At 40.7% G+C, this 70,094-nt stretch overlaps 1 non-coding gene across 1 annotated transcript; it reads left to right on the top strand.

The window, feature by feature from the left end:
- The first annotated feature begins 40,592 nt into the window (after positions 1–40,592).
- Positions 40,593–40,654, top strand: LOC135270580 (U7 small nuclear RNA). Its single transcript, XR_010338736.1, has one exon. It is a non-coding gene; the product is annotated as a U7 small nuclear RNA (small nuclear RNA).
- The last annotated feature ends 29,440 nt before the right edge of the window (positions 40,655–70,094 follow it).

Below are 70,094 nucleotides of genomic sequence, written 5' to 3'. Positions count from 1 at the left end.
AAAATAAAATAATGTTGGAATTGAGAAGAAAAACTGTTCTGGAGGGGGTACCTTGCTCTCTAACAACAGAGAACTGGTTAAATGGGATAGCTCCAAAGAACGTAATTATGTCATCCCTTAACAGTACTCAAAAAAAAAAAAAAAAAAAAAAAAAAGAACCGTACAGAAGGGGAACACAGTGTTACAGGGAAAAAGGAGGAGAAAACAATGGAATATAATCTAATGTTTTAAAAACTATTTTTAAAATCATGTAAGAGAGGAGAAAAAAGAAGAAAACTAAAATGTTAAGTATCTCAAGGTAACGGGGTTGTGTTTTTTTTTCTTTCTGTATTTTCCAAATTTTAATGATCACCTATATACTTGGGAGGTGGCAGAGAGGAGACCACCACCACCTTTCAAAAAATATGACAGCAAACTCTATCAACCAAAGTAAACAAAGCAGTTAGAAATCTGCCAAAAACCTCCCTTAATGTTTTCTGCCCTTCTGTAGTATATATGACTCAAAATGATGGAACTTAGGCCATAGCAACAGTGCTGGAATCATGAATCATTTTTTTCACCTTGTATTATATTAGCTTAATAAAGTCAATTTTGCAAAGTGAATGAAAATTGAGTGGTATAATGAGGCCTGTATCTATCTATTTAGATCTTTTTCAGATAGCAAAGTAAAGTTTTTCCAGGTTTATATACTGAAGTAAATTCTAACATTCTCCTTGTAAACTTTAAAACTTTCCCAGAATAGTAAAGACATCTCAATAGTAATCTTTATCACCAGCAGGCTACTACTGAATGATGCCCTGAGAGGGAATTCAGTAGAATTCTCCCCTATCTTACAAACCACTATCTCCATAAAAAAATGTTTCAGCTATCCTCAAACTGAATCAACATTTTTGTTAAGACTGGCAGAGGCATGAACAGAGCTCAAGGGGTTAGGAAAATAATGGGGTAAAAAGATAATCCAAAATAAATATGTTAGTTTGCATTTCCCCCCCTCCATTGAAGAAAAATACATTTTTTATAGAAGATAAAGTGGGCAGGATTTTGCAGCCAAAATAAACTAAAGAGTTAGGCTAAGTTAAGAATGTGGTTAGAATTGAGTTGAAATAACTAAAAGAGAAAGCTATTTTCCATTGTTCTTACACTAAAGTACGTATTCTCCTGAAAATGAAGAAATGAGAACAAATCTGGTATGTAACATTCAATACTCAAAAAAATAAAATCCCAGTGTTGGAAAGAGCCTCTCATCTAAACAGCTTCCCAATGAAATTTAGGCTTCTTTTTCACACACCAAATCTCTGATCTGCACAACTACAGCAACTCTTCATTTGGATCCGTAACTGTACCATTTGACATTTCTTTTGCTTGCACCTCTCCAAATAAATAAAAACACATAAGCACACACAACTGTATCTTTCAGATCATATAGTCAATCTGCTAATTGAGTTTCATACTGCCTACAAGCAAGAATATTATAAAATGTAAACCACCTTAAAATGTTTTAAAATATTTCAGAATTTAGGATTTTTACCTACATCCTGAAGTTACTACCTAAAAGCTGGAAAGAGTTGACTTTAGGACCACAAACACAAGTCAGCTAAACACTAAGGGGCAAGGTTATTCTACTCTCTGGAATCACAATGCAGCAGTGATTTTTTTTTTTTTTTTTTTTTTTTTTTTGAGACAGACTCTCACTCTGTCACACAGGCTGGAGTATAATAGCACGATCTCAGCTCACTGCAACCACCGCTGCCCAGGTTCAAGTGATACTCCTGCCTCCCGAGTTGCTAAGATTACAGGTGCTTGCCACTGTGCCTGGCTAATTTTTATATTTTTAGTAGAGACAGGGTCTCACCATCTTGGCCAGGCTGGTCTTGAACTCCTGAACTCGTGATTCACCTTGGCCTCCCAAAGTGCTGGGATAACAGGCGTGAGCCACAACGCCCGGCTGCAGTGATTATTTTTAAAAATGCTAACTGGTCGTTCACTATGACCTTTACCTCTTAGTATCACCACAAGAACCAATAGCTGCTTATCAACTTGATAAGGAAAAGAAAACTGAGGATGATGATCTGGCCTGGTCCTGAGGCAACAGACAAAATTTAAAGACACAGGTTCTGAAAGCATGTATGGATTTGAATTCAAGATCTTTCATTTGTTAGCTCTTTGACCTAGTGCAAGTATTTAAACCCTCAAAGCTTTGCTTTTTCACCTGCAAAATGTGGGTAACAAGAGCACTACTCACACAGGTATTACAACTATTAGGCTAATATACAGAAGGCCATCAAACATGATGCCTGGTATATGGTATGGATTCAAATGCTAGTTGTTACGCATAATGATTAGGGTAAGAATGAACAAGCCTAGATAAAAGAGTAACTGTCTGACATGTTAAAACAAAATGAAAGGCAGAAACACACCACAGTATCACTGCAAGCACAAGAGTAGGAATAAGTAAAACTTCAAGACAGCCTAGCTGTACAGGTGGTTCAGTGAAGTCCAACACATAGCCTTTAAGAAACAAATCCACTCGAAGCCACTAGTGTTCAAATCACTCACATCCCCCGATGGGAAAGATTCTGAGTCACATAATCTCTCTACAATTGAAGAGAAACTGTCAGCCTATTTCTATACAGCTAACAGTCTTTGTAACTTCAACTAATTTCTAACTGCTTGGGAGAGATAATTTAATGACAAGTTAACTAACTTAAATTTTTACTGCTATAAGGCAGATAATAACTTGAAAGTAGGAGCCAATAAAACACTTCCAAGAAGAGGTTGGATTAAACAATGATTAAAACATGTAATTAGACCATCACAGTAAACAGCGGTGCCCTTATTAAGGATAAACTTCACCCCAGTGTGCCTCCAAAATACGGAATTACAGGGTTCATATTAATGAAACTTTACAGAATATGAGGCGGCACTCTATTAAATACAAAAATTTGGTCCAAAAGATAGGCAAATAAAGCCTATTTTACTAGATTCTACAATTAATTCCAAGACAGACCAAATTACTTCCATATTGGACATTCTGCCTAAATCGATTCAAGATTATATTCACACATCTACTATCTAGACATGGTAATAGAGCCAATGGGCACCCAAGTTCCATTATTCCCATTTCAGAGTAAAGTATAGGAGAAAATGCAAGGGAATATTCAAAAGATAAAAACAAACATGTTTTGGAGAACTAAAGAAATAAGATTCTCCTTGATAGCATAAATCCCAGTGCATATCAGCATAATAGATTGCTGCCCCACCCCAGACCTACTGATTTAAAATCTCTCCAGGATATTCTCATCCAGAGCCAGGACTCAGAATAGCCTCCCTGTAATAACTATGCAGATCTGTGCTCTCTTCCCCATTCTGAACAGCCCATGGTTTGGTTTTTGGTTGGTTGGTTGGATTATCTATGCCCTTGTGGCACTTATCAAACCAACCAATTATGTGCACACTTTAACTCTCAAACCTAAATTTCCTGGGGTCCAGAGGGAGGTTACTATTTTCTTAGGTATGTAGGACCAAATCACATCAAGAGTACTATAGTAGACATTCAACCAATACAGAAAATTAGTCCAATCAAAATAGAATTTTAAGCAACAGTTTAGGGAAGTACTTCCCTTGCTGCACAGAGGTAGTCGGCCTCCCTCTGACTCTTCCCTAGCCTAAAAACGCCTCCCAGATGGACCATTAGTCTCATAATGGAAGAAGGAAAACAGATTATGTGAGAAAACTGTGAGAAGTAGCACATGATTACAAACTAAAAACTCAAGATAATTAAGAACTCATGAAAACATGCTAGGGAAAACAGTTAAGGGGCCTACGAGGTACACAAGTAAATAACTAGGAAGAAAAATCATAGTAGTTAGGCCATTCTAAATAAGAGTAATATAATTTGTCTTTTGCAGTCATAATAGTCATACAAGATCTTTTCAGTCAAGATTTTGAATTCAAATTCCAGTTCCACTAGCTATATAACATTACTTTATTCATGTACCATAGTTTCTTCATCTGTAAGTGGGATAAGAACACACTATTAAGGTAAGGGAAAACAAAATCTACATTGTAAAGCACTTGTCCATTGTCTGGCACATGCTAAGTATTCAATAAAGATTAGTTCCCTACCTCTTCAGGTGGAAACTCAGAGGGTAAGACAATGAAAATAACGATTACCTAGTAGAAAAGGAGTGGATGGTCATTCTAATACCATTTTTCACCATGTGCTTTCTCGGGGTTGTTTTCGTTTTTCCTGTAGACAACCCGTAGTACTACCCACCGCTACCTTCTCTGATATGCAAGATCACAGGAAAGCCAAAAGGGATCGTAAGGTCATGAATTTTTATGTCCTTTTTAGAAACAAGGCATTAATAGCATAGGTACAAACCCACAACTGATCATTTAAACCCCCCAGCCACTTTGAAAAACAAGGAGAAAATGTATTCTTAGTAAGGCTCCAGGCCAATTTTTGCAAAAAGTCTGGGAAACAGCTTCCAGACTTCACAGCTTTAAATAAGGGGACAGCCAGCCAAGGTGGCTCACGCCTGTAATCCCATCACTTTGAGAAGCCAAGGTGGGCGGATCACCTGAGGTCGGGAGTTGGAGAACAGCCTGACCAACGTGGAGAAACCCATCTCTACTAAAAATACAGAATTAGCCAGGCGTGGTGGTGCATGTCTGTAATCCCAGCTACTTGGGAGGCTGAGGCAGAGGCTAAACCCGAAGACAGAGGTTGCAGTGAGCCGAGATCACGCCATTGAACAGTCTCCATCTCAATCAATAAATCAATCAATGTACCATGGCCTGATCAGGCTTCCAGGAAAGTAAAGCTTTTACTGTGATCTTTATACAGGAGGAAGAGCAAGAGAATTACATTAAGAAAAACAGGCAAAATGCCAGACTTGTTCATGTGACCAGGAACAACACTTGAAGTCAGATATAGTGAGCACGTGGAGAACCTGGTGGCGGCTTCCGGTTTCAAATAGTTCTCAGGAGTGTAAGATGGATAGTAAGCTCCAGTTTGTCAATGTTCCTCTGAAAACTGGTGATCTGGAACTAAACACACATGATACTTCAAATATTCTGCTGTTGTCGCCTTGTCTAACAGGCCACCCATTTCTCCTTGACTTGACATACTTTTACTACTGTAATTCAAGATCAATTTAGCAACTCTGACAGCCACGTCACTTATGACTAACATAAGCTTATTATGCTCAACTAATACTCCACTTAAACCAAGACTTCCTTCATCTATATTTGCATAACTGGTTTTCTAGACCCAAATGCAGGTCCTTAGAATTGTATAATTGGCCTTATCAGATCTGCCTCTTTGGCCCTCAAATTCCTCATCAATCAAATGAACAAAATTGACAAGATGATTCCAATGGTTTTTTCCAGTTTTATATCTACAGTCTAGCATTTACCAAACATACATGGTTAACATTTTAGTTTAAAATGTGTATGTACGTGCGTACACACACACACACACACACACACACAGCTACAGACTTGCCTAGGAGTCAATAGACTTGCATACCACTCATACTCCCATAGTAAAAGTGCTCTATCAAGCATATAAGATAACACAGGCCTCTCAAAACATCATGCACTAGGAGAAGGAGAACAAACCTCGAAATTTCTAATAACTACTGTTGTTTATTCCTATGAAAGCAGAATACACATAGAAGGCCTGGACAAATCAGAACAAGGCTTCAATTCCTATAAACCAGAAAACAACACTAAGGAGGTTGTGTGGAAACAGTACTTCAGACATGTACAACTTAAAACCTCTAGCCAACAGGACTATATACAAATGATGGCCCCAAGAATTACATGGAAATAATTCTTCACAGATATTTATGAAGGAAAGGGTATCATCAGAAAATAAGTCACAATGCACTGTCTTTTAAAAAACACTGCAGATAGAGATAGGGTAGTGGCTAGAATCTCTCTCTACTTAGGATCTTAAATGACAAAGTAGCCGAGTAGAAACTGTGCTGGACAAACAGACCTCGACAACTATCACACACCACCTTCCACCAAGGTTTTCCTGAATGACACTGAGAACTAAGAATATTTTCTCTCATTTACATTTTTATGATTTTGTTTCCTTCATCCTAAGACCACATGTGAAAATACACTTTAAATATGCGCAATTGTGTCAGTTATAACAAAAAAAAAATCAAAAAGCAAAGATTTCACAGATTGTGCTACCTCAATATTCAGGTGAATTTGCATACACACATACATTCATTCTCTAAAATTTCTACCTATTTTTGTTTTTAGATGATCCTTGACGGTAATCACAGAGCCCACTGAACAGTAAAGGCTCACTCATACACAATGGGAGATGGCCGAGTTCTTGCCCCAGCGGCTGAACACTGCTTCTTTGTCAACTTTCCTAATTAGCACTTGGCTTAATAACTCAAGGTCTGGTAATACAGTGACACCCTACATTTAGAGTAAGTGAGGAACCCATTAGTATTAATAGACTAAACCAATACAAAATATTTCAAAGAATATTTCCATAACATGTAAATCCCAATTAAGAGCCAAAACTGGATGTTATATAATGAATCAAGGATTATCCTATGCAAAGTTCTTTTGGATGAATTAGTACTCAAGTATTTTTGGAGCTTCTTTTTTACAAGCATCTTCAAAAAATAGCCTTAGAAATACATTACTTTATAGAGGTCTCTTATTTTCTTTCTTCACACAGAACAAATACTTCGTCATCTGCTGATCAGGTCTTTTTTTTTTTTAAACCAATCTTTTTTCTAAATCTCTTTTGGGCTGTATTCAAAAACCAAAAACCTCATCTGCTCAAGAAAATTTATCTATCCCACCAATTCATATCAGTACTTTCAAAAGCCTTGCCCCAATTCCTACTGGAATGGAATGAGGATAATTATCAGATCTGCCTCTTTGGCCCTCAAATTCCTCATCAATCAAATGAACAAAATTGATCTTCTATGTTTCTACCATAATTGTTTTGGGGCACCACTACTAACTGTGCCCACAAAAGACAGTAAACTAAACATGTTGTGTATGTTCTGACTGTCCTATCTGTGCTAAGTTTTTTTTTTTTTTTTTGAGATGGAGTCTCACTGTGTTGGCCCAGGCTGGAGTGCAGTGGAAAATCTTGGCTCACTGCAACCTCTACCTCACGGGTTCAAGTGATTCTCCTGCCTCAGCCTCCTGAGTAGCTAGGATTACGAGGACATGCCAACACGCCGGCTAATTTTTTATATTTTTGGTAGAGACCGAGGTTTCACCATGTTGGCCAGGCTGGCCTTGAACTCCTGATCTCAAGTGATCTGCCTACCTTGGCCTCCCAAAGTGCTGGGATTACAGGCATGAGCCACCAGGACTGGCCTTTACTGTTAAGTTCTTAGAGGACTTCCTTAAAATGAAAAATTAGTCTGACAGTCCCAAAACTGTTTTCAAGAACCAAAATGTTTTATGTTATATAATTTAAACACAACTAGCAAATTATAATTTATAACCAGGCCTTTTATACCCAACAAAAAGGTAATCCCAATAAAAATAAATAATGGACCTGAATACAGGCATATATCATTTTAATGCATTTCACTTTATTACACTTCAAAGATATCTATTTTTAACAGACTGAAGGTTTGTGGCAACCCTGAATCAAGCAAGTTTATCAGCACCATTTTTCCAAAACACATGTGGTTCTCTTCATGCCTCTGCATCACATTTTGGTAATGCTCACAATATTTCGAACATCTTCATTATTATATCTGTTACGGTAATCTGTGATGATTGATCTCTTATGTTACTATTATTGTTTTGGGGCACCACTACTAACTGTGCCCACAAAAGACAGCAAACTAAACAAATGTTGTGTATGTTCTGACTGCTCCACCAATTTGCTGCTACCCTCTCTCTCCCTCTTCTTGGGTCTCCCTATTCCCTAAGACACAGTAATACTGAAATTGAGACCAATGAATAACCCCACGATGGCTTCTAAGGGTTCAAGTGAAAGGAAGAATTACATATCTCTCACTTTAACTCGAAAGCTAGAAATGATTAAGCTTAGCAAGGAAGGCATGTCAATAACTGAGACAAGCAGAAAGTTAGGCCTCTTGCAACAAACAGCCAAGTTGTGAATGCAAAGGAAAAGTTCTTGAAGGAAATTAAAAGTGCTATTCCAGTGAGCACATAAATGGTAAGAAAGCACAATAGCTCTATTGCTATTAATAATATGAAAGTTTGAGTGGTCTAGATAGAAGATCAAGCCAGTCACAACATTCCCTTAAACAAAAGGCTAATCCAGAGGAAAGCCCTAAATAATCTCTTCAGTTCTATGAAGGCTGAGATAGGTGAAGAAGCTGCAGAAGAAAAGCTAGCAGGTGGCAGAGGCTGATTTGTGAGATTTAAAGACAAAAAGCTATCTCTGTAACATAAAAGTGCACTATGATGCAGCAAGTGCTGACACAGAAGCTGCAGCAAGTTATCCAGATAATCTAGACAACTGATGAAAGTAGCTACACTGAACAACAGATTTTCAATGTAGACAAAACAGCCTTAAACTGGAAGAAGACGCCATCTAGGACTTCATAGCTAGAAAGGAAAAGTCAATGCCTGGCTTCAAAACCTCAAAGGACAAGCTGACTCTCTTCTTAGGGGCTAGTACAGCTGATGACTTTAAGTTGAAGCCAATGCTCATTTACCATTCTAAAAATTTTAAGAATTATGCTAAGTCTACTCTTTGTTTCTGTAACTAGAACAATAAAGCCAGGACAGAACATCTGTTTATAGCATGGTTTGACTATTTTAAGGTCACTGTTGAGACCTACTGCCCAGAAAAGAATAGATTAGATTTCTGCTCACTAACAATGCACCTGGGTCACCCAAGAGCTCTGTTGATGAACAAGGAGATTAATGTTGTTTTCATGCCTGCTAACACACTTGCTTTCTTCAGCCCACTGATCCAGAAGTAAGTGACTTTCAAGTCTTATTATTTAAGAAACTAATTTCATAAGCGTAAACCTGCCACCCATCCTCCGATGAATCCGGGCAAAGTTAATTGAAAACCTTCTGTAAAGGATTCACCATTCTGGATGCCATTAAGAACATTCACAATTCATGGGAGAACATCAAAATATCAATATTAACAGGAGTCTTGGAAGAAGTCGATTCCAACCCTGATGGATGACTTGGAGGGGTTCCAGTCATAGAACATACGCCATGCTGACATGTACTGGAGCACCTACTTCAGTGCCAGGCAGTGAGTTTTGGGTACTGGATATATGGGAGGTAGAGCAGAGACCTCCCTTATGGAGCAAGAATGGCGACACTAGAAACCAAACTGCAAATGTTCCTAATGCAACACGGGGGAAGTGCAGTTGTTTATTAATGTATACAAACTGAAAAACAGCAAGTGGGAAAATAAATTTTGCGTGAGGGAAAAAAAATGTCTCTTCCGTCACCCTTCTTGGACCTGTGAAAGGTTGTAACTCATCAACAGAGGATGAAATGTCTTCGCTTCTTCAAATTTTGTTATGAAAATCTCGACAGTGAATATTAGAAAGGCAAAGGAAAAAAATAGGAAGATGAGCATGTGCAGACAGACAGACAGACACACACACACACCCCCAAAACATTTGCTACTGTTCTGAAACCTCTCAAATGAAATATTGTGCTTTCACTCTGACAGTGCCAGAAATGATCAAATGTTTCCTGTCATTTATTTCACTTCCTGTGCTCTAATTCAAGCCCCTTTAATATCTTTCTCAAAAACATGAGAGCCAGTGAAGACCTTCCTCAATAAAGCAAATAACCAGAGAGGGAGAATTATTCAGTTGGGAACCGTAAGGGAGTGAGAGACCCACTCCAGCTGTTCCACAAGTTCAAATGTGCAGATAAGCTTCCATCTATTTTTAGTTTTTGCTTTGCTGACCCTTTAAGAAGCCCTAGTACACCACAAGAACTCAAATGCAATCTAAAGCAACATTCTTCCTTAATTCTTTGTGCCTTGGACTGTTCTGACACCTGGAGATTTCATAAAATAATTGCTTATTTTCTCGGAGACTGTCACCATTTTCTAAAACTTGAGAAACTAGGCATGAAACAAAACCACCACTTGCATTTCTAAGTCATCATCCAGCTGTATCTTTGTTTAATATCAGTCTATATATTGGAAATAGTTCTCAGACCTCTACATAATTCAACTGTCCTCATTTATGACTAGGAATGAACCACAACTCCTTAAAATGAAGAATTACAACTTTTTTTTTTTTTTTTGAAAGACAGATATGGTCTTGCTATGTTACCCAGGCTGGCCTCAAACTCTTAGACTCAAGCAGTCCTCCTACTTCAGCCAGTTAAGTAGTCTCATTTTTAATGTAGTCCTTTTAAATTTTTTTCCAATAAAAAATATCCCACATTTAAGAAAATATTGGGGAAGTTCTCTTTTAATATTTCAGTTTCCTTTCCCTGTAATTCCATCCCATTCAGATAATTTCCCTCACATAAAACAGCTAGCTCTTGACCTCCTTCAAAAATGGTCCTTACATTTTTATCCTTAGCAAAATTTTCTAGCATTATTCTCTGGTGCAATATGGTAGTACTCCTCCTCCAAATCCCAATTAGGTTAAGAGTTTTAAGTATCAACTTTCTATGTGTATTTGTCTTTTCTATCTCAAGATATTGTCAACTGATTGCTTCATATTGAATAACAAGCTTTCAGAATAATACCATACCCTGTATCCATTCTTTTCAAGAAGGAAAGGTAAGAAATCAACTCCAAAGATGAATGAACAGACTGGGCTAAAGAAGCCATCAATCCTATCCAAAGTTATAAGCCAGATTTCCCAAGAAGCTTTTTGCAGATCACCATACAAATGAAATAACAACAGTCTACATCTTGAAGCCATCCCTGCTGTTTGAACATAGTTTCAAGAGTCAGATTCAAAAAAAAAAGCAAAAGAAAGTCAGATTCAGACACTTAAGCCATCTAGAAATGACAGAAGAGTAAGAAAGGTGTGCCTTCTTTCTCTCACCCTCTTCATTCTTTACAGCCTCATAGAGAAAATTAGGTACACAATTTTCCTTCTCTTTGCCCTACTTTACCCTTAGGCATTGACACTTAGCAACAGAATAGATGACATACACATGTTGATTACTATTGACAAAAGGCATATACTATCTTTCAAGCTTTTTCAAAAAGCTGTTGTTTTTTTTTCTTTCAACACCCACTCAGACAAAGCTGTCATTATTTTATAACAAATAAATGCTGCTTAATTATTTCTCTCCATTCCCTCTCCACCTCCAACAAAAAAACTCACTAAACTTGACAAGTTTTTACTCTCCCTCCTCAACCCAAAAACTAGAATACCAAGAACCTTTTATTCTTAAATGATTAGCAACTATATTTGCATCTAGCTTTCAAGTAAGCAATCCTATACATAATATCCAGTTCAATAGTGACACACAATAGTTTTCCAGACTGATACACAAATGTATCAGGGGCCATGTTACTTGTATGACTAAGCTCAATCGAAATGCAGATCAAGTTCATCAACATGATCAATGAGTCAATACCAGGAATAGAAATGGGACAACATAATGGTAACTCACAGAATGTCAAAAGGAGACAAAAACAAAGTGGCCCTGAGGCTGCCATAATCAAATCTCAAAACCATACTTTTTTTTCCCCATAATTTTTTTTAATGCATACAAAGAAGTTTGCAAAATACTTGTAAGGTTGTTCCAAAACTTTACGAATCCTATGATGAGACAAACATTATACTTAAAGCAAATAGTGTCCACTGTGAAATGTCCAAAAATATATGTAGACTCTTTCCATCACCACCAAATTTTTCTTTGAAACTCCAATCAGATGGGGAAAAAATCCTATTCTGGAAATAATGGTCCTAATTAAACCCTAAAGGGTGGCATCCTTGAGCATAGGATCCATTTCTTATTTAGTATCTGAACATCTAAACAATGCCCAACACACAGCAGGTACTATAAACAGACTGCTGAATTATCTACACTTAAATCCATGTACAATATTTCAACTGTCTCCTTTTTGTGGTTAAAGTGGTCTTGGCCACTTGTGGTCTTTATTATTAATGATAACTATATGATTGTATTCCTTATAATCTCTAGGCTAAGTGCAATTATTTGCCTTTTAAATACTACTTAACTAGTTTATTTTAACCTACGTCATCTCCTGTTCAGAGAAGTAAAATTTCTAAATATGGGAAAGACAATCAAATAACTGCATTATGACACAGCTACTTTATCACATTTTGTAATGACTGATTTTATTAAATTAGTGACTAATTATATGCTACAAGTTTAAATAATTCAACAACATGCAAAACCTAGGTTGATGCTGAAGTCTTGGTTCCTTACTGCTTATGAACTTAAGAGAAGCAAAATGGAGTACTGGCCACTGCACAGGCATCAGGGCTACACAATCCCACAACAGGGACACTAGCCGCAGTTTCAATTCGGGCTAGCCACATTTCAACTTGAAGAAATGTGGCTAGCCTGAATTGAGATGTGCTATAAATCTAAAATACACACACTGACTTTAAAGATGGCACAAAAGGCCAGGAGTGGTGGCTCGCACCTGTAATCCCAGCACTTTGGGAAGATTATCTGGAGCCTAGGAGGTAGAGACCTGCCTGGGCAACAAAGTGAGACCCTGTCTCTACAAAAAGAAAAAAAAAATAGTAATTAGACAGGCCCAGTGGCCCACACCTGTAGTCCCAGCTACTCTGGAGGCTGAGGCAGGAGGGTCCCTTGAGCCTAGGTAATTGAGGCTGCAGTGAGCTATGACCCCATCACTGCACTCTAGCCTGGGCAACAGAGACAGATCCTCTCTCAGAATAATAATAATAAAGAAAGATGCTATAAAAAGAGAATGTAAAAGATCTCAATTTTATAATTAATTACATGTTAAAATTAACTTTTACATATGGAATTAAAAGAAAATATTAAAATTACCTTTTCCTTTAATGTAGCAACTAGGAAATTTTAAGTTACCTAGTGGCTAACATTATACTTCTACTGGACAGTACCAGACTGGAGCCAGACAAATCTAGGTTCAACTACTAGTACTAATAACTTCTTGGTTTGGTGCTGCCTGATCAGCTGCTTAACATACAAGCTTCATTTCCACAGCTGTAAAACTAGAATAATGTCACCCTCGCTGGCTGCTGGTGAGGATTAATAAGCACTCAGAACACAATGGTTGGAACAAAGCAGAAAATGGCAAAATGACAGTCATGTTTAATCAGCAAAAGAAAGATCACAAAGTTTGCTCTCAAGTAAGTATCTCACAAAGTTTATCAATGGGCTAATAGCTTGTTCTTTTAACAATTAATGACTTGTCATTATATTGCAACACTTCCATTCCTGACTAATACCCACTAATCGTACTGATTAACCTGACTCTACAACCTTGACCAATACTACATTCCAGTAATTTCTGCTTAATTTTTACATAAACCATTATTTTCTAACTTAAATGCCTATTGTTCATATGCTATTTCAATTCTACCAAAAAGGACCAGTGAATACCAGAGGGATTCCTTCGGTCATACATACCAATATTAAAGTAAGACAAAGAAAAAGCAGTGAAGTCAAAATCCCACCCACCCTCAAAACTGAGGTTTCTAAAATCTAAAAGTCCAAAAACTACTGGAAGCTCATCTGGTATATATATATATATATATTAAAGAAAGCCTGGCTCCTGCCTAGGATAAGCTATTAGTATTTGTAGTATCAATCCAAAATTTAGTATCAATCAAAAAACAATAAAAGGCAAAGAAAAAAGTGACCTTTTGTTCCTATGCTAGCAAGCTTTTAAGGGAACCTTATTGCAAAAAAATCAGCTTTTCAGGGTAAGCATTAATTTTCTTTTGGAAAGGAATGAAACAAAGACAAACTAGTGAATAAAATCCCGTATTTCATTTTGAAGCATAGCACATTTATATTACTCTAGTATCTCAAACTCCACCAAATAACATGTGTCAATCCTATAAACATTTGTCAACAGGCCAGCCTACACGTTACCAAATAATTTTAAAGGAGCACATGTGTATAAGAATCCCCCAAATTTGCTACCCTTTAATGGGCAGGGAAAAGAGAAACGAACCATGATAGGGAAACTATGGCCTTGCTGGCGGTGGAATGGAGTGAACTGGGTTTCAGATGGGTCAGTTTTCAGAATGACCTTAACACTATCTCTGACTTTCAAACATACACCAAAATTCCCATAATTATAAGAGATGTGATTCAATACTTAACACACCTTGCAAGCTAGAGGAAATTATCCAGCTTCTCTCACATTTCCATTTCCCCACTAAAAACTAGTTAGCCATGGAAGAAATTAAGTACTTTAGACATACTCACTGACCACTGAAGTCCCGAAAATTACCGAGGTTACCAGTCATGTCTACTGTAGTTACCAGTATTACTGCATAGAGGTATAAAGTGTGACTTTACTTTAATGAAATGAATGATTTTCTAAAGTGGCTTACCAGCAGGAAGGGATAAAAGCAGAATTAACAAAAGCACCACTCCACCACAGTACCTGGCTACCCACAACTAAGTCTTGAACAAAATGTTTCTCAAACTGTTTACAAAGTAGTCCCACTCCCAAGAAAGTACTGAAATAGGACATCTTTTATTTTTTAACTTCTTCCCCAAGAACCCAGCACAGTGCTAAACATAAACTGCACAATGAATAGAGGTGTTTAGACTAAAGATTATGTGTCCATTTATGCAAATACATAGTATGATAAACTCAAATTATAAAATAACCTGTTCTTTAATGCTCTCAAAATTTTAGAAATTTCCTTCCCTCCTCAACTCCTCAAAGCAAATACAGTTGCTCTGCCCTGCTGTGCTCCCATCTCACTTCGTTCAAATCTTCCCATTGACATTTACCATACCGACTCATTATTTTTCTATTTACAAATCTGCCTTGATCCACGAAATCTGAGCTCAAGAAAAGAATTATGCATACTGAACCACTGGGCTTTGAGGGCACCAGCTCTCTCATAAACCTCCCGTTACTTTTCAGAAGCTAATCATCAACATACACGTCTCATTTTTTTTTTAAAAGCATTTCCCTTTGAAATTCCTGGGATACTATTACTAAAGAAAAATTATCAATTTCCAGAGTAACTTCACTACCACTCCAAACCTGAAAGCAAAATTTAAGAAACAAACCACTCCAACACCAGAAGGCCCAACCAAAACAGCTGACAGGTCACACTTCCTCACACTCTCAAGTTACACTTACGTGATTTTCCTCCCATCCTAAAGCACCAATTGCACATAACAATCCCAGAATCCATTTCAGAAAACAGAATACTAACCCTCCTCCCCAGAGCATGTCAGTCACATCCATCCAGTCATATACTTCTCAAATACAATGTGAGGGCCAGACAAGAAAAGGCCTCAGGCAAATGTCAATGGTCTATCCTTAGAGTTAGGACATCTTCTCAGTTTGTCATTTGCTCAGAGACTTTGAAAAAGAAACAAGAATAAATTAACCATTCATCTTAGAAATGCATCCACACCAGAAGGCACTCTGACATAAGAATTAACAAAACATGTAGTTTACCAACTTGCTTATCTTATTTTGGAGCACCCTCACCCTTTTCAAATTATATACATAAAGGACACTCGGTACCTATGCCATATGTATTAATACTAAGAGGATTTTTTCCCATCTTCATTCTCTGTATCATCTACATCTCACTACCCCTCATTTTTATGTGTGTATAGAAATCGTGTTAAATATTACTGGAATAAAAAGCTACTGACTAGCTCTGAAGGGGAAAAAAGAAAGCATGATGATCATATTCCCCCTTTTTTTTTTTACTGTGCTACTATTCATAAGTTCTCATTTTGTTTTCCCTCATTTTCAAAACCCCTTCACACAATTAGCAATTCAATTCTACCACAAAACACTTATTAGAAATGAATAGGCAATCTTTACAACCGTTTAAATTTGCCCCTCTGTCAAAGCCTGTTTACAGAATGCAAATCTCAAAGACAAGTACCAATTATACACAGGCCACAATAGGAAGCAAAAGGAAGACTGGTTTCAAGACACAGTATGAACGTTGGAGAAGAACCTGGGAATAACACGTGAGTTAAGCAAGATGAAAAACTTAAAAAGAATTACACCTTTTTTCTCTGCTTTTCAGGCTAAAACAGGTACTCTCACTTCCATTTCCACTGAGGTGGTAAAAAAGGTTGGAGAAAACAATGAAAATGGAATGAGTATCATAAAGTACAATTAACATATACATATATTCCTTAATAGAGGAGTATAAAGGATAACGTAAATAAAGCTGTTCATATAAATTTCAAAATAAATGTACCAAGACAATTTTAAAGTAGCTTTATAAATAACTCAATTATAAAGTTGAGTTACTCAGGCACGTGGGATACTGTGAATTTAAGTGCTTCTGAGGTGCTCTCAATCAACAAACCCATCAAGCAGAAACAAGTGTTGTGCTAAGAATACCAACAAGGGCCTGAGAACACACTGCAATCTCACCATCCAGAGCTGAAACCGTGGTAACATATGTTCCCGTGCAGGGTGCCTGGGTCGAGTCACTTCCCCTCTCTGAATCTGTACTTTCAACGTTTGCTTTTTCAGTCACCCAATGCTTGCAGCATAATAACCCAAAGGCCTGGGATCAGAGAAATGGTGCTATTCTCACCTTCACCTGACTTCAACTCCATCCCCAATTTTCCTTTTCTCCCAACTCCATCCCCATTTCCTCTTCTCCCAATGGGAAAACTCCTTTCTGATTCAGAATAACACTTTCAGACAATCTAAGGTTTCTATACACCTAGATGAAATCAAAGAACTAGCATAAGCAATGACAACTGAGCTAAAGCGATCCTGAAAATTTCTCCAACCTTGAGCTAGATTCGCATACTAACTACTAGAAATTAAGCCCATGGTCTTCCAGTTATCGTCTGTTCTAAAGTTCTCAAAGAACCACCTTCTAAAGATCCAGTTTCACCAAACAGTACAAAACTATGTGGTCTGGGATAAAAAGAAAGCATGAGCAGGATCTTCAGCCACTGCTCAACCTTGCATCAGCAATCTTTAGACAACAGCATTCTGCTCTTTTCCCTAATGATCAATTTGTAGTGCGTCAACAGTGCTTACTTACAAACTTTTCTGTGAGGCAGCAGAACATCATGATAAAAAGCTAGGGCTTTCAATTTCAACTTAAAACTAAGTCTAAAACTTAGCTCTACTGCTTACCTCCTGAAGAAGTCTGGGCCAATTACTTAACCTGCCAGTGCCTTAGCCCCCTGATTTGTAAAACTAAGATAATAAATACGTTGAAGGATAAGATAAAGGTTAGAGGAAATAATATGGGTATGGTGTTGAGTGCAGTGTCAGGCGTATATATAGTGCCCAATAACTATAACTCAACATAATAAAAGTAGAAACAAATTATTTTCCTCTGTGCTGTTTCTATAAAGATTTTCAAATAAGCAAGAAACTAAAGTATTTCATGAGAATCAGCTTTTTCAATCCACTATAAGCTATAATAAGCTGTCTGGAAGTTGTTGGTTGACTGGGATCCCTGCTTTTTACTCCTAAAACTTGAGGATCCCAAAGAACTTTTGTTATGTGGGTTATATTTACTGGTACTTTACTGTATCAGAAATTAAAATGGAAAAATTTATAAAATATTAATTCAGTTTAAAATTCAATGAACTCATTACACATGAAATAAACATTTTTTATGAAAAATAACTGTTTTCCAAAACAAAACAGAAATAAAAACGTGGCACTGTTTTACATTTTGGCAAATTTAAATGTCTGGCTTAATAGAAGACAGCTGGATTCTCATGTCTGCTTCTGCATTCAAACTGTTACACTGTTTGGGGAAGTACATTTTAAAAATTTTGCCTCACATAGATACACAATTTGAAAAAGGAGTAGTATTTTAATAGTCTTTTTGGTTGGTTGTTAATATTCTTTTTCCATGTTACACCAAAATTTGACAAGTGGTAGTTTCTCAAAGGGTTAGTCGCAATGTGAAACTTGAGACCCTATCAATGACCGTTTTGTACTCTGTTACATTAAAAGTCATTGATCTTTCACTTTGAATGAATCTTTTACCCAAGCATGATTTTGCTGTAACATCATACACTGATCATTTGTGAAAATACTGGTTCCTTGGTTATGCAGATCTTTCAAATGTAGATAATTTCATTATACAGTATCAAAAAATCACATTTGTTTAATGTCATTACTATACTCATAAAGCTTTTAAATACTGAAAAGCTATCAAGCTCATGATGGCAAATTCATGTTTTCCAAAACTCTTGATTTTCACTTGCAAACTCAAATTTTATCACCAACAACAAATACTGTCCATTACTTTCCTGAAGTAAAAGTCTTACTTTATTTTCAACAACTATCTGCCAAACAGTGAATTTCTGGATAACCACAGCTTATCACAGTCCTCCCTTCAAATAACAATGGAGTTTCATTTAAAAAAGCAACTTGCTCACCCTGAAGTCAATCGCAGGAGAGCTCTTCCTCCCGACAACCACAGCACTTCCATGTGCAGAGCTCCTCTGTGCATCCTTCCCTTTCCCTCACACACTTAAATGCGTACTCAAAGGTTGAGATTTCATAAAAGTATGATGTTCACTACTTCATCAAGGACATTAAGTGGAACTGGCATTATTTTTCACTCACAGTACGTGACTGTAATGAATACCAGGACTACTGGAGTTCAGTGTAGTCCACTGTCTTGACTGATTCTAAGGCTTCGGCAGCTTCACCCATTGTTGCTTTTGCACTATGCATTATCACGTCAAATGTCTGAACACTATAAAAAGGTAAATAATGTTTTCATGTGTTGACCTCACAGACTCACTGAAAGAGTCTCAGGAATGTCCAATGGTCTATTGTCTACACTTGGAGAACCAGGTCTATTGTCTACACTTGGAGAACCAATGTTACAGGATCAATGAAGATCCATCAATTATCCACATGTACAGAACCTGTATAGAGTACCAGTCATGATTACTACTACAAGAAACTAAGGGGGACAGAACTTTTTTTTTTTTTTTTTAAAGACGGGGTTTCACCATGTTGGTCAGGCTGGTCTTGAACTCCCGAACTCAGGTGATCCACCTGCCTTGGCCTCCAAAGTGCTTGGATTACAGGCGTGAGCCACCACACCTGGCCCGAACATTTTTTTAAAACACACAAAAAGCTAACACAACACACAGCCATTTACAATCAATTGCCCAATGAAACAGCACAGAAAATAAATGCCATCATCATTCTGTGAAAGGAAAATGATCTCTATGGGCTGGATCAGCTAGAGAAGGATGCAAGGAGGAAAGGGATTTGAGTTAGGCTCTGAAAAACCAGGCAAGTTAAAGAGATAATAGCATTCCAAACAGAGGGCACAGCACAGGCACCTCCAGGTGACAGAGGGTAAATCGGAAGAGTCACAGAGGAGAAATGTCCCAGCTGTCAAGCACCCTACCCCGGCCCAAGGAAGATAAAATGCCTTGACTAACACCACCAATATAACAATGATTAGGAAAGAAAAAAATTGGAAAAGGGGGTTAAGGTCTAGGTAGAAGGAGTTGGACTGCCAAGCTTAGTAGTGTGAATCTGATCCTAAAAGCATCACAAAGCCCCTGAAATAAGTTCAAATTTCTGAGGTGTTTTGGAAAGGCCAAGCTAAAAAGCATGCAGGAAAAATAAGAGAAACCTGAAGCAGAAGACCTACTCATGACCCAGGTGAAAGTTGAAAAGGGCCTGAGTAGGGAGATAACCCCAAGATAACTACAACTGTTAAGACATGGTACACAAAAGCAGACAGGACCAGACTTGCTTCTAACTGGACAGCTGGTGATAAATGACCAGCCCAGCGAAATTATGGGCATGATGCGTATTCTAATAACCACACCTGAAGGACATAAAAAAGAAAGGAAGGAGACATTACTCAAGAGATACTAGGTCAGTAAATCCTACCTAGAAAGTAAAATTCCAGAAAAAGTGAATACCAACCCTCTTTCAAATTCTAAAATTATATCATACTCCTCTAAAGGAAAATGGGGGAAACAAATTCCTTTATGTGAACTCAGTAAAATTACTATAAAAGCAACAATGTCCCTTATAATTTAAGGTTCATTAAAAAACTACTGGCTGCATCAAAGAACAGAACCAACAGAGTGAAAAGGCAACCCACAGAATGGGAGAAAATGTAAGCAACTCTTATCTGATGAGGGATTATTTAGAATACATAAAGAATTCCTACAACCAATTTAAAAAATGGGCAATGGACCAGGCACTGTGGCTCATGCCCATAATCCCAGCACTTTGGGAGGCCAAGGCAGGCAGATCACCTGAGGTGAGGAGTTCAAGACCAGCCTGGCCAATATGGTGAAACCTGTCTCCACTATGTCTCCATTAAAAAATACAAAAAATTAGCTAGTGGTGGTGGGCACCTGTAATTCCAGCTACTCAGGAGGCTGAGGCAGGAGAATCACCTGAACCTGGGAGGCGGAAGTTACAGTGCGCAGAGATCGCACCACTATACTCCAGCCTAAGCAAAGGGTGAAACTCCGTCTCAAAAAAAAAATTAAAAAATTTTAAATGGGCAAAGGATTTGAACAGATATTTCTCCAAAGAAGATATACAAATGGCCAATAACCACATGAAAAGATGCTCAGATCACTAATTGCTAGAAAAATGCAAATCAAAACCACAGTGAGATACCACTTCACACGCTGTAAGATGACTTATCACAAAAACAGAAAATAGCAAGTGTTGGTGAGGTTGCAGAGAAACTGGAACACTTGTGCACTGCTGTTAGAAATGTAAAATGATGCAGTCACCATGGAAAACAGTATGGCAGCTCCTCAAAAAAATTAAAAATAGAATTACCATATGACCCAGCAATTCCACCTGTGGGTACACACACCAAAGAACTAAAAGCAGGGACTTGAAAATATATCTGCACACCCACAGTCAAAGCAACATTATTCACAATGACCCATATGTGGAAACAACTCTAGTGTGCACTGGTGGATGGATGAACAAAATGTGGTATATACATACAATGGATTATTCTGCCTTTTCAAGGAAATACATTCTGACACATGCCACATGGATGAATTCTAATGACATTGTGCTCAGTGAAGTAAGCCAGTCACAAGAACACAAAACACTTTAGTGTGATATCATTTACATAAAGTACCTAGAATAGTCAAATTCATAGAAACAAAGTATTTGCCAGGGCAAGGAGGAGGGAGATATAGTGTTAGTGTTTCATGGGTACAAAATTTCAGTTCTACAACATGAAAAGAGTTATGGAAATGGACAGTGGTGATAGTTGCATGACAGTGTGAATGTACCTTTAATGATACTGCCTCTACACTTAAAAATGGTTAAGATGGTAAATGGTTACGATGGTAGATTTTATGGTATGTGTATTTTGCCACAATTAACATTAATATTCTTAAAATATAGATTATTGGCATGCAGTAGCAGTTGGTACTTTCTAGAATAAATGGACTGACTGTGGGCAAGATCAAGAACCACTTTGAACAAGGTAATCTACTCCAAACTCAAACATTACCACTTCCAGGAAGCCAACTCCTCTCCCATCCCAGAATGAATTATGCCCCTCAGTGCATTCTCATTCACCCAGCAACCTGTGTGGTGGCTCATGCCGGTGATCCCAGCACTTTGGGAGGACAAAGCAGGTGGATTCACCTGAGGTCACGAGCTGGAGGCCAGCCTGGCCAACATGGTGAAACCCTGTCTACTAAAAATACACACACATAAAAAAAACTAGCCGGGCATGGTGGCACATTCCTGTAGTAGCAGCTACTCGGGAGGCTGAAACAAGACAATCTCTTGAACCCAGGAGACAGAGGTTGCAGTGAGCCCAGATCACGCCACTGTACTCCGGCCTGGGCAACAGAGCAAGACTCCACCTCAGAAAAAAAAAAAAAAAGACCCAGCACAAACGTCCCACCCTCATCCCTCATCTGTGTTCCTTAGAACTCTGTGTTCCACAAAGTCGGTACCGTAACACTGTGACACCACTGATTTCCATCTCTCACTACCCTCCAATTATCTTTGCATTCCTAGTGGCTGGTGCACATTCCTTCTGCTTAAACATTTCTTCAATAAGCTTATCTACTTGTTACTGGCATAAAATGTATTCTTTCTGATTTGTGAGCAGGACAAAAAATCCCAAGATCTTATTCTCCAGAGATACACTCTTTGTGACCCAGGACTGTGCTTTACTCTCCCTTGGTTCTTTCAGGGCCTAGCTTAGAATATGCTGTTTCAAATGTCTGCTAAAAGGAATCTCAAAATAAATATGCCCCTAGAAACCATCAAATTAGCTCTTTTATTATGCATTTTTCTCTCAAAATGTCTATGCTCTGCTTACACAAAATGTTACGAAATCTAATTACATTTACAAAATAGCAAAGAAACATTGCAAACAAGTTATTAGCCAATTCATGTCTCCTAAAACAGTAACACAAATACAACTATTTCTAAATAGGAATGCAGACTGGAAAGGTCAGTAACTGCTGTATATAGTACCTCTTGTTACCTTCCAATGTCCTATACCATAACTGATCTACACTTAAAAGAAAAAAATTCTCCCCAATTATAGGTATAACCACAGACAAAAAAAATGCTTGCTGAACACATACTATGTGTCCAACGACAAGCGACATGGTATATTAAGTAGGTACTACTTCTCCCATCTTACACACAAGGGAACTGCAGCTCAGAAAGCAAAAAGTCTATGTCTAGTCCAAGGCCACAAAAATTAGTTAAGAGAGAGCAAGACTTGAACTCACAATCATAAAACCATACAATGCCATAGGAATTTTAATAATGGTCCCTTCACTCAGGATAGTAAAGCACACTTAAAGGCAATGGGAATTACTGCACTGCCGTGGGTGCACAGTCTTAACGGATGATCAAAAAAAAATAGTTTATTTATCCAGTCACTCTCTTTTGTATTTTAAGAGTATTCTGGTCTGGCTCAGTGGCTCACACCTGTAATCCAGCACTTTGGGTGGCCAAGGCAGGAAGACTGCTTGAGGCCAGGAGTTTGAAGCCAGCCTAGGCAATGTAGTGAGACCCTGTCTCTACAAAATGAAAATTTATTGGGCATGGTGGCACATGCCTGTAGATCTAGCTACTCAAGAAGCTGAAGCAAGAGGTCTGCTTCAGCCCAGGAGTTCCAGGCGAGCTACTATCATCACTGTACTACAACAGCTAGAGAGTACTTTCTTCAACAGACACATATAATACCTTTCATTTGTCCTAATGGCTACTCTATTAGAAAAGTCTGGAACTGCTTCCAAATTGCAACAAAAAGAACCTTGGCTTTGCGATGAAGTTGACTTTGGCCAAAGTTCTGGATCCGGCTTCTTTGTATCTCATATTTCTGTAACTAAAACATAGAGAGAAACTCTCCTTCACAGGTTAGTGAATAAAGCAAATAAATAGCATCTAGCACATAGTAAGCACTCAATAAACAGTTTTCTTTATCCTATGCCAACTCTACCAGAATTCTGTATCTTTTTTTTCTATCCACGCTAGATTAGAATTGAAATAACTTACCCAGTCCAAAGTAAAATCGGTATGTGAATCACGGATTTTTGTCAAACTAATTTGTGGATATAAAGTTCACAACCAAAATTAACAAAGTGAGCTACCGAGACCAGCTCCACCGTAGAGATCCCCACCCAGGCAATGCTGAAGGAATTAAGAAGCAGACACACAGATAGAAGAGCAAAGTGGGACTATCCAGGGGCCAACAGCCTTCCCAACTGAGAGCTTCAGAGAACTGACAGCATTCCAGGCTGAGAGCCTCGAGCTGATGCTGACCTACGTGTTTATTCTCTCTGAACAGGTGATTATTATTAACAAACAGGTGTTCTGTGTTTTCTCATAGAACCAAGATTAAACTAGGTAGGCAGCTGGTGCCTGCTTACCACTGATCAAAGACAAACTAGAAAGTATTCTCCATGAGGGAGCCACGGGGGCAGAGTCACATATCCCGTGCTAAATAATTGTTTTAACCGGTGTATGATATACATATACCTTTTTGCTACTTTAGAATGCCCCAAGCAGTTTTCCACTTGGTGGGGGTGCGGCAGCCAGGTTTTGTTGCCATCGTTCTCCTCAAACAATATAATTTATCATACACGTTAGGACTTGTCCCAATAGTGAGCTAAAGGCCAAACCAAACTAGAATCTGGGTCTTTTAAACTGGGTGGTTCAAAACTCTTTAGTAAAAGAGGAAAGACTTACACAATCTGAAGAGAAACCAGAGTATCAGTTCAGAACTCTCATTCAAAGGCACAAATCTTTCAGGAAACCATCAGTAGAAAACAGCAAAACACCAAGACAAAACTAAGTCTGAATCGTTTAAAACACATGACTCATCTATTCATAAGCTCTAGATTTATAAGTCACATTAAGAAACTTCACAATGGATCTTTAAAACACAAAACAGACTTTAAACAATCGTAAAGAAAGCTCATCAGAGTGTGCTAGGATACAGCACTGCAGATACAGTTTATGGAAAGAAAAGAAAAAAATCACAACCACTGCCACATAAGGCCCTACTGAATACTAAGAATGAACACACACAATGATAATAGCTAGAAGGAGGTAAGTGCAAGCAAGGAAAGCAAAGTAACTTTGAAGATACTAACAATTTGTCAAACAAAGGCAAATTAATTATTAGCTTTTCAACACAGCCACATCTAATAGCCATTCATTCAGTAAAGATTACTAGGAGCTAGGTACTAAAGACACAAAGGTGTGACACTAGCCCAGTAAAGGGAATGAGATATACACATATAACTTTACAACCAGGATAGGAAACTGTGTGCCAGAAAAGCTTGAGAGGTCAGAGAGACAGCTTATAACCAACTGTGAGAATGAAGCAGGGTTTAATGTAGGAAATATCCTTCAAGACTCAGCTTGAAAAGCTAAGGCAGAATTGGAAATGAACAGATGAGAAGGAACATACTGTGTGTCCCTAGGGTCTACTCCACATTAGCATACAAAGTAATCAATATGTTTCTCAAATGCATGAATGGGCAAAGGCACATGTTGTAAACAAATCACCATGGTGAGAGAACAGTTTTTAAAACATGTTGTTGCAGAACCAAACCGAGGCAGGCCTTACTCAGATTTTATTCTGTGAGCAATGAGGAACTACTATTTTTAAATGAGGCAGTGACATGACCAAAGCTAAACTAAAAGAAGAATAAACTGACAGAACATAAAACAGGTGACAGACAGCTAAAAGGAAAACCTGCCCTTAACTATGCTACTGACCTCATCTGCATCCAAGGTAATTATGCTTCAATCCTGATCAGTCCCTCTCCTTAAAAATCTTTTACACTAATGATTTCTGATGATGTGTGTAAGTCAGGATAAGCTAGGCTGTACTATGGTAACAACAACCAGAAGGCATCAGAAGTTAACACAATGAAGTTTACTCTTCACTCAATCAAAGATCACTATGGCTCCAGGGAACTCTCTGGGGCAGCTATCCTTCAAGTCTGGGAGCAGTATTCCAACCTGATTTAATCATGTGGTACTGTCATACCTACTAGTGCTTCCAAGTCCCAAAAGCAAGGAAACAGAGGATTTCACATATTTTGTTTGTTTGTTTTTCAGACGGAGTTTCACTCTTGTTGCCCAGGTTGGGTGCAATGGCACAATCTCAGCTCACTGCAACCTCCGCCTCCAGAGTTCAAGTGATTCTCCTGTCTCAACCTTCCCAGTAGCTGGGATGACAGGCATGCGCCACCACACCTGGCTAATTTTTGTATTTTTAATAGAGACAAGGTTTTACCATGTTGATCAGGCTGGTCTCGAACTCCTGACCTCAGGTGATCCACCTGCCTTGGCCTCCCAAAGTGCTGGGACAAGACCATGCCATCTTGAAAGAGGCTGGGAAAAGTGATATTCCACATGCAAAAAGAAGGAGAACTAGAAATTATAGTGAGTAGCAGTAATGCCCATCACATTTTGGTATTTTTACAGCATCCAGCAATAAATTATGTTTTGAAGAAAAAAATGCCCAACCTTTTTGCAATAGGTACCACCATGGTAAATCTGTTCTTAGGGCATCAAAGTTAGCACCACAATGATCATAAAACAATCTAATCTCTGCTTCAAGGCTTAGCTTTCTTCCAAAAAAAGAAAAAAAAAAATCTAATCTCTATATGGTCACTGACTCTAAGGAATTTAGCATCACCCATTTTAGATTTTTTATATCTATTATTCTTTTAGGAATAATTTCCAACCGTTAAAGAAAACATAGCTTATTTCATTCTGCTCTAATCTGATAAATTTCTCATTTTTTCCTTACTTAAGAGGACATAACAGATAAGGAATAATGTATACATATGATCAAATCATTTCTGCCCTATTAAGAGTCCTTGGCATAACAAGCAGTTAAGAACAATGAAAGCTGCTAATCACTTAAATTACCAGATTTCATTAATGAAAAACATGAGTAATAGCGGTGCTATTAAAAATGTCTCACAGCTACAAAACTCCTGTAACTTTAAGAAAGGCAGGTGATGCCAGGCGTGGTGGCTCACGCCTGTAATCCAAGCACTTTGGAGGCTAAGGCGGGTGGATCACCTGAGGTCGGGAGTTCAAGACCAGCCTGACCAACATGGTGAAACCCCATCTTCAAAAAAAAAAAAAAAAAGGCAGCTAAACATAATAAAAAATGAATACATTTTAGAAACACAATCCTGGTTTCAAATCCCAGCTCTTGCACTTCCTGGCTGTGGGAGTTTAGCCAAGCTTGAATTTTAGTAACCCTCAACTACCATTTACGGTAGAGCTAACTCCAGCTACTTCACAAGATCATCTCAGGGTTAAGAGAGACAATGCAGATAAAATGCTACAAAGTAAGTGTTCAAAAAAAAAAAAAAGGGCAGCTAGGATAAATAGGTTTTGATAAGCAAGGAATACGATTATGTGTATCTTTTTATTCAGGATTTCCCAAGTTAGGGGACAGATAAAAAGTAATTTCTAATTGCTTAGTTGAGAAATATCTCATGGGCAGTTAACATCAGGACACAGCCATGTAGTAGATACCACAATCATCCACTGTATTATACAGTTCCTTCATGGTGAGCCAGTATTTCCCTAACCCTGAAAGAGACCAAGAACAAAGACATCCAACCAATAGATGGAGATGCATGAACACCAAATCCTAGGCACCAGAAGGCACTTTCAAGATATTTTCCCATCCAGATGCTTCCAAACTGATTTTTTGACCATGGAAATGTCTTCAAAGAAAACATTACAGGAAACTCACAGAAGTGGAACAACTCTGTGTAGCACCACTTGCTCTCTTCCATGCCCTCCCCAATCCCATTCGGGCCCTTCATGTAATTCCAAGGATTTCCAGGACTTGAGGACACCTTTTGGAGAAAACACAACAAAGAACCAAACAAAAACCTGAGAAGTCCAGCCATTTCATTTTTGATGGCAGAATTGAGGTGGGGTGGGCTAAGCGACTCAACCACCCCACCTCAAAAGGTTGTTGGCAGCAAACTAAGCCTAGAACCCAAATTTAATGAATCCTAATCCAGTGTTTGTTCACTAATAAGTTTTTCTCAGCTACAGAATGCTCTACATCAGAACGTATCCTTTACATTTCTACCAGTCAGTGAGTTTCCACCTTCCTATTTTTAACCTGGCATCCTTATTACTGTCTTGTTACTCATTCTCTTATTATTTTGTTCCCCGTTATTACTGTCATATGTCCCAGAAAAAAATGCACAGAAACATTTAATTCCTACCACTGATTTGCCGAGCTAATTGTTTATCCCAGATCCCTAAGACAGGAAAGAAAGTAGTGAGACCTAAGGAAGAATCCTCTGAAACGTGAGATGCCATGGTTCTATTTGTTGGTTGACCTACTAAGTGTTATTTCTCTCTTTTCTGCGACCTCAAAGGGGCAGTTTGTCAACGGAATACTTAGGCAAAAATGACCAGCTTCTTCGGTAAACAGTTTATTACAACTCAAGTTACTAGGGGAAGGAAACAGGAAAAAAGCAGAATGGTACACTTCTGAGATTTAAGCCCAAATAATGCGGTTGTAACAGAGAAAGCAAATCAGAGCTGGCCTCTCCCCAAAAGATTTCCAAAACAGAGGTCCTTTGGGAGGCCTATAAAAATTCTCATCAATTCAGGTTGGCAGAGAAGATGTCCTCAAAATTCCACATAGGGTCCCTTACCAAAACAAAGTAACATCTGGAATTCATAACGAAACTAAACAATTCAACAATCAGGTATACTACATAAAAAACTGGGTGGTTTCAAGACCAGAGAAGCCCTCCCACATCTGAATTAACTATCTACATGTTCCAAGACTTTATTATAGAACCATCATAAATCAAATTTCTACTTCTAGTGATACAATATGCCGGGCATGGTGGCTTACGTCTATAATCCCAGCATTTTGGGAGGCCAAGGCGGGTGGATCACTTGAGGCCAGGAGTTTGAGACCAGCTTGACTAACATGGTAAACCCATCTCCACTAAAAATACAAAAATAAGCCGGGCATGATGGCACTCAACTGTGGTCTCAGCTACTTGGGAAGCTGAGGCAGAATTGCTTGAACCTAGGAGGCACAGGCTGCAGTGAGCTGAGATCATGCCACTGCACCCCAGCCTGGACAACAGATTAAAATTGTTTCAAATATATATATATATATATCTCTACTAAAGTTTAATTAATCAGCTATTTCTCTGTAACCAGAAAATAGGCTGAAAATCAACAAGATACTCCTAAGAATGTCCAAGAAAACAAAGACACACTGGTGTAGCAACAGTGCCAGGAGATTACCTTACACACCTACCTGACTTACAACTTCCTATACAACTGGCTCTTCCTACTTATAGTACAGAAAACCTTCACAAACATTATGATTGAAATTTATTATCATAGCTGAGACCAATTAACTCATCTTTGGCTCAGAGAGAAAGGTCTGCCTATATTAAAGTCAAGAACATGGTTCCAATGTTTAATTTGCTTGCTTTCTTGGTTATCTAAACCATGATATCAACATGTCACTGTGATTTGGGGAACATATGTAGATATACGTATTTGTACTTTTGGGACTAAACTTTTTTAATTTCTTTTTTTTCAGAGACAGGGTCTTGCTCTGTCACCCAGGCTGGAGTAAAGGCAGCGTGATCATAGCTCACTGTAACCTCTAACTCCTGGGTTCAAGTGATCCTTCTGCCTCAGCCTCTCAGGCAGCTACAACTACAGGCATGCATTACCAGCCAGCTAATTTTTTATTTTGTAGAGACAGGGTCTCACTATGTTGATCCCGAACTCCTGGCCTCAAGCTATCTTCCCACCTCAACCTCTGAAAGTACTGAGATTAGAAGTGTGAACCACCATGTCCGGCCAAGAACTAAAAGCTGTGACAGTCAGGCCCAGTGGGTCATGCCTGTAATCCCAGCACTCTGGGAAGCCCAGGTGGGAGGATCACTTGAGGCCAAGAGTTTGAGACCAGCCTGGTCAACACAGTGAGACTCCTCCTCTAGAAAAAAAGTAATAATAATTAAATAAATAAATAAGCTCTAACATTAATTCTAATATGCATTTAGATATGCAACAGAATGGCCACAGATCATCTTTCACAGAGCTCTTTGCGTAGAAGTAGACCTTACTCCCTAACATCTCTAAATCTTAACTCAAATACTTCCCTGTTTTATTGCTGGAGTTAATTTGGACTGACAACTAAGAATGAGAGGAAGGAACACATCAGTGACTCTTTATTTGAAAGTTTCCTCAATGTGTCATTTAATATTGAGAAGTCATCTTAGATTAACTTTCAGCACTTAAAATAACTATGCTTCATGAATTTCTTCATATCCTTTTAGAAATACAGCGTTCTTTCATTCTTTTCTTTGGTTGCCAGTAATCCAATAATTCTATTAGTAATTTTCTTATGGCCTTTAAAACTTTAAAAATGTGTTTTCTAAAGGTTATAAAGAAATAGTAAATAGACACTGTCATATTCTGCCAGCAGAAGTATAAATGACATAAGCTTTCTGTAGACAATTTGACAGTATCTATGAACAGCTGTTGAAATGTATACTATTTGTCCTAACAATTCCATTTCTCTGTGAGAACAATGTAAACAAGGACACATATATGTATGCACAAGGTTGTTCTTCAAAGCAATGTTTATAATAGCATAAAGGAAAGAAGGCAGGAGGAAGGGTGAAGGGGAAAAATAGATATGCAACCTAAATATTCAAATAATAGGGAGTGAACTGAAGATAAATTTAAATCCATACAAACAAATATTATATAGCCATTAAATAATTATGTCAGTTACTTAAAATCACATAAAGGTGGCTGGGTTCAGTGGTTCATGCCTGTAATCCCAGCACTTTGGGAAGCCAAAACGGGCAGATCACTTAAGGTCAGAAGTTCAAGACCAGCCTGGCCAACATGGTGAAACCCCATCTCAACTAAAAATACAAAAATCAGCTTGGCGTGGTGGCACATGCCTGTAATCACCACTACTCAGGAGGCTGAGGCAGAAGAGTCACTCGAAACTGGGAGGCAGAGGTTGCAGTGAGCAGAGACCACGCCACTGCACTCCGACCTGGGTGACAGAGCGAGACTCTCTCTCTTTCAAAAAAAAAAAAAAAAAAAAAAAGTCATATAAAGGTATACTAATGAGATGTTTTATAATCTGTTTATGCTCAATGGTACATAAAATATGCCACATATGGCTTGTATATATGCATACATGCACATATAGACATATACACTCTCTCTCCCTCTCTACAAGTTTTCAAGTTTGCAAAGAAAAATTATACCAAACAATTTTCTCTAGGTAGTGTTATTTATGTGTCCTTTTTTGGGACTATAGTTTCTGAATTTCGAGAGAGACTGCACATTACTGTTGTAATAAAAATAAGCCCTTTTTCTTTTTTTTTGAGACAGAGTCTTGCTCTGTTGCCAGGATGGAGTATAGTGGTGCCATCTCCGCTCACTGCAACCTCCACCTCCCAAGTAGTTGGTACTACAGGCGTACACCACCCTGCCCAGCTATTTTTTTATTTTTAGTAGAGACAGGGTTTCTCCATGTTGGTCAGGCTGGACTCGATCTCTTGATCTTATGATCTGCCCACCTCAGCCTCCCAAAGTGCTGGGATTTACAGGCATGAGCCACTGTACCCAGCAAAAATTAGACTTCTTAAAAATGTCTTTCATAAATCATGAAAATGATCTGATGACTCCTAGAATAAGAGATTATAAAGTAGAAAGTTAACCATAAAAATAAATCTACTGGCAAAGTCAAAGTTACATAAAGTTCTGCCAAAATCATAGCTCACAATGATGTCCCTTTCACATAATTACTCATTTCAACTCCTACTAGAATGAGGAAAGTTGAGAAGAATATGAGCTCTAAAACAAGATCCATGTTTAAGTACGAACTCAGCCACTACTAACTGTGTGACCCTGAGCAAGTTGAGCCTCTCTGGGCCTCTGCCTCCTCATCCATAAAATGTGGATACTGACACATTTTGTGAGGATTAGAGTTACCAGGATTAAAATGAGATAAGAGTTTGTAGAGTAATGATTACTAAACTTGGCACATGGAAAGTAACAATGATGGCAATTATCACTATTATTGTTATTACATTATAAATCAAGAGACAAAATCATGAGTGCTTTAAGGGCAGTGACTACACCTTATTTTGTTTATTCCTCAATCCCTGGCACCCAGTAGTGTGCCTGACATACAACAGGCCTTAAATAAAATGCTTAATGAAGCACATATAAAATTAGCTAATCAATTTCTCTGGGCCTCAATTTCCTTTTCTGGTAAAATAATAAAAATACCTTCCTTGCAGACAAGAGACCTGATATACATAAAACACTTAGATCAATAATAGCTACCAATAGATCAATAATGGTTCCCAATAGATGGCAGCTATTGTATTAGTGAACTTGTCCCTGCAGATTTCAACATGCATCAAGGCTAAGGGGAGAGAACAAATACAATTTTCCTTCTGAATTAGTATTTGAGTCCCGATATATCTCACAGATGAACCATTACCTTTATTTGAGCTCAGGAAAGAAAACTCTCCATTTACAGGCACATATCCTAGTGAGCTAACTATTAAAGTGGTCATCTTTAGAATGCCACAAGCACTTGTGGCAAAACAGCCAAAATAATTCTTTACCACGGAGGGGGTAAAAGAGGAGTATTTCAAAGAATCTATGCACTTAGGACATAATATTTACAAAAAGGGCTGTGAAAAACAATGTATCAATTGTTCTTGGGCCTTCAAATGAAAGCTTTTAACATATCAACACTATTTTTATATACATTGCCAAATGAATTATTAAGGAAGTACAAGATTGATGGAGGTATTCAATTACCTTAAAAAGTATTTTCTTTCACAAAAATCAAAATACTTGGGAATGCTTTAGTTAAAAAATAATCCTGGGCGGGGGGCGGGGAAATTACTACATTCAATGGGGGTTAAAAAAAACTACTGACAGGAAAACAAAAATAATTTCGTATAAATCATAACATTCCTGTGCTGGTACTTAAGAGAAACAGTCATCTTAAAAAAAAAAAAAAAAGTCTAACATATGAGAGGACTCAAAAACTGCACAGATCAGTAATTTGTGCAGCTTTGTTTAATTTTCCATGTCTAATTTGACAGAAACCTCAAATTTCATACAAAAGTGCTTAATAGAAGGTTTACAGTCCTATTTCTGCAATTACTCTGCTGAGAGGAAAACAGGCTACTCAGCACTCATTTGCTTTGAGTTAAAGTTGCCTGTTTCATATCCTGGAAATACATCACGCCTTGTTTTACAGAGACATTTCATGGTTTACAGTAATATACATTGGAGTAAAAATACTATTTAAAAATCACTAAAAAAAAAGTTGGTAGTAACTTTCAGGACAACTAGGATGAACGTATTAAAGTAAAGCATAGGTGAATGTTATGGTATATGAATTATATTAAAACAAAGCTGTTATTTTTTAAAGTATTCAGGGCACAGCAAAATCTTGCTAGAATCTGGGTAATGGGTATATAAGAGTCAGTTCTACTCTTCTATTCTGAACACGTTTTACAATTATAATTTTGTTTTTTAATTAGGCCAGCCCTTATATGCCCACATTCTTAGGTCAACCATCCATATGCCAATGATGAAGTTGCTGAAGAGGTTAAACTGTAAAGTGACAGAGCCTTACGTGGACCAAGCACAAAAAACAGACAAGAGCTGTATAAATTTTACCACCAAACTCAGTCAACACCAACCTTCCATTTAACATGGTGTCTTCTCTTTTCCCAAAATAAATGCTTTAAACTGACCAAAATAAAACTAAAACTGATGCTAGAAAAGAAAAAATCTGTTTATCCGCAACAGGATGGATTTAACATATACATATGTGAGTGTATATGTATGTATATATACACAGTCAAAAATTCATTTATCCTTCCAGCAACCCAAATATTTCCTGAAAAACAACTGTTATATGCCATTGTTGATGGGGATACAGCAATAAACAAAGCAGATAAAATCTGCCCTCAAGAAGTTTATAATCTAGGAGGAAAGATAAACATGTGATATTACCTTACCCCATCTATTCAGTGGGCAATATGACAGTACATCCTACTAAATTAACCAGGGAAAGGAAATGAACACTGGGCAAAGACAATATGGAAAAATCAGGCTGGGTGCAGTGGTTCACGCCGGTAATCCCAGCACTTTGGTAGGCCAAGGCAGGTGGATTACCTGAGATAAGGAGTTGAAGACCAGGTGAAAACCTGTCTCTAATACATATACAAAAATTTGCCAGGCGTGGTGGCGGGTGCCTATAATCTCAGCTACTCAAGAGGCTGAGGCAGGAGAATCGCTGGAACCCAGGAGGGGGAGGTTGCAGTGAGCTGAGATCATGCCATTGCCCACCACCCTGGGTGACAGAGCAAAACTCAGTCTCCAAAAAATAATAATAATAATTTTTTTTTTAAATGGAAAAATCCAAGAGTTAACCAAAAACAGTATAATTCAAATCCCTAATCTAAATAGGAAAAACAATCATTTATTAGATTGTTTGGAAACCAGCTAGGTTTCCAAAAGAAAATTCTATCTTGTCTTATACACATAATTTGTCCTAATAAAAAAGTATTTTTCAGAAAGATAAATAAACATTACCTTCAGACATTCTTTCAAATAAAAGAGTAGCTTTAACTGTTGAACTAAGCCAATCTCAATTATTCACAGTTCACATATAGTGTTACTCAAGGTCCAGCTGTACAATATTCCTTCCAAATTACCATAAATCTTGGCAGAACAGAAAGTTAAGTTTAAACCTGGGTGCATTTAATGTTACAAAGAGGTTCAACAGTCACAGCCAACTCATCCCACCTTTAAATTTTCAGATTTCAAGATGAAAAGGAAAGGGATGGAGAAAAAAAGAAAGTCTTGAAAAACAACACTATTGGATAGAGGCAAAAGTTCGGGGCCATTCTTATACTCCCCCATTAAAAGAACAGATTCTCATTCAGGATAAATATTTAATTAAGTATACACGCCAAGCTCTCACAATTCTTCTCCTTTCTGCCATCACATACTAAGTTTCTCTGGCAAGGTCATCTAGACAAAGATCCCTCTGAACAATGAACAGTTCCTCTGAACAATGGGCTATAAGCAATGATGAAAAGGAACTTGCATGTCCTGTCTTAGGAAATTACCCAGACACACTATTGATCAAGTAGTTCTCTGCACTGTATTAGAAAAACAAAAAATGTTTATAGTAATAAGGTTGGCAACAATAGTAAGAAAATTAATTAGGTACTCCAAGCAAAGTGGAAAAGGAATCAGTGTAACTCTGAAGAATCCTCACTAACGTGAAAATATCCTCTGTCCCATTTCATGTCCAAGAGCCTAACTAAGTTTTATATCTTTCTCTGGCCATTCTTCTAGGACTTAGTGAAAGGTGAGTCAGCAAATACCATTTCACAGAACAAAAGAACTCAAGAGCAAAAGAAGAGCAGTAACTTGCTCAAGGTCACACAGTCAATTATGTGACAGAACCCAGCTAAACTGGGACTCATGTCTCCTTCCAACTACAAACCTTGCCAAGTTAAAGCCCTTTTACCAAAGGATGGGAGGGGAGGAGATGCAATCAGGTAGCAGTAGTGAGGAAATTAGCAAAGTATCTAGTTACTGAGTTATTATTTCCTAAATCAGGAGTGAAAAACAAAAGATTTTCTCCCCAGAAATTAATATGCATGCTCAATTCATTTGCCAGAGTCTCTGCTCCAGTGATATCCTGGCCTTGAAAATGCTCAAAGGGATGAATTAAGGACAATTCACATTTAAGGGACTATGGAAGAGAAAGCTGCATTACTATTACCCAGGTCTTTCCCCAACCATACCACCCTGTGTCTTTTGCTGGGTCCACATAATCCGCTCCCTGGCAATACACAGAATATATGCACTCAAAAAACATGTTTGATATGAGCCAAACTGGGCCAAAAGCTAGGGGGTGTAAGAAAAGATGATCTGAACTGCACGGTGCATACCTGTATTTTTCTTACTGATGGCTTGCTTACTCCTTTTCCCCCTAACACTGTAGTACTACTAAAATGAACCTAAAAAAACTGGTTTTTCAACTTCCAATATAGGTTACACATGAACTAATTAAATGTTTGTAAAACACTTTGAAGATGTGAACAAATGTATAAATGTTAATTATTAATGTCCATCCACAAAGCCTCTGTACATGAAGGGAAATACAATTCTACTGGCAAGTTTCTGCTACTTTCAAGGCACAAACATGGAAGCCTACCACGTTTCTAAGAATTCTAGGAAAACTGTAAGAGCAGACCACAATGATATTCTATTCACAAGAACAAGCTGGAATTTTAAGCTGGCTACTTTGGATATAATTATATCAAAGTGAAAAATGTGACTTACGGAATATGTAATAAAACTAGAGTATGTTTATAGTCACAATGTCCCAGATGAAAGTTTTAGTTCACTGACTTGAGAGAAGCAAACCTAAATCTCTAAACCCTAGTTTTTTCATCAAAAAAGGGAGAGAGGATAACATCTATGTTATAGGGTTATTGTAAGGAATTAAGAGAATGTAAATGAGCCGGGGGCAGTGGCTCAGGCCTATAATCCCAGCACTTTGAGAGGCCTAGGCAGGTGGATCACCTGAGGTCAGGAGATCAAGACCAGCCTGACCAACATGGAGAAACCCTGTCTCTACTAAAAATACAAAATTAGCTGGGTGTGGTGGCACATGCCTGTAATGCCAGCTACTCAGGAGGCTGAGGCTGCTGTAGCTGAGACTGCGCCACTGTACTCCAGCCTGAGCAACGACAGTGAAACTCTGTCCCAAAAAAAAAAAGAATGTAAATGAACATAATACGTAGGTAAACACACACAAGTTTTTTCTTCCCTTAAGTAACTACTTTTTCAAAAACGCTTTAGTGTTGATTTAAAACACTTTTAAATTTAATCAATTTAATGACCTCAAAAGACCTCTCTAGACTGGACATACATACTATTCTATGCTCTAAGGATACACACAGCACTTGGCAGGAGTGCTCAAGCAAAAGCTTTGGCTATTACTGCCCACTGACCCATGCATGCCTTTAATCCCTGAAGAGAGGAAGCACCTCAGCCAGCCCCCAAGGCTTCATGTGATCAAATGAACACTTAGAACTCTACTTCCCAACTCGTTACCATATTTTTTTTCCGCAAATTAACTCCCAAACTGCAAAGCCTCATCTATAGTTCCTTTGTTTTCTGAGCCCAGCCGCTCTGTGTGAAAAGCATCCAAGAGGATGTACACTCTGTGTACAAAGCAACCAAAAACCATTTTCTTCCAGCATGTTAAAGGTAAAAAAAATTATTGTCATGCAAAGTCGCAAGGGACTTCCCTTCTCCCACTCCAGAAACATACCCACTTAGACAATGCAGAACTCAAATGCCAAGACAAGGGTTACAGATTTACAGATACCACCCAAGTCATAGGGTATGTTTTTAGAAGTAATTCATGAATTACAGAAAATGTCAAATTTGTAAAAAGCCCCTGTCATATCCACCACCTTTACAGTTATCACCTGAGAAAAAGAATACTTCTAAAAATCTAAGTTAATGTTGATGGTATAATTCAGATTTTAAAACAAAACAACTTCACGCTCAGTTCAATTTTTCTGAAGAGATCTGCCCGCCACAATGCAACATAAAGTACCCTTTCAACAAAATAGCACCACAATTAGCCTGGTGGGAAGAGCATGTGCTAACAGTTTTTCCAGGAACTGCTATGGACTCCTATCAAAACCACCCAGAGGCCGGGCACGGTGGCTCACGCCTGTAATCCCAGCACTTTGGGAGGCTGAGACGGGTGGATCACGAGGTCAAGAAATCGAGACCATCCTGGTCAACATGGTGAAACCCCGTCTCTACTAAAAATACAAAAAATTAGCTGGGCATGGTGGTGCATGCCTGTAATCCCAGCTACTCAGGAGGCTGAGGCAGGAGAATTGCCTGAACCCAGGAGGCGGAGGTTGCGGTGAGCCGAGATCGCGCCATTGCACTCCAGCCTGGGTAACAAGAGCGAAACTCCGTCTCAAAAAAAAAAAAAAAACACCCAGAGCCAGGTGCAGTGGGGTATGCCTGTAGTCACAGCAACTAGGAAGGCTGGGATGGGAGGATCACTTAAACCCAAGAGTTCAAGTCCAGCCTAGGCAACACAGCAAAACCTCATCTCTTTAAAACAAACAAAAAAAAATTACTCTTAACTGATTCCCATCTATGATTAAGATTATTAAGGGCTCAAATTTTTAAGACAACAGACTATATACATAGTAAAAGAACTGAATAATATCAGCAACCACAAACAAATGAGACCCATTATCCTAGAAACTCACCAACTGAGCACAACCTCAAAAAATATTATTAACTCATTTTATTAAAAATAAGAATAGGCCAGGTGCAGTGGCTCACACCTGTAATCCCAGCACTTTGGGAAGCCAAAGCGGGTAGATCACAAGGTCAGGAGTTTAACCTGTCCAACATGGTGAAACCCCATCTCTACCAAAAATATAAATATTAATCGGGCCCAGTGGCACGCGCCAGTAGTCCCAGCTACTCGGAGGCTGAGGCAGGAGAAATACTTAAACCTGGAAGGCAGAGGTAACAGTGAGCTGAGATCATGCCATTGCACTCCAGCCTGGGCGACAGAGAGACTCTGTCTCAAAAAAAAAATAGGCCAGGTACGGTAGCTCACGCCTGTTATCCCAGCACTTTGGGAGGCCAAGGCAGGCCTATCACCTGAGGTTAGGAGTTCAAGACCAGCCTGGCCAACAAGGTGAAACCCTGTCTCTACTAAAAATACAAAAAAATTAGCTGGGCATAGAGATGGGCACCTGTAATCCCAACTACTCAGGAGGCTGAAGCAGGAGAATCACTTGAACCCAGGAGGTGGAGGTTACAGTGAGCCAAGATCATACCACTGCACTCCGGCCTGGGCAACAGAGCAAAACTCCATCTTAAAACAAAAAAAAAAGAGTAAGGGGCCAGATGCAGTGGCTCACACCTATGATCCCAGCACTTTGGGAGGCTGAGGTGGACAGCCTGAGTCTACAAGTTCAGGAACAGCCTGGGCAACACAGCAAAACCCCGTCTCTACAAAAAGTACAAAAATTAGCTGTGTGTGGTAGCACACACCGGGGGTCTCAGCTGCTCCAGAGGCTAAGGTGGGAGAATCGCTTGAGCCCAGAAGGCAGAGGCCACAGTGAGCCAAGACTGTGCCACTACGTTCCAGCCTGGGCAATGGAGTAAGACCCTGCCTTAAAGAAAACAAAAATTAAGACAAATATACACATTGCAGAAAATCAGATTAAAAGTTACTCTCACCTACTTTGCAGTAGCCTCCTCATGTATGTGTATATGAACTACGTTCAAATGATACCTTTGCATCACATTAAAACGTTATTTCTCCACCATCACCAATATCCTTAGAGACTACAAACGGAAAATAAAGTTCACTAATATTTTTATCATGCTCAGAGAAGAAAAGTTTTCAGTATGTTTGGAGTCCTAACTAATTCTGATATAATATGCAAGATAATTGTTTTAGGTCACTACCATCTTCCTTCACTCATATCTGGCCTTCCTTTAGTTATTACACATAGTGGTGGCTGTTTTATGATTGTCATGATTATTAGCTACTATGCCATGAGCCCTATTACGTGCCAGGAGCTTTATATATCCCTAATTCCCACTAAAACCTCTCGCTCTCCCTTCTCTATCTACAATTCTCTAATTCATATATCCAGTTCAGACCAACACTGAACTCCAGAACTGTATACCCAAATGCTTACTGACACCTTCACTTAAACATTTCACAGATCTCAAACTCAGCATGTCAACAGGGAAATCACAATTTCAACCTCTCAGTAAACTGATTCCACATCTTCCCCATTTACCCAGTTGTGAAGGTAAAACACCTAGGAATCATCCTTAATTTCTTTCTTTTTAGAACCTTTTTCCAATCTGTAAGGAATCCTATCAGTTCTATTCTCAAAGTGTATATGGATTTAAACCACTTCTCACCACTTTCACTGCTACCACCCTAATCCAAGCCACTATCTTCTCTGGCCTGAACTACTGCATATCTCTTAGTCTCTCCGTTTCCACTACTGCTCCCTATGCCCAGAGTAAAAATTTTAAAGCCTAAATCAACTCTGGTCATGCCTTGCTGAAATCCTTCAGCTGTTTCCCACCATACTTAAGAGCCTATTTGATCTGGTCTCTGGCTAAACATACAAACTTCACCTCCTACCGTTCTTTCTCACATTCCAGCCACACTAGGCTCCCTGTTCATTCTCCCACCTCAGGTCCTTTGCACTTGATGTTCCTTCCAAACCCACTTTCCCTGAATCTTCGTGTGGCCTGCTCCCTTGACTTTCTTCAGGTCTCTGTTCAAATCTCATCTCCTCAGTAAGGCCTTGTTTGACCTCCCCAATCTCTGCTAATACTCCTTTATATCCTTCCTAGAATCATCACCACCAGACATTACTGCAATTGTTTGTTCACTCATCTATTTTCTACTTCCCTCAATAGGATGTAGTCTCACATTGAGTAGTAAGCCAAGCAAGCACACTGTAAAAATACATGAGGGCAGCAACTACAGATGTCACTGAAGCCCCATTACCTAGGCCTGGCAAACAAAAAGTACTCAGTATTTGAAAAAATTAACAAACAACCCTACAAGGTATGTCATATAAGCATTTGTCAAAAGAGAAAAGAGAAGACTGGATTTCAGAGACAGATAACTTACCTAAAGCTGCATGGTAAATAAACAGCAAATGTACCTTAAAGAGCCAGCCCTCTACCCACTCAATCACTACAACTTGTAACATAAAGCATATATGCCAAGAAACAAAAACACAAAAGAAAGCATTTCTATACAAAAACACCAGATCACAAGTGTTACAGCTCTTTTAGAATTTATCTAACAGGTTTTCTGGTTTTCACTGGAAGACTCCCCAACGGGGAGCAGAAAATAATAGATTATAGTGATCCTTCTCTTTCTGTTCATCATCGTAGCAATTCATTTCTTTGATTAATCTGAGGTATGTACCATGTGCCTCTTCAACTAAAAGATATCTACATTTTTTTGTATTTCCCAAAAAACAATGGCTGAGCTACTGTCAGAAGATATTCAACAAATACTTCTTTGTTATTTACACCCTCAAAGGTTTTGAGAATCCTGTAATGAAACTTTCAGCACCACCAACAAAGCATACTCACCCAAGGGACTTCAGCTGCTAACCATGATGGAGTAATTGGATCCAGACCTATCCTGGCATCCTCTCTAACTACTAGAAAAGTGGACAAAATGTATGAGGCAGCATCTTTTAGAGCCTGAACAACAGGCAGCACAGAACTGCAATCCCAAAGAGAAGGGAACAAATGAGATTAAGTCCTAAAATCACCCGAGCTTTCTGGCTGGAGGTACCCTTTGGACCATGGTACAATGAGGAGGATCCTAGGCACAACATGGCAGCTCTGTCAAGTTTAGAAAACAAACATAAGAGTTTGGGAAAGCTAACGAGTCTTAAAATTGCAGAGTACCAGAGAAGAGGAGGGAGCTCCATGAAAAAGGAGCTCCAGAAATCAGCACAGAGGCCCCATGAGTACCACACTGAGTAGTAAGCCAAGCATGCATATTGTAAAAATACATGAGAGCAAGCAAAGAATCATCCAGGAACCGTAAGCTAAATGATCCCCCAAAGTTCACACAGGGCTGGGAGACATTTGTGTTCTCAATCGCCAGAGTAGAGTCCTCACAGGAAGTCCAATTCTTCAATGGAAACTACAGGGGCTTCGTGCCTTAGTAATGGGGTTTAACAAGCAAGTAACTTAACTGGTCAAAACGAAGTCCAATACTCTTTAAAGCAACGGTTCTTGTGTTTGAAATAACTGTACCCGCAAGGAGACACTTGACATTTAACAGATAAGGAATCAACAGCTATCATGAATATTACACGTATGATCAAGACTCTACTTTAAAAATAGGCCGGGCGCGGTGGCTCAAGCCTGTAATCCCAGCACTTTGGGAGGCCGAGGCGGGTGGATCACGAGGTCAAGAGATCGAGACCATCCTGGTCAACATGGTGAAACCCCGTCTCTACTAATACAAAAAATTAGTTGGGCACAGTGGCGCGTGCCTGTAATCCCAGCTACTCAGGAGACTGAGGCAGGAGAATTGCCTGAACCCAGGAAGCGGAGATTGCGGTGAGCCGAGATCGCGCCATTGCGCTCCAGCCTGGGTATCAAGAGCGAAACTCCGTCTCAAAAAAAAAAAAAAAATGAACATAACTGGAAACAAATGGAAGAAGTAAAAAAAAGATTCAGTAGCAAATGGAACCCAAACACATGTAAAAAATAATACATCATGACCAAATGAATATTATCACAAGAATTTCAACATATTACACTAGACTAAAGAAGAAAAAACATACAATTATCTTAATACAAAAAAACCTTGGACAACATTCAGTATCTATTCATGATAAAAACTCTCAGCAAACTAAACATAGAAGACAACTTCCTCAACTTGATAAAAGACATCTAAAAAACAAACACCTATGGCTAGCATCATATTAGTGGTCAAACACTCAGTTTTTCCCCTCTAACATCAGGAACAAGGAAAGGATGCCCACTGGTAAAACTCCTATTACACATTATACTAAGGGTCCTAGATGGTTCAGCAAAGAAAAAGAAATCAAGCCGGGCACAGTAGCTCACACCTGTAATCCTAACACTGTGGGAGGCCAAGGTGGGTGGATCACTTGAGGTCAGGAGTTCGAGACCAGCCTAGCCAACATGGTGAAACCCCATATCTACTTAAAAAAATATATATGCAAAAATTAGCCGGGTGTGATGACATGCACCTGTAATCCCAGCTACTTAGGAGGCTGAGGCATGAGTATCGCTTGAACCTGGGTGGGCAGAGGTTGCAGTGAGCCAAGATTATACGACTGCACTCCATTCTGGGCGACAGAACAAGACTATTATCTCAAAAAAAAGAAAAAAAAAAGGAAATGAAAATACACAAAGTGAAGACAAAGAAATAAAACTGCCCTTATTTGTCAATGACATTATTGAAAAGTATCATTCACAACAGCACCAGAACACATGAAACACATGTATAAGATTTAAAAATACATGCAAGATCCAATTGCTAAAAACTACAAAACACTAATGAAAAATCTAAAAAGGTCTAAGTAAATAGATATACCCTGTTCATGGCTCATTATTAAAATGTCAATTGCCACTAACAGATTTCCAGCTTCAATGCAACACCAATCAAAAACCCCAGCAGGCTGGGCATGGTGGCTCATGTCTGTAATCCCTACACTTTGGGAGGCCATGGTGGGAAGATCACTTGATCCCAGTAGTTTCAGACCAGGCTGGGCAACACAGAGAGACCTTGTCTCTACAAAAATAGAAAAATTAGCCAGGCATGGTGGTGCACAGAGACTGAAGTGGGAGAATAGCTTGAGTACAGGAGATCAAGGCTGCGGTGAGTGGTAATCCTGCCACTGCATTCCAGCCTGGGCAACCGAGTAAGATCCTATCTTTTTTTTTTTTAAGACGGAGTCTCGCTCTGTCACCCAGGTTGGAGTGAAGTGGCACAATCTCGGCTCACTGCAACCTCTGCCTCCCAGGTTCAAGCAATTTTCCTGCCTCAACCTCCTGAGCTGCTGGGATTACAGGCGCCCATCACCATGCCCAGCTAATTTTCTGTATTTTTAGTAGAGACGAGGTTTCACTATGTTGGCCAGGCTGGTCTCGAACTCCTCACCTCAGGTGATCCACCCACCTTGGCCTCCCAAAGTGCTGGGATTACAGGCATGAGCCACCATACCAGGCCGAGACTTTATCTTAGAAAAAGAAAAAGAAAAACCCAGCAGGATTTGTAGACATCAGCAAGATGAATCTAAAATGTGCACAAAAAGGCAAAGCAACTAAAATACCCAAAAACAATTCTGAAAAATAACATAACAAGAGAACTCACACTACCTGATTGTAAAATTTACTCTAAGGTGACAGTAATCAACAGTGAGGTCATAGAGAAATGGAACAGAAGAGAGACTCCAGACACAGATCCACATATTTATGATCAATCAACTTGCAAAAAAAGGTACAAAGGTAATCAACAGAGAAAGGACAGTCTTTTTAAAAACAGTTGCTTGAAAAATTGTAAAACCATATACAAAAAAATAAACTCAATGCATACATTGCACCATTTAGGAAAATTAACTCAAAGCAGGTAATAAACCTAAACATAAAATTTTAAATAAAACTTCTAGGAGAGCCGAGAAAGGTGGGTCATGCCTGTAATCCCAGCACTTTGGGAGGCAAGGCGGGCAGATCACTTGAGGTCAGGAGTTTGAAAACAGCCTGGCCAAATGGTGAAATCTCATCTCTACTAAAAAGACAAAAATTAGCCGGGCATGATGGTGATGGGTGCCTGTAATCTCAGCTACTCGGGAGGCTGAGGCAGGAGAATCACTTGAACCAGGGAGGCAGAGGTTGCAGTGAGCCAAGATCACGCCACTGCACTCAGACTGGGAGACAGAGGGAGACTCCACCTTTAAAAAAAATAATAAAACTTCAGCTAGGCACAGTGGCTTACGCCTGTAATCCCAGAGCTTTGGGAGGCCAAGGCAGGAGGATCACATGAGGTCAGGAGTTCCAAGGCCAGCCTGACCAAACATGGAGAAATTCCATCTCTACTAAAAATACAAAATTAGCTGGACATGGTGGTGCATGCCTGTAATCCCAGCTACTTATGAGGCTGAGGTAGGAGAATCACTTGAGCCCAGGAGGCAGAGGTTGCAGTGAGCCAAGATGGCACCAGTGCCTCCAGCCTAGGCAACAAGAGTGAAACTCCATCTCTAGATAAATAAAATTTCAAAAAAAATGAATAAAAAATAAAAATAAAACTTCTAGGAGAATATACAGGGGAAAGTCTTTACGCTCTTAAGTTAGGCAAAGATTTCGAAATTATTATACCAAAAGCATGATCCATTAAAAAAAAACTGGACATCATAAAAATTAAGAACTTCTGCTCTTCAAAAGACATTATTAAGACAAGTAGGCCAGGCACAATGACTCATGCCTGTAATCCCAGCACTTTGGTGAGGCCGAGGCAGGCGGATCCACTTGAGAGTAGGAGCTGGAGACCAGCCTGGCCAACACGGAGAAGCCCCATCTCTACTAAAATACAAAAATCAGCTGTACATGGTGATGCACACCTGTAATCCCAGCTATTCAGGAGGCTAAGGCAGGAGAATCACTTGAACCCAGGAGGCAGAGGTTTCAGTGAGCCAGGATTGTGCCACTGTACTCCAGCCTGGGTGACAGAGCAAAACTCCATCTCAAAACAAACAAAAAGACATTACTAAGACAAGCAAAAACAGACTAGGAGAAAATATTTGCAAATTATATATTTAATCCCAGAGTCTATATAAAAACTCATTTTTTCAAGTAAAAGATTTTGAATAGATATCGAAGAATGACAATCAGATGAAAAGATGCCTAATATCATTAGTCATTGGGCAAATGAATAAAAAGGCTACATTCTGTATGATTTCATTTTTACAACATTCTTGAAAAGGCAAAAAACCATGGAGACAGAAAACAGATCAGCAATTTCCAGAGTCTGGGAGTAGAGAATGGGTTGACTACAAAAGGGCTCAGAAGAATTCTGGAGGATGAAGTCCTATTTGAAGCAGTGGTTATATAAATGTATACATGTGTCAAAACTCACAGAATGTTAAACTAAAATGGCTGAATTTTAGTGAATGTAAACTATGCATCTGAATAAAGAATGATAAAATAGAGACTAAAGAGACATAATAATGTGCTGAATGAACCTGAATTTTACCCAGTCCTTTGAGACAGAGTCTTGCTCTGTCACCAGGCTGGAGTACAGTGGCGCAATCTTGGCTCACTGCAATCTCCACCTCCTGGGTTCAAGTGATTCTTTCACCTCAGCCTCCCAAGTAGCTGGGACTACAGGCACGTGCCACCACGCCCAGCTAATTTTTGTATTTTTAGTAGAGACAGGGTTTCACCATGTTGGCCAGGATGGTGTCAACCTCCTGACCTCCTGATTCACCTGCCTCAGCCTCCCAAAGTGCTGGGATTACAGCTGTGAGCCATGGCGCCCAGCCCAAAATTTTTTTTAATCAAGTATAAAAAATATTTGGTGTAATCCCAGCACTTTGGGAGGCCGAGGCGGGTGGATCACGAGGTCAAGAGATCGAGACCATCCTGGTCAACATTGTGAAACCCCGTCTCTACTAATACAAAAAAATTAGCTGGGCATGGTGGCGCGTGCCTGTAATCCCAGCTACTCAGGAAGCTGAGGCAGGAGAATTGCCTGAACCCAGGAGACGGAGGTTGCAGTGAGCCGAGATCGCGCCATTGCACTCCAGCCTGGGTAACGAGAGCGAAACTCCGTCTCAAAAAAAAAAAAAAAAATATTTGGGGAACAAATAGAGAAAGTTGAATAGGTATCGAGTAATATTATAGAATAAATGTAAACCTTTCTTGATGTGAATAGCTGCAGATGGTTATGTAGAAAAAGGGTCAGCAAACTTCTGTAAAAAGCCAGAGAGTAAATATTTTCTGCTTTGTGGATCACACAGTCTCTGTTGTAACTACTCAACTCTGCCACTATAGCACCAAAGTAGCCATAGAATGATATCAATGGTAAAAACCTCACACCTTTTCCTTCTCTCCCACCCTAGCAACCATATCATACAAACACACTGATATCCACCTTCCCCAGGCACTGAACACAGCACTGCCCCCACAGAAATGTTCATATAATCACAGTATTTCAGTACCAGGTCCATCCTCTCAGCAAAGTCTGACAAAAACCATTCATCTTCTATTTATAACGTCACAATCAACTCACAGGTGGACCAGAAAACTATAAATATAAGGACAGATTCATGAAAAACTTTTTTTTTTTTTGAGACAGAGTCACACTCTGTCACATAGGCTGGAGTGCAGTGGCGTGATCTCAGCTCACTGCAACCTTCACCTCCCAAGTTGAAGTGATTTTCCTGCCTCAGCCTCCCGAGTAGCCAGGATTACACCACCTGACATAACGCCTGGCTAATTTTTGTATTTTCAGTAGAGACAGGGTTTCGCCATGTTGACCAGGCTGGTCTTGAACTCCTGACCTCAAGTGATCACCCACCTCGGCCTCCCAAAATGCTGCGATTACAGGCGTGAGCCACTGAGCCAGGCCATGAAACAAACTTTCTTCCACCAACAGCTTTCTCCTGTCTCCCCATTTACAGCAGTAAGACAGCCTAACCTGGGAAACAGAGTGAGAGAGGGAAGCTACTTCCAAATGGATGCTTGTCCTCATCAATAATAACCAAGTCTATTCAAGTGCTAGATGTTAACTTTAAATGAAGGGAACATCAAGAGTCCAAGTTTCTTCGCCTAGCTTTGTCAGGAATGTTTTTACCCTCAATCTCAAAGGGTGATCAAATATAATATTTAAAGGTTTACCCTCAATCTGTAAGCTTGTTCAAATATAATTTTTAATGTTTTTACCCTCAATCTGTGTGATCAAATATAATTTTTAAAGGTTTATCCTCAATCTGTGTGATCAAATATAATTTTTAAAGGTTCACTATAATCTCTTCATACAAAAACTAATGGAAAGACGGAATAAAATATACAGAAATGTCCTTAACAGGTAAATATTTCTAGAATATATCTACTCCATCTGGTACTGTAAGTATTCTAAACTGTGCTAGTATAACTGATTTAAATCACTGCTCTTTTCTGTAAACGGTGGCACCTTTACACTGTTATCTTGAAAGGGAAGGGAGTGACTTGCTCATGTCTCTGTACTGAACTAACACTGTTAACATCCAGTCCAGTTCTACCTTAAACAAGTCTGAGAAATACAGACCTAATGCATACTTATTATTTTTCAAGACTAAGGTAAAAAAAAGGAAAGAAAGTTGGAACTAACTCATATCCTCTTATGACTGATGTACTGAAAACAATCCAGCTCTCACCGCTTCCTAAATACCACAGTCACAAAAAGAGTTCTACCCTACCAAGCCACTCTGCAAGTCCGACTCTCCAAGGAAGACTAATAGGTGACTGGGAAGACAAATTCACTATTATTTCCATTATCCTTCAGTTCATCTGGCACCTTTGAGAAATGCATTTGGATAAGACTCACACGTCTCAGGGCCCCTTATTTATGGAAGAAATCGCTAAACCTCTATACTTAGAAGCATCACACTTTTAAGAATGCTTAAGTCATGTAAAAAGTATCACAATTATTATCATTACAGCTACAAGGAAATAGCTACCTACTTCGTGTTAGGTACTGTAGTAAGTACCTCACATAGTTTCATTTATTCCTGAGAACGCTGCAAAGCATGTCACCAACCCTTAGGGAGTAGGAAACTGACGCTCTGACAGGCTATGCAACTGGTCAATGGAAATGTGCAGATCTGAACTCTACCTAGCTCCAAAGAGTGTACTTTTTGCTAAAATTTCTCATTTTTTTTTTCCAATTTCCCAATGGAGGGAGAGTTGTGACTAGATTTGTCCAACAATTTTAATAATTTCACCAGCTGGGTGGGGTGGTTCACGCCTGTAATTCCAACACTGTGGGAGGCTGAGGTGGGAGGATGGCTTGGGTCCAGGAGTTAGAGACAACTGGGAAATAGTGATACTCCGGCTCTAAAAAAAAATAATAATTTCACCCAAGGTGGGGGTGGGATTTCTAAATCGGAATCTCTTGTTGAAATACTTAGTGCACTAGTTAAGCCCCACTTCTTTTCAAAAAATAACCAACAGATTTTTAAAAAGGTTAGAAATCCTTTTAAAACAAATTTCATCACAGAGCCCCAAGTTAATTGTCATTTTGGACAAGTCCCCAGAGTTAGTGGCTCTCTCCTATGTACGCTAGCTACCACTAGGCAGTAAAAATAATTTACCCAATTCAAATACATACTGTGCCTGCACTATGTTAAGACTCCTTACTGACAAAGAGAGTACAAAGCTAAATAAGGTCTATCACAGACCTTAAGGAGTTAAAGGACTAGAGGAAGAGTCCATTTACAGTATGTGTGCAGTTACCATTTAGTCGAGGCAGATGAAGTGTGAGAAATCCTAAAACAATTGTATCTACAGTATAACACGCCATCACAGCCCAGAGAAGGAAAGCAACTGGTGTACTCATGACGTTATGTTGTTAGTAGTACTTGTTTACATTATGTCTCCCTCCCTGACAATCCCTTCCAACCTCTGTCAGCCTCCTCCTCCACAATCACACACACACACAACCACACAACCAGGAAGGGAAGCCATCGAGCGAGTATTCTGAATCCTAAAAGTGATTGTAGTTTTAAAAGTGCAATGCCTGTGCCTGAAGAAAATTTGTCTTTAGTTTCATCAGGTGAAGAAAGTTAGTTTTATAACACAAGGCCCACCGGAGAAGCCCAGGAATGCTTCTCCACATGACTCACTTAGCATGGGAAATCACTCAAAGCAAACTGACACACACAGTATTTCTCAAATTTTTCTTTTTCATTTAGCAGGTGGTAAAGGAACACAACTGAAGTTAACGATAAATGACACTCTGGACATTTTCTTCCACTATGAATGACAGACATTTAAGCTAGTTCCGTCTGGGAAACTCAAACAGAATTATGTTCATCTCATAAGTCACAAGAACCAAATTCAGTGGAATACGAGCACCCAAAACTTGACAAGACTTGTATTTAACGCAGCCTGCAAATCCCCAAGAGTCCACGATGAAATACAAGAACAGGAACACTGATTTATCTCAACTGATGTCAGCTCCTTCACAAACTTGCCAATAATGATCTTTTAAGAACTGCACCCTGTGTCCTCATCTGGGCACTCCAACGGTTTAGAAAAACTGAATAAACTGCTTCTTCGAAAAATAAAACAATTGTGTGGGGGGCTGCGGGAGAGTAGCAACAAAAAAAAAGGCACACTGGTTTTTACTGTAATGAAGCAATAAACTCTCCAAATAACTTCATTAAGGAGCGTCATAGCAAAGAATGAACGCCAAAATAACGCTCAATCCAACTTTCACTGCGAATTCCTGAGTTCACAGTAGGACCTAGAAAATTAAACGTGACGGTATCACTCCGCTATAAGAACTTCCAAAACAAAACAAACCTATCTACCCTCTTTCTTGGTTTAAAAAAAAAGGGGGGAGGGGGAAGTTTGAGGGTTTTTCCATTTTCCAACTTCACATACTGGTTGGCTTTGCAAAAAAAAAAAAAAAAAAAAAGGCAATGAGTCATATTTACAAAAAAATAAAAATGTTTTGTTTTGTTTGCTCTCAAGATACAGCTGCAAGTTGAGCCGGCTGCACGGGTCCCAGAGCGCATGGGGACCGCACAGGTCTCCTGGGCCGCTCGCCTCCGACCAGCGCGGTTTCAGCCCGGCCGCGCCCCCGAGAAGGCGCAGAACGGCCCCGGCAGGCGGGCGCGGTCCGACGTGTTTACCGCCCGGGTCGGCCCCGGGGAACCGCTCCCTCGCGCCCGCAGCACTTGTTCGGGGCGCGGACTCCACACCGCTGCCGCCAGCCCCAGGGGAGGAGTGGGGCCGCCCCCGCGGCGCCGACCCGGGGACCCTGGCCAGGGGTTCGGGGCCTCACTGGGGGCGGGGCGCCTGAGGGGGCCTCCGCGGCCGAGCGCGTCTCCGACCCGGAGAGCGGCGACTGACCCAAGTGGCGCTGCGGGGTGGGAGGCGCGCCGAGCCCCGAACAGACAATGCAGGAGAAGGGTGATGCGAAAGGAGGAGGGGTCCGCAGAGCAGAGGTCCCGGCGCCGCCAGGCAACCCGTCCGTCCCGCCCGCCCCCAAAGCCCCCCGCAGCCCCCGCCCCTCCTCCGAGGCCCGCCTCACCGAGCGGCCGCAGGAGAGGGGCGGCGCTCCGCACCCGGACCCCTCCTCAAAGCAAAACTTCCCCCAACTCCGCCAACTAAGTTGCGCTCTCACCGTGCGGCTCCCGGGGCTTCCCCGCGGGCCGAGCCGGGACAGCTCCTCACCTTCGCCACGGAGAAAGACAATGGGCGGCTGCTCCACCGGTGGCGGCGGCTAAAGCGGTGGCGACCGAGGCGAGCAGTGGACACTACGATCTCGGCGGAGCCCAAGCGCTTCTCCGCGACTGCTTCGGCTCCGCACTCCTCAGCACACAGACCCAGCCCGCCCGCGCATGCGCCGCAGGCTGCCCGGGGTAGACGGGGCACGCGGGAGGGCGGTAAAGCCTGAGAGTCCTCCAGTGAATACACGCGGAGCCAAGGGCTGCGAGCTGGGATTGCACGGCAGAGCTGCCCATCCGACTCCAAAAGACCAATAGTAAGGCTCCTGGGCGGGGTACGCAGGTTGCTAAGGGAGGCTGAGGTTGACCGCCGCTCTTGCTGGCGGCAAAGTGATCAAAGTGGGGTGCCTGGCTGAGGCTGCTCTGGGAAATGCCCACCCACGGTCTCCTCTCCGCCCTGTCTCCAGAAACCGCCCTTCCTCTGTGTGCCGGTGGTTACCTGAACTGTAGCACTTAACCACACATCCTGAAATGACTTACTCCTCTATTTCCCCTACTTCAAATCAGGAAGTGGGGTTTAGTCTTCTGTGTCCACAGCCTAGCAGAGTCACTGCTAGGAATTAAACAAGTGTTGCATGGATGCACAGTGCTATGGCGGAATCACGATTGTGACAGTGCATTCCGTGAACTTTTGGCTACTCGATCACCACAAAGTCATTCCGTGTTCGAGCTGCAAGGGACCTCAGAAATCATCTGGTTGCTTTGAGAAACAAAATGTGGTCCGTGTACCAACTGTGGCCGAGGAGAATATATTCGTTGGTACACGAAGAAACTTCTTTTTTCAAATAGGTAAGTGTCGTAGTGCTCATTAGGAGGGGAATGCCTATCACGTCAAACCATTGTTTCATTAATGTCAAATTAATGTAAAATAAAAAGTGGCACAAAAAAAAAAGTGTACTTCAAAAAAAGTGTTAAGTAAAAACTCTTCTTGAAGTACACTTCAAGGAGGAGGAGGAGAGAACCCTCTGGAGTGCTGGTTCTGTATTTTGACCTGGGTGGTGGATAACAAAAGTATATACATGAATGAAAAATACATCTAGTGCACTTTACATGTTTTATTGTTTTTCTTTGTTTTTCTTTTTTTTTCTTTTTTTCTTTTCCACAGCTAGTAACTTTACACGTTTTAATCATGTATTTTTAATGTCAGCTCTTAAAAATCTGGCACGGGATATAACCCCCACCCAAAAAAAAGAATGCCAAGGACTGCCATTTGGGAAACACTGATGCAGGCAGGCTCACAGCAGTGACCAAATACCTGAGAAAGGGTATTGTGAATACCTGATGTGTGTAACAAAAACTTCCATTGTTGAATAGCTCCAAATCTCAGAAATGCTCCTAATGTTGAGCTCTGGTGCTCACACTTTTTTTTTGTTTCTTTTTTTTTTTTTTTGCTCTTGTTGCCCAGGCTGGAATGCAATGAAGCGATCTTGGCTCACTGCCTCCCAGATTCAAGCAATTCTCCTGCCACACCCACCCAAATAGCTGGGATTACAGGAGCACACCACCACGCCAGGTTAATTTTTTTGTATTTTTTGTGGAGACGAGGTCTCACCATGTTGGCCAAGCTGGTCTCGAACTCCTGACCTCAGGTGATCCACCTGCCTCAGCCTCCCAATGTGCTGGGATTACAGGTGTGAGCCACCACACTTGGACTCTGGACCTATTTTCTTAATCCTCACAGAATGGCTTTTAAAAGAAAAAAAAAAGGCCAAGCATGCCCAGTTCTTCATGTGAAATTATTTCTGTATCACCTCATCATGCTGCTTACCCTCTTCCACTGTTCTCTAATCTGTCCTTGTTGATATTTAAAAGCTGGCACAAAGCTGGATGTGATGGCTCACACCTGTAATCTGAGCACTTTGGGAGGCTGAGGGCTGAGCACTCCAGCCCAGGATTTCGAGACCAGCCTGGGCAACAGGTGAAACCCTATCTGTACTAAAAAATACAAAAATTAGCCAAGGGTGGTAGCCCAAATCCCAGCTACTTGGGAGACTGAGGTAGAAGGATCACTTAAGCCCTGGAAGCAGAGGTTGCAAGTGAGCCAAATTGTGCCACTATACTCCAGCCTGGGTGACAGAGTCAGACCTTATCTTTAAAAAAAAAAAAAAAGCCTGCACAGAGAGAGAGAGGACACCCAGACCCTAGACTTGACTGACTTCCTCAAAGCAGCCTACCATGAGCCGGTCACTTCTCAAAGAACCTGTCTCCTGTGAAGCAAGAGTGCTAACCAAGAAAATCACTTGGACCCTAACATTTGATCATCCAATGACCTTCCCTTAGAAACTGCTGGTCCGTTTCAGAGGCAGCAATAAATGTTACCATGTCATCTTTCTATGCAAACTGACAACACCATTCCCCGCTTCCTGCCTCAGCAGGATTTGCATCTTTCCAATGGGCTTCAGGAAAAGTTAAGAGTCTAGCACTTCTCGAATTTACTGTGCTTACAAATCACCTGAGAGTGTTTGTTAAATGTGGATTCTGATTCGGTAAGTCTGGAGTGGCATCTGGGATTCTGCATTTCTAAAAAGTTCCCAGGTGCTGCTGAGGTAACTGGTCTGAAACGTGACTTTTTTTTTTTTTTTTTTTTTTTAAGAGGGAGTCTCACTCTGTTGCCTAGGCTGGAGGGCAGTGGTGCAATCTTGGCTCACTGCAACCTCTGCCTCCAAGGTTCAAGTGATTCTCCTGCCTCAGCCCCCCAAGTAGCTGGGATTACAGGCTCGCACCACCATGCCCAGCTAGTTTTTGTATTTTTAGTGGACACAGGGTTTCACCATATTGGCTATGCTGGTCTTGAACTCCTGACCTCAGGCGATCTGCCCACCTCAGCCTCCCAAAGTGCTGGGATTACAGGCATGAGCCACCATGCCCAGCCTGAAACCCGACTTTGAAGGCAAGGGTAAACCCTAAATTCCCCAAACGGCTGAGCCCTCTGTCCTCTTTGGGGATTCCTAAATTGTTATCTGCATGGCTGATGTCGTCTCATCATTCAGGCCTCCATTCAAATGATCCTCCTTGGAGAAACCTTCCTTGGCCACCCTCCCTAAAGTAACTCACTCTCATCTAGTCCCTCTCTTGCATATTACTCAGTTTTTTTCATAGCATTTACCTCTATCGGAAAGAACCTTATTTATCTTGGGTGTTTATTGGCTCTTCCCACTATAATGTAAGCTTCCTGAAGTCTGTTGTGTTTTTCCCCTCTCTCCTGCCCCCTAATAATATCTGGTTACAGTATGGACTCTATAAACGTTTCGCATTAGTAAATTTGTACAGAAGGAGCTTCTGTAAGGAGGCTTCAAACTGAGTGTCCCTGATACTAATGACTTGTTATTCCAAGGTGTATCAAATATTTCTACACAGTGTGCCCCATTTCATGGAAAGAGGTCGCAGGTTTAATCATTTTCTCATGTTCTCGGGAAGTTTACAAGCCAGAAAAAATGCGTTATTAAGCAGTGGTAGGGTTTTATATCTCTGAACTATCTCTCCATTGACTTATATTTTCCCAACTGATTTACACAGGTTCTGTATAATACCTAAAAATATCACAAGAATAAATCCCATTTTACAGAGATTTCCTGGCAATGCCAAAGCAAAGAAAAAACAAAATTAACACAGTTAAAAGACCATAAATTTCTCTTGAAACTCACACTGTCTAAATGTCCACTTTGATAGCAGAAGCACTGGAACAAATGTGTCCCAGTGTTCCTTCACAGCAGTGGACATTGTATTGCTTTTGTGATAGAAGGCATGCCCTGATCAGGTTTTCAGAGCATCAACCTTCAGCTCCTTGCTTGGTGCGAAGCCAGGTAGCTCTACCACAGACCCAACTCCATGGCCTCAGCGTGGAATCCAGACCAGACTCTCCTGATGTGTCCTATCCACGGGCAACAGTGACCACTTTGGAGTTGGACACATGATCCCAAATAGGTCAATCAGGGGTGACAAAAGTAACTTCTACCCTCTGCTGGAAGTAGGGTCTTGCTTGACTGGAATATTTGTCTCCCTTAAATGGAATCTGGAAGGATATGCCTGTCAGCCATCTTGTCACCATAAAGAAAGAACCTTTAGAATGGAACTGGAACAGTGGAAAGTAAACAGAAATGAAGAAAAACAATGTCTTCGTGACATTAGTTTCACTGCTGAATCCAGCAGTGTAGACTTTTCAATCCTGTAGACAAATAAAGCCTCAAGTGGAGGTTTCTGTCACTTGCATCCAGAAGAGTTCTAATTGCCACACCTCCCATGAGCTGATGATCCCTGATCAATTCCTTAACAAATTTCTATTGAGAGTTTACTGTGTGCCAGGCATTAGTCATGGTCCTGGGGTTATAGGTGGAGAAGAGGTTACTGTCTTTAAGAAACTCACGGTCAATTGAAGGAAACAGGCAGGCAAACCAGGAAGAAATCAAATGTGTGGGTGCCTTTAAAGAGGCAAATGCAGAGTGTTAGGGGGAACAAAGAGTATTTCTTTCTTATTTCTTTCTTTTTTTTTTTTTTTTTTTTGAGATGGAGTCTTGCTCTGTCATCTAGGCTGGAGTGCAGTGGCATGATCTCGGCTCATGGCATCCTCCGCTGCCCGGGTTCAAGCGATTCCCCTGCCTCCGCCTCCTGAGTAGCTGGGACTACAGGCACATGCCACCATGCCTGGCTATTTTTATTTTTATTTTTTGTATTTTAGTAGAGATGGGGTTTCACCATATTGGCCAGGATGGTCTCGATATCCTGACCTCGTGATCCGCCCACCTTGGCCTCCCAAAGTGCTGGGATTACAGGCCTGAGCCACTGCGCCCAGTCAAAGAGTATTTCTTCTAGTTAAAGGATGAAAGTTTAGAAAAGATGAGACAAATAAGCTGGGTCTTGGAACACAATCAGGCAGATAAAGAATGGTGGGGTAGTGCAGGAGACTAGGGTGTATGTGTATAGACAGTAGAATGACCTTTCCAGAAAAGGGAAGAGCAAATTCAAAGACACGGAGGTATTACAAATACAACACACATAAGAAATGGGGTGGGAGATGAAGCTGAGGGTGGGGAGTGGAAGCCAGGTCATGAATGCCTGGTACACGGCTATGGTAAGGAGTGTGGCCCTTATTCTGAAAGGTAAAAAGGAAACAAAAAGTGTGAAGCAATAGAACAGTAACGAGAGCAGATTTTCATCTTATAATAGAAAGATCACCTTACACCATATGTCAAGGCTGGATTTAAGTTGGAGATGAGGATGGATGGGGAGAGGGGAATCTGAGAGAAACCTGGCTCCAGGCAGAATGTTTTGCAGTCTAGAGCTGAATTTTTATTTCTTGGGGGCAGAGGGAACCTTACCTCCTCATTGTCAAGCCCAATGTTATCCAATATATCTGAGCTATATGTATGCTTTAGAATTTTCCAGTAGTCACATTTAAAAAATAAAAAAGAAGGCTAGGCGCGGTCAATGATTCATGCCTGTAATCCCAGCACTTTGGGAGGCCGAGGTGGGTGGATCACAAGGTCAGGAGTTCAAGACCAGCTTGGCCAAGATAGGGAAACCCCGTCTCTACTAAAAATACAAAAATGAGCCAGACGTGGTGGCAGGCACCTGTAATCTCAGCTACTCGGGAGGCTGAGGCAGAAGAACTCCCTGAACCCAGAAGGCAGAGGTTTCAGTGAGCCGAGATTGTGCCACAGCACTCCAGCCTGGGTGACAGAGTAAGACTCCGTCTCAAAATAAATAAATAAATAAATAAAGTAAAAAAGAAACAGGTGAAATTTATTAATGGGGTATTTTTACATTCTATCTATTGTGCTAAGTCTTCAAAATAATCCAGTGTGTATTTTACACTTACAGCACATTTCAGTTCAGTCTAGCCACATTTCAAGTGCTCAAAAGCCATGTGTGGCTAATGGCTGGTGTGTCCTAAACAGTAAAGGTGAGGTTGTTTGCTTCTTATAGGAGCCTCTATCTAGGAATTCCTTCCAAAGCTCAATATGTTCCTAAAGCCAAAATTTCTGCACCGTACCTCTTCACTTGGATTATCTATTTATTCATCACAACCACCCCAGGCCAGCACTATTATCGTCCTTTTACAAGTAACAAGGAATCTCTTTTGCACAGATTAAGTGATTTGCTCCAAGTCACACCGCTTATCATCCAAGACAGGAATACTAAAGGAAAGTTGCCAAATCCAAGTTAGAATAGTACTTGAATATGATTTCCCTCTTTTGGGTTCTCTCACCCCCTCCTCCTCCCCTCTGTACTTGGAACTACGAACCTATCTCTTCAGCGTATCTACAGAGTAGGCGTGCAGTAGACAGTTGTTTAAGCAACCAATTCCTTGTTGAGAGTACATTTCAGGAGTTCTACAGGCACAAACCAGAGAAATGGCTTAGTGTTATATGCTGAATTGCAGGTAAATGTGCAGTAAATGGCATTCATCATTATGATTATTACCAGTCAGATACTATTAACACTTTAGGGACCTTGACGCACGTTCATTGCAAGCAGTCTTCCAAAGCAGTTGTGCTGATTTATGATTTACATCCCTGTTGTCAGGGCATCAGAGTGCCTAACTTCTCTAATTTAAGTTCTTCTTATATGAAACAAAGAGTTTAGAAGCAGTCAGAGCTAAGTTTGGATCACGGATGCTCAAATTCTTTGTCTGTAAAGGGATCACTCCCACCCAATAGGCACATTATAACAAATACATGAAGCAACCTGGGTATCCCTGAGCACGTTGCCTGGCACAGTGCACATTGCTCTGCCGACTTTAACTCCCTCCTCCACTTCCCCTGTTAGAGACAATAAAATAAAAGGCAGTCTAGGAGTAGATCTGATTATGCAGAAAAATTAGTATTTAACAAATGCAGAGAAATATGTGCCTTGCCAAAATTGTAATAGAGAATTTTCAACAAAAAGTGCATATTGTCATGTACTGACTTCTCAATAGCTGAGGAAGCCACCCAGTCTCCTGCCCCCAGAGGCTCCCCAGCCTTTAATTAATAAATGCCAGATGTACTGCTCATTGATAGAACAATTTATTTGATTTCTGAAACCCTTGCTTTTCTCCATAATGACCTTCCCAGCAAAAGGTTTGCTTGAAGGCTGCTCATGAGACCAAATTAAGCTTCTAAAGTCATTAGGTTTCCAGTGGTAGAAGGGTGAGGGGCGCTGGGTTGATAGGAAGGAAGGACTCACAAATGCCTCAGAATTAAGGGACCACCCTGCCCTAAACAAAGTTATTGCCATATTTCTTAGTCTAGAGTCAAGGGATTTAATTTTCAGGGCATGAAAGGGTCCAGAGATTGTCTCCTAATAACTGCAAAAGAAAACCAGAGTCGGCCGGGCTTGGTGGCTCAAGCCTATAATCCCAGCCCTTTGGGAGTCTGAGGCAGACGGATCACGAGGTCAAGAGATCAAGACCATCCTGGCCAACATGGTGAACTCATCTCTACTAAAAATACCAAAAAAAATTAGCTGGGCGTGGTGGCATGCGCCTGTAGTCTCAGCTACCCGGGAGGCTGAGGCAGGAGAATTGCTTGAACCTGGGAGGCAGAGGTTGCAGTGAGCCGAGATCGCACCATTGCACTCCAACCTGGCCCCTGGAGACAGAGTAAGACTCTGTCTCAAAAAAAAAAAAAAAAAAAAGAAAGAAAGAAAGGAAAACCAGAGTCACTTTTCAGGGTAACATTATTTTGATTTGGTTAGGTTTCATGTGGTATTGACTTTAAATGTGGGTTCCAGCTTGGAGAAGATGGGGGCTGTTTTTCTGCCTCCGGAGAGATTTATGGGCTAGCTCAAGTGCTGCACATTTCCTCTTACGGCTTTTCTCTTTATGCCCAGCCTTTTCCAGTTTATTCAGCTGCTCTCATAATTATCCCCAATTATTTATAATGGTACGTTTCTGAAGCTGGAGTTAGAGAAACACCATGTTTTTGAGCCCTAAACACTAATTAATGGAAATGGACTCCAACAACTCATGTGAGGCCTAAGCTCAGCTTTTCTCGGATAGAACTTCGTAAACATTTTTCCTCATTAGTAATAGAACTTTTTTTCCCAAAATGATATGGAATTTTCAATATTAAAGGAAAGAGGTCCTTATGCGTGTACAACTGTTACAAATAACTACAGTTTTGGCACAGTTTAATTCAGTTTTTCTTAAAGTGCTTCTCTTGGACTATTAATCCCTTAGAAAAAGCATTGTCTGTTTAAATGAATATAAGAAATACTACAGTTTATATTTCTCTCCTCTTGAAGATTCACTGTGCATAGTAGTATTACATATTAAGGCTCTGAGAAGTCCTGCATTTAAAAAGCCCCAACTGTGTGGCTTTGCTTAATCCTGTATTTCTCAGACTTATTTGACCATAACACCAATTGTCCTTAGAAAACATGTTAATATATCACATCCCATTAAGGACACATTTTTGAGAAACACTGCCTGAACCCCTTCAACTCATCTTCCAGAAAGAACAGGGTAGGTATTATTGATTCTGAAGCACCATTTACCATTTACCCACTGTTAATGGAATGAATGTGTGTGTCCTCTCCAAAACTCATATGTTGAAGCCCTAACCCCCGGTGTGATGATATGAGGAGGTAGGGCTTTTGGGAAATAATTAGGTTTAGATGAGGTCATGAAGGTGGAGCTCCCATGATGGGATGGATGCCCTTATAAGAAGCGGAAGAAACACCAGACTGGGCATGGTGGTTCACACCTGTAATCCCAGAAATTTGGGAGGCCGAGTCGGGCAGATCACTTGAGGTCAGGAGTTCGAGACCAGTGTGGCCAACATGGTGAAACCCTGTCTCTACTAAAATTACAAAAATTAGCCAGGCGTGGTGGTGTGCACCTGTAATCCCAGCTGCCTGGGAGACTGAGGCAAGAGAATCTCTTGAACCTGGGAGGCGGAGGTTGCAGTGAGCTGAAATTGCACCACTGCACTCCAGCCTGGGTGACACAGTGAGACTCTGTCTCAAAAACAAAAAGGGAACACCAAAGCCTCCTCTCTCTGCTACATAAGAAAACAAGGAAAGGGTGGCCATCTGCAAGCAAGGAAGCAGACCTTCACCAAGGAGTGAATGCCAGCACCTTGACCTTAGACTTTTCAGCCTCCAGAATGATAAATAAATGGCTGTTGTTTACCCCACCAGATCTGCGGTATTTTGTAATAACAGCTTGAGCTAAGACACCTACAGTATCATTTGTTTCAAAAGGGACTCTTAGTCCAAACCAAGAGGTGATTTCTTAGTTAAGAAAGGAAAATAAGGCCGGGTACGGTAGCTCACGCCTGTAATCCCAGCACTTTGGGAGGCAGAGGCGAGTGGATCACCTGAAGTCAGGAGTTCGAAACCAGCCTGACTAACATGGTGAAATCCTGTCTTTATTAAATACAAAAAAATTAGCCGGATGTGGTGGCGCATGCCTGTAATCTGAGCTACTTGGGAGGCTGAAACAGGAGAATTGCTTGTACCTGGGAGGCGGAGGTTGAAGTAAGCCGAGATCACACCATTGCACTCCAGCCTGAGCAACAAGAGCAAAACTCCATCCCCCTACCAAAAAAAGGAAAATGTATGCTTCCTAAATCTTGTCTGCAGCTTGATCAGATTACTCCTACTAGGTTTCACTCCATATTCCCACTCACTACAAGCACCTCTTCACTGAATTGCCTGCTAGACCACACACTTGGCTCTGAAAGCGAGATATCCTTCTCTCCCTCATCTGCTCTATTTTCTGCTTTCCCGCTCCCTCAATCCCATGCAGTCATTTCCAACATGCTGGCTTTTCATTCTGCAACAATCTCTTTTACAAATCAAGGTCAAGTTTCCCATTCCTACTTCTCTTGGGCTCATTCACCAACTTTTGATCGAAGGATTGAAATATTCTTCTAACTGGTTTTCCTGCCTCTGATAACTCCTAGCTAGTCTATAGTCCTCTCTGTAACAGAATGATTTTCCTAAAAATACAGCCCTGACTTTTCACTCCCCTGCTTAAAAGACTTCAATAGCTCCCTTTTGCTTACAGAATACTACTAAACACTTTCGCAGATAATTCGATCGTAATTGACTTCCAGTGACAACTCACACAAAAACGACATGAAACTTGTAATTTATCTAAACCCAAGTCCCCACTCAAAGCCTTGAACTTTGGGGATGTAAACAGACCTACGTTACTGGGACACTAGAACTGAGTGCCTAAAATCTCTTTAACCTGTCTTTCCCAGGAAGTATTTCATGATCTAACTAAACTCCCTGCTTAACATCATTTATTTCAGTCCCCACCAGAATTTTACTTTACAGTTTAAGCTTTCTGGTTTACATCTCTAGTCCTTACAGTCTCCCTTCAAGCTTATTCAAATCTCTCTTATCTTAAAAAATGCACGAAATCCTTGACCCGAATACATTCTTAGGACACTGTCCCATCTATCTTCTTGCCTTTGCCATCATACTTTTTAGCCTACTGATTCCACTTGCCCTCTTTGCTTAAAAGCAATCTTATTCAGGTAAAATATACCTTGAATAAATATGCCGATTTTAAGTGTACAATTCAATGAGTGTGACAAATGTGTAACCACCCCAATAAATAAGAAATGGAACATTTCTGAGGTCTCCACAAGTTTTCATATGCTCCTGCCCACAATCCCCACCCCTACCTCCATGTCCCTAGGCTATGCTAATTTTCTTTCTTTCTTTCCTTCTTTCTTTCTCTTTCTCTCTCTCACTCTCTCTCTCTGTATAGAGAGAGCTACACCTATATCTGTCTATCTCTCTGTATATATAGAGAGAGATAGATATTTCTGTCTTTTTTTGAGACGGAGTCTCACTTTGTTGCCCAGGTTGGAGTGCAGTGGTGCAATCTCAGCTCAGGGCAACCTCCACCACCCAGGTTCAAACATTCTCCTGCCTCAGGCTCCCAAGTAGCTGGGATTTCAGGCATGCACCACCATGCCCAGCTAATTTTTGTATTTTTAGTAGAGATGAAGTTTCACCATGTTGACCAGGCTGAACTCCAACTCCTGACCTCAGGTGACCTGCCAGTCTCCTAAAGTGCTGGGATTACAGGCATGAGTCACCAACCACACCCAACCCTATTTCTGTCTTTTTTTTTGTCGGGGATGGGGGGGTGCCTGGACAGAGTTTTGCTCTTGTTGCCCAGGCTGGAGTGCAATGGCATGATCTCAGCTCACCGCAACCTTCGCCTCCCGGGTTCAAGCGATGCTCCTGCCTCAGCCTCCCAAGTAGATGGGATTACAGGCATGCGCCACCACGCCAGCTAATTTTGTATTTTTAGTAGTGGTGGGGCTTCACCATGGTCTCGAACTCATGACTTCAGGTGATCCACCTACCTTGGCCTCCCAAAGTGCTGGGATTACAGGTGTGAGCTACCGTGCCAGGCCATTTCTGTCTTTTTTGAGACAGAGTCTCATTCTGTTGCCCAGGCTAGATGCAATGGCATGATCATAGCTCACTGCAGCCTTGACCTCCCAGGCTCAAGCAATCTCCACCTCAGCCTCTTGAGTAGCTGGGATGACAGGCATGTGTCACCATGCCCAGCTAGTTTTTTTTCTTTTTAAAATTTTTATATAGAGACAAGGTCTCCGTATGTTGCCCAGGCTGGTCTTGAACTTCTGGTCTCAAGTGATCCTCCCACTTTGGCCTCCCAAAGTGCTGAGATTACAGTCATGAGCCATTATGCTGGGTCTAAATTGCTTTCTATCATTATAGAAAAAATTTGTCTTAGAGGCCAGGCACCGTGGCTCAAGCTTGTAATCCCAGCACTTTGGGAGGCCATGGCTGCTCAGACTGAGTGATGAGAGAGAGAAAAAGAGAGAGAGAGAGAGAGACACCGAGAGGGAGAGCAGAAGCAACACTACATTTCTGACATACTCTTTAAGTTGTATACCAACACTTCCGCCTTATTCTTTTCATTAGAAGCTAGTCACTAGGCTCAGTTCACACTTAAGAGGGGATTACAGAAAAGACTGAATTCTAAGAGGTGGGGAGCATCGGGGTCTATCTTGGAGGCTAACTGTAACAATCTATTCTCAGGCCCCTCATTGATTCATCTTCTTCCCACATGTAAAAAATACTCACCACCTCCCAAGACCTTCAAAAATCTCAGCCCATTATAATATCAGCCCAAAGTCCAGAATCTCACAACAAAAATGAGGTCCAGCTGTGGATATAGCCCTTATATATGGTGGTTTTTTTTTTTTTTCTTTGAGATGAAATCTCTCTGTCGCCAGGCTGGAGTGCAGTGGCACGATCTTGACTCACTGCAACCTCCACCTCCCAGGTTCAAGTGATTCTCCTGCCTCAGGCTCGTGAGTAGCTGGGACTACAGGTGCTCACCACCATGCCCAGCTAATTTTTGTATTTTTAGTAGAAATGAAGTTTCACCATGTTGGCCAGGATGGTCTCAATCTTTTGACCACGTGATTTGTCCACCTTGGCCTCCCAAAGTGCTGGGATTACAGGCATAAGCCACTTCGCCCAGCCAGTTCTTCTTAATCATTAAATCTATGAGGTCTGCAAAATAGGCAAGTGTTGTACCCCCTACAAACACACATACAAACACACGCACACTCAGTGTACAATGGGGAAACAGGCACAAGATAATCACTATAGACATTCCTGTTCAAAAAGGGTGGAAATGGGGAACATAAAGGCATCATTGCTGTGGAACAGCCATGGTGGTTCATAGCAATTCTTAATTTATCTGGAGAAGTATTGTGAGTTCCTTGATTAGAACTCAGTCCTAGTTCTTCCCAGGAGTGATTCTTTTAGCTCTTGGTTCCCTCTTCTGAGTTATCTTTCCTTTTTAATGACAGGTAATGTGTGTTTGCAATAGAGTCGTTTTCTCGGCCTGCTTCTTTCTTTCTTTTTTTTTAATTATAAAAATCTTTTTTTTTTTTTTTTTAAGATGGGGTTTCACCATTATGGCCAGGCTGGTCTTGAACTCCTGATCTCAGGTGATCCACCCACCTCGGCCTCCCAAAATGCTAGGATTACAGGCGTGAGACACCGTGCCTGGCCAAGCCTGCTTCTTTCTTGTTGAATTTGAGAACCCAAAGACCTCTTTTCATTTTGTACTGTCTCTTCCTCTTTCAATCTAAGATGGTGATGTTTCTGCTTATATAATTATTTTAAATATGTAGTGGATTTCTTATGAATCTTATTGTGGGGGTCTATGTTATTAAAGTCATACTTGCAAGTGTCTTTGATATAAGCACTTCTCTACTTTGGGTTTCTGTTGATAGACAACAATTTTTTTTCTTTTGGGACAGGGCCTCACTCTGTCACTCAGACTGGAGTGCAGTGGCACAATCATGGTTCACTTCAGGTTCAACCTCCTGAGTTCAAGCCACCCTCTCACCTCAACTTCCTGAATAGCTAGGACTACAAATAGGCACTACTACACCCAGCTAATTTTTGAATTTGTGTAGAGACAGGGTCTTGCTATGTTGCCCAGGCTGGTCTCAAACTCCTGGGCTCAAGTGATCCTCCTGCCTTGGCCTTCCAAAACGCCGGGATTAAAGGTGTGAGCCAGCACAGCCCAGTTGAGACAACACTCTTAAACTACTTAGAAGCCCTATTCTTTGATCAAGAGGATCTGTTCACCACACTTTTACAATCCTAAGAGGCTTTTTGTTTGACTAAAAAGTACTGTAAGGCTCTACTTTCAAGCTTTCTGAAGTTTTAACCATGGATTTATAGATATACCCTTGACTTTATCTATGCACCATGTTTTCCTAGCAGTACCCTGGATTTGAGCTTTCTTCAGAAGCCATTAAAAAATTCTTCTTTTTCTTTTCAAGACATGTTCTGTCATCCAGGCTGGAGTGCAGTGGCACAATATTGGCTCACTGCAACCTCCACCTCCTGGGTTCAAGCGATCCTCCCACCTCAGCCTCCCAAGTAGCTAGGAGTATAGGTGCGTGCCACCACACCTGGATAATTTTTTTTTTTTTTTTTTGGTAGAGACAGGATTTCACCATGTTGAACAGACTGGTCTTGAACTCCTGAGCTCAAGCAGTCTGCTCACTTCTGCCTCCCTGGGATTATAGGTGTGAGCCACTGTGCCTGCCCAAAAAATTTTAATATCATTTGCCATTTAGAGAGTCTAGGAATTTTTTTTTTTTTTGAGACTGAGTCTCACTCTATCACCCAGGCTAAAGTGTAGTGGGGTGATCTTGGCTTACTGCAATCTCTGCCTCCTGTGTTCAAACCATTCTCTTGCCACAGCCTCCTGAGTAGCTGGGATTACATGTGCCTGCCACCATACCTGGCTAGTTTTTGTATTTTTAGTAGTGATGAGTTTCACCATGTTGGCCAGGCTGGTCTCAAACTCCTGACCTCGTGATCCACCCACCTGTAATCCCAGCACTTTGGGAGCCCAAGGCAGGTAGATCACTAGGTCAGGAGATCGAGACCATCCTGGCTAACATGGTGAAACCCCATCTCTACTAAAAAATACAAAAAATTAGCCAGGCGTTGGGGCACGTGCCTATTATCCCAGCTACTTGGGAGGCTGGGGTAGGATAATCACTTGAACCTGGGAGGCGGAGGTTGCAGTGAGCGCAGATCATGCCACTGCACTCCAGCCTGGGCCACAGAGAGAGACTCTGTCTCAAAAAAAAGAAAGTAAAGAAAAGAAAAAGTCCTTCCATTAGGATAGTTAATTATTTTCTCTTGTGTTTTTCTATAAGCAAAAAGAAACCAGGTGGCATCTGGAGTGATGAACATGTGATCAAAGCTGAGCCACTAAAAGACAGCCCTGAGACTTTTGATAAAAATATTGGAAAACAGAAACTCTCATTCCACTGGGAGTAGAGTAGAGAGCTAGTAGAATGGGGGCCTGAAGGTTCTAATGGTCATCTTGTCACCATGAGGGAAGAGCTTTCTGAGAAAGAAACCAAGACAGAAGGAAGTAGAGCCAAGAAGGTGATGGGGAAAGACTAGAAATCTCAACCTTTTCTCTCAGTTCCTTAGGCACATTTCCTACCACACATGTTACTGTAGGCAGCAGCAGTGCTAACCTTTCTGCTACTGCATCAAAAATCCCCTTTTATCTAATTTCCAGTAAGATTTTCACCATTTTTCCCTTAAGGAAAAAATGGCTAACCTCACCAGCAGACTCCTTGAAGTCCACAATTCTACTCATCATGTGTTCAAGACACTTGAAGTTTTCACTATTACCCTCTTCAAAATCCTTACAGCGTTTCCAGCTTCTACTCACTGATTCCAAAGCAATTCCAACATTTAGATGTTTACTGCATCAGCACCCACCCTTGCTACAAAAATCTGCACTGCTTATCTACTGCTGTGTAATAAATTGCCAGCAAATTTACCAGCTTAAAACAAACAAACTTGCTTATAGCCATTACTGGAATAAAAAAAAAAAAAGAAACAAACAAACAAACAAACAAACATTTGTTATTTCACACAGTTTCTGAGGACCAGAAATCAGGAACAGCTTTGTGGTGTGGTTCTGCCTCAGGGTCTCTCATGAGGAGGCAGTGAAACTGTCAGTAAGGTTCTAGCTTCTGAAGACCTGACTGCAATTGGAAGATCCACTTCACGTTTACCCTCCTGACTTATGGAGCCTTCAGTTTCTTACCTGATGACCCATTTCCTAGTGCTGATTACAACATGGCTTCTGCCAGAGTGAGTGATCTGAGAGAAAGAGGAGAGAGAAACAGAGAAATGAGACTAGAAGCCACTGTATTTATGATCTAGTTTCCAAGTCACATACCATCATTTCAGCCTTACTCTATTCATTAGAAGGAAGTCACTAAGTCCAGTCCACACTCAAGGGGAGAGAATGAAGTAAAGACGTGAATACCAGGAAGCAGATCTCATTGGGACCATCTTGGAGGCTGACCAGCACAGCAAATTACTAAAACTCTCCTGTGTGTCTGTTAGTGTCCTTATCTGTAAAATAGAAATAGTGAAAATAACTCACATGGTTCCTGTGAGGTGGAGAGAATACATATAAAGCTCCTTAGAACAGTATCTGGCACAAAACAAAAAACATTAAATATTAGCTCTTATTATGGTTTCAATCATGTGAATGACTCTCAAATATTCATCTTAGTGCTCAGCGCTCTTGATATAGTATTCAGAGCACTAATTCTACTTTTTTGACTGCCTCGACGACTTCCAGTAACTTAAGTATATATGCCCCGAGCCAACATCTTCGTATTCATTAAGACTTTCAGTCCACTGGTTCCAGAAAAAAAGCAAAAGAAAAATTTAAGTCCAGAGAAAGATTTCAAGCAGGTCTGGTTCCAGATGACCCAGTTATGTCATTAGGAGTCTGTCTCTCCCATCACCTTCTTCACCTCTCCCCATTGCCTTCTCCTGGTTCTGCTCTCCTGTCTTAATTTCTTTCTCAAAAACCTCTTCTCTCATAGTGACAAGATGATCATCAGAAGCTTCAACTCCCCATTTTATCACCTCAAAATGAAATGAGAGTTCCTGTATCTTTTATCCAAAGTCTACTACTGGCTGGGCGTGGTGGCTCACACCTGTATTCCCAGCACTTTGGGAGGCTGAAGTGAGTAGATCACTTGAGGCCAGGAGTTTGAGACCAGCCTGGCCAACATGATGAAAACCTGTCTCTACAGAGTGCAAAACTTAGCCAAGTGTGGTGGTGTTTGCCTGTAATCCCAGCTACACAGGAGGCTGAGGCAGGAGAATTGCTTGAACCCGGGAGGCAGAGCTTGCGGTGAGCTGAGATGGTGCCACTCCACTCCAGCCTGGGCAATAGAGTGACACTCTGTGTCTAAACAAAGCAAAGTCTACTACCAACATTACTGTAGGCAGTAACTGTATTAAACTTTCTACTACTGCATCAAAACTCTCAGGGCTGTCTCATTGGCTCAGCATTGATCAAATATCCATCCATAAGTCACTATAGCACTGTAGGGAGGTCACTGAAGAAGTATTTGTCCTTGGCCGGGTGCAGTGGCTCATGCCTGTAATCCCAGCACTTTGGTAGGCTGAGGTGGGTGAACTGCTTGAGGTGTCAGGAGTTTGGGATTGGCCTGACTAAAATGGTGAAAACCCGTCACTACTAAAAATACAAAAGTTAGCCAGGCATGGTGGTGCATGCCTGTAATCCCAGCTACTTGGGAGGCTGAGGCAGGAGAACTGCTTGAATCTGGAAGGTGGAGATTGCAGTGAGCCAAGATTGAGCCACCATACTCCAGCCTGGGCAGCAGAGTGAGACTCTGTCTCAAAAAAAAAATGTTCCCCCATAATCTTTATCATTCCCCTATCCTTCAATGATTTCCTAATTTTACATAAATTACAATGCAGGCATAGCTTGAATATCTATCCTCCCACTATTATACTTGAATTAATAAGCAATTCTTATGAAAATTATAGAGCCATGCCCAAGGGCCTGAAATACAAAATTTTCTGATGAGTTAGGCCCAGGTCATGTGTTTGCCCACTGAGCCAAAGAGAGCGTCAGTTACACCGAACTACATGAACTGAGAAAATGGGAAAGGCCCTATGCTTAGAAAAAAATTAGTATACTGTGGCCAGAAGCAAGTAGGATTCATGCCAGGCAGGCAAAATCAACAGATGCCCTTCTTAATCACCTTCCCTCCCAAATTCATTCCTTTTCCTATGTTCCATCCTTCAGTAAAAGCCACCTCTTGGGTCAACAACCTCTGACACCTACATCCGCCTGCCCCAAGTATCCAGACTGATGCCATGTTCTTCTGACTCTAGCTTTCTGTACCCAGAACGAGTTCTCTGGTTTCCTTCTGTCCTGCCCCTATTCATATGGTTCCCTCTACCTAGAAGATCCATCCACAGCATCTCTGCCTGGCAAATTTCACAAACCTTAAAGGCTGGCTCAAGAACACCACCTCCATGAAGCCCACTATTGATTTATTGGGAAGAGGCCAATCAGTCACCAACTTACAGGAATATAGTGCTGAGTCCCACTTTTATTCGGGAGCTGGTTTCACAGTTAAATAGAGCGCTAGCCCAAGATGCCTGGAAACAGACAGGGTAGAAGCTGGTCCTTCACTGCTCTCTTCTACCTCTTTATCCTCACATTCACTGCCTTTCACACAAAGCAAGCACTTTGCAAATGCCAAAACTGCCTAAATGCAGAAACTCATTCAGTCTGAAAAAGGCACTGGGAGAACGTTTTTGACATTTCACATCTGTGTCTCAATGTGTAAAACCTCACTGAGGTTTATGAAAGAGCTCCTTAATTTTGTTTTCTTTACCCTTTCTGGTTTTGATTCAGATTTGATGGGTCTCTGTCACATCAGCTTGAAAACGCTTTCTGCTAATGCACTTAGTCTTGACCTACAGACCCCAGTGAGTGGATAATTCCCAGCTGAGCTATGACTGGAGCTCCATGTGGGGAGGACTCGGCCTCAGCATACCTTAGGGACAAAGCTTATGACACAAGACACTCTTTAGCTGGGGTAATTTTAGCTGGTCTCTTGAAGAGCATATCAGGTCTCTTTGGAAATCTACTTTACTTCTCTTTGTTTTTTCTTCTAAAGATCTCTATCTTTCCCTTTACTTTTATTTTTAATTTTTTTTTTTTGAGACAGAGTCTCACTGTGACACCCAGGTTGGAGTGCAACGGTGGGATCTTGGCTCACTGCAACCTCCGCTTCCCAGGTTCCAGCGATTCTCCTGCCTCAGCCTCCTGAATAGCTAGGACTACAGGTGCATACCACCACGCCTGGCTAATTTTTGTATTTTTAGTAGAGACATGGTTTCATCATGTTGGCCAGGCTGGTCTCAAACTCCTGACATCTAGTGATCTGCCTACCTCGGCCTCCCAAAGTGCTGGGATTACAGGCGTGAGCCACCATGCCTGGCCCCTCCTTTGCATTTTAAGTACAACACTGTCTTCTGATTTTCTTCTGCAGGTATTCAGCAATAGAAAGATGGCAGTCATAACACACACACATACACACACACAGAGACTGATTTAAAAAGTTAGCCCAAACCTAACTTCAGCAGGGTTGCCAAGTCAGAGAGGAAAAATAACTTTTATGTCGGGCCCTTGGCCTGTCTGTGCTGACAGTTACACACATTCCAGCTTGTCACTTGCCTCTGACTTACTTTCCTAAATACTTCCATCTAGTTATGCCACTTATCACCTGCTTAGTATGTGACACTTCATCAGCCAAGACAAATGTCACATTAGGAAAGCCGTCCAGCGAATGAGGGCAATAAAAGACTGCAACACAGAAAGTTTGGGCTTTTTCTTTTCATCCACTTTCTAGTTCTGCTTTCCAAATCTTGCCTGTGGCTAGGGCTGGTTGGATTTTTTA

The sequence above is a fragment of the Aotus nancymaae genome, unplaced genomic scaffold, assembly GCF_030222135.1.
Source record: "Aotus nancymaae isolate 86718 unplaced genomic scaffold, 86718_ANA_hifiasm-v0.15.2.pri h1tg000064l_0, whole genome shotgun sequence".
In the NCBI taxonomy this organism is placed as follows: domain Eukaryota; kingdom Metazoa; phylum Chordata; class Mammalia; order Primates; family Aotidae; genus Aotus; species Aotus nancymaae.
The sequence above is the reverse complement of the archived record's forward strand: the minus strand, read 5'-3'. Positions and strand labels throughout refer to the sequence as shown.